The sequence below is a fragment of the Callithrix jacchus genome, chromosome 7 (assembly GCF_049354715.1).
Source record: "Callithrix jacchus isolate 240 chromosome 7, calJac240_pri, whole genome shotgun sequence".
NCBI classification, from domain to species: Eukaryota; Metazoa; Chordata; class Mammalia; order Primates; family Cebidae; genus Callithrix; species Callithrix jacchus.
Window position 1 is genome coordinate 93,259,805 of NC_133508.1, and position 72,089 is coordinate 93,331,893.

Below are 72,089 nucleotides of genomic sequence, written 5' to 3' on the forward strand. Positions count from 1 at the left end.
ACAGGATGGAAACCACTATTCAAAAATATTAGAACTCAAAGGGACATTTCAAGTATATAAACCACCTTAGTACCTACTGAACATGTCCCAGCTTCAACTTGAATCCTAGGCACATGCTGTCTGTTTGAACAGACCTAAAGACCTGAGAGTTGGGGATAGCTGGACTTGGCATGGCCAAAGAGACAGGGGTGTGGTAAGTACCTTATGAGATATTAGAAAACCCTTAAGAAGGAGCTTATATTTGCTCAAATCTCTCCTTTCCCAAATCGGTGAGAGTCTGATCAGGAAAATGCAAACTACAGTTGTTACTTCAAGCAAGTGTTAGGAGGGAGGATTTAATACAGGCATTTGTTTCCAAAAGCATTTGAAAGCAAAGGAAGCCAAAAGGGGGTTGTAAATAATCCCCGAAATTAGTAAATTCTGGAAGCTCCTACCACCCATAGGGCTGGAGGCACAGAAGGATGGAGGTGTTGTTTGCAGGGCCTAGAAATGCTAACTGCCAACTCTACTGCTGCGGGGTCAGACTGCAGCTGCTGCTTCTGCTGCTGTAATCACAACTGCCCAGTTTATTGATATCACTGAAGTCATGACCTCTGGCCATCACTAGCAACCACCCACCAGATTTACTGAGGCTAGATCTTCTGAAGGTGGCTGGAGTACATAGCCACTCAGTTCTGCCAGTGGCAACAGCAAACGTATAAAGAGAAGAGCAATGACCTTCCTCTCTACCTCTCTTTTTACCACAGTTCTAACTCTGCTTTGCAATCTGCTGTGATTACCTCCCACCAGCTAATAGAAAGAAAAGCCCACCATCAAGGGAGTTTGGGAAGTGTAATTTGCAGAAGTCTAGTCCCCTGCGATACAGAACAGAGCATGGAAAACTTGGAAGGGAGCAGACAGCAAAAGGCAAATGATCAGCGCAGTCCAGCCTGGTACTCAGATTCTTTCTCACCCTTTTAGCCATATTCAACTGCCATTGATAACAGAATCATGGCCCTGCATAACATGATGTACCTCTTCCTCATACAAAAACCCTCTCGTAATTTTCAAAAACTGAAAAGCATATAGCCTCATCAGCCAACATATCCACAATTCACAGTTCTACATGGATCTTCTATAAAGTATAAAACTAAATTAGAAAGGCAACTACCACCAACATTGCTCATATGAAATATTAAGAGTAAAGAAAATAGAAAAAAACATAATTTGTATACACACACACACAAACACACACACATAAAATCAAGAAAGAACATAGATATGGTGGCTTTGTTTTTTTTTCTATAATGGATCGTTTATTCCATAGTTAATATTTGTCTACATTCCCTTGCCCTTGGCCAGTCTGCCAGCAAAGAGACCTGAAGCTCTCCTATTGTTACTTCCTATCACGTTAGCCCTCCTAAATCTTGGTGCTGCTGGGAGACAGCAGTACCATCCAGAACTAGCTCTGGAAAATGAGAAGACTATGATGGGCAGCATCCTCAATTTACATCAATTTAGACTTGGATAAGAGCTCTCCATTTTTGACATTCAGTGAATATGTGACTTTATACAATGTTGGCAATTTCAGTTAGGTTATTTGCTCTTAGAATATGGATATATTTTTACCATTTACCAATATGTTTGGTTTCCATCTACTACCTTGTTAGTTTTCTATTTGTCCTACCTGGTTTTCTGGTTTAATTTTTCTATTATTTCTGATTTTGTTTAGAAGAATTAGACAGGATCTGTGCTACATTTTTTCTTTTCTAGTGGTTTATTAACAACTACATTTAGTTTTATTTATTTTGTAGTTTCGTTAGGATTTACAGTCTGCCTCTTTAACTTAACACAGACTACCATCAAATAATATTCATCAAATATCAAATAACATAATGTAAGAAACTTAAAAGAGAAAATTATTATTTCTGCCCCCCTTACTTTGTGGTACTCATCATCTATTTCACCTCCGAAAATGTTATTAACTATACAATGCAGTTATTATTTTTATTTAAAGAATTAATTTGCCCTTAAAGATACTCTTTTAAAATGAGAGATAAGTGTTTTATCCTTACCCATATATTTACCATTTCCAGTGATGTTTCATTTTGTAGATCCCAGTTTCCCTTTGATATCATTTACTTTCATACTAAGAACTTCCTCTACCATTTTTTATAACACAGATCTGTGGATGACACATTCTGTCACCTTTTGCTTGTTTGAAAATGTCTTTGTTTTGCCTTCATTTGTGCATATTGTTTACTTTTTCCATTAGAGTTGTGAGCACTTTAATCGTAGTTAATGTAAACATATGGTCTGATCGTTCAAAATTTCTGCCACACTGAGCCTGATTCTAATGCATGATTTCTCTCTTCAGACAGAATTTTTGCATTTTCACGTCTTCTAATTTTTTGTTGACAGCTTGAGAGGATGTATCAATTAGAAGGAAATGAAGTAAATAGGCCTTTTGTGTGAGGTTTAATGTTGATCAGGCTAGGAGTTACATTGTGTTTGCCAGTTGCTATAGCTGTCCACATCAGAGGCTAACATTTCCTCTGGGTGTCCTTGTTTTAGTCTTGTCTGTTATGTTTCAATTTCCCTGGAGACTCTTCCTTAAATAGGGTCTGAGGCTTATGGTTCTTTTGGCTGTAATGCCCTGTATTATACAGTAGCCCAGTTGATGTTATGGAAAGTGGTACAGGCTCCAAGAGGAGAAGCACCAAGCTTCTCCTCCAGGGCTTCTTCTCTCTTTGAGCTTTGATTCTTTGTATCCTCCTGTCAGTCCAGTATTCAAGGTAGTACATTTTAAGAAGAGTTGTGGATTTCCAATTCTTTCAGCTTTTTTCTTATTATGAGAATGGGAGTGATAACCATAAATCAGAAATCTCATTGTCTTCCATTTTCAAAGAATATTTTTCCCAGATATAAAATTTAGTTTGACAGTTTTATTTTTTACTTTTTGCACATTAAAGACATTTTTCTATTGTCTTCTGTTTTGCATTGGTATGATGAGAATTCAGCAATCATTGTTTCCTTATTAAATTTTGCACATAATGTATCGTTTTATCTTGCTGCTTTTAAGGGTTTCTCCTTATTGCTGATTTTCAATAAGTCGTCTCTGATCCACCTTGATGTTTACTTTGTGTTTATCCTGTTGAGTTCCTTGGAAAATGGCACTGATTTCTTAAATAATTTTCCTTCCCTCCCTTTTCTAGGTCTCTAATTGCATAGATTTTACACTATTTCTTATTTCCTCAAGCTAAGTGAGGCTTTATTTATGTTTTATCTTATGCTTCTTTTATCCACAGATCTTCAGTTGGTTAGTTGCAAGTTTGCTAATCTGTTGTTCTGTTGTTAAGTCCATTTGATAACCATCGTATTTCAGATACTACATTTTTCATCTCTAGAGTTTCCATTTGGTTATTTCTTGACACACTATGTTCATATTATTCTTTGGTTACTTAAAAATATTCATAAGAGCAATTTTAGAGTTCTTGCCATCCAATTACATCATCTCTATAACTTTTGGATTCATTTCTGCTGACTGATTACTATTCCAGTTATAGGTGACATTTTCTGTTTCTCTGCATATCTAGTACTTTTTTATTGGATGCTGGGCATTGTAAGTTTACAGTATTAAATATCTAGATTTTGCTGTCTTTCTTTAAATAATGTGACAGCCTGTTTTGTTCAACATTTAAGTTGCCTGTGAATCAGATTTTGCTTTCACATATTGTTTTTAAACCTTGTTAGGGTAAGTCTAGGATTAGACTATCCTTTATTCCACTACCATGGCATGACTCTTCTTGAATCTCTACAGAATGCCCTAGAGGTTCAACAAGGTTTCTGTATTCTGGTTGGTCAGAACTTCCAACCTTTTGTTGGCTCTAGGAATTATTTGGCTTGTACTTCCTTATTAGGAATTCTTTGCCAGATACTTGTTCTTCATTTGACCTCAGAGAGTCCCATTCTATACATTTACCAAATAGTATTCAGCCAAAGGCTCACAGGGACTCCTATGAATACTTCTGGATCTCTTTCTGGGCTTACCTCCCTTTTCTCTGAGTTCAAGTTACTTAGGCCTTCCCAAACTCCTCTCTCTGTTTTCTCAACTCAGTGAAATGATCAAGCTTTGCTTGGGTTCCCCCTCCCTGTGCCACATTCCAGAAAGTGTCCCCAGACTGAAAGTTGAGTTGATTATAGGGCTCACCTCATTTGTTTGCTTTCTCTCACGGACCATGATCCTGTATCATCCAATGTGCAAAAACAGATGTATCATATATATTACTAATTCTTTCTAGCTGTTTATGGCTAGTGAGCAAGACCATTACCAGCTACCAATTATAGACACTAAAAGTGTCTATATTTTAACTATAGAAATTTTACTATAGAAAAAAAGGTATATAGGAGATTCTACATGTGTAGTTATTCATTAATTTGACAAACACCTATTAAATATCCAACTAGTTCCTGGCACTATGCCTCAAGACAAAGCAAAATGGTAGACTGGGGAAAGTCTAATATTTGGAGTCAAGCATCTGGGTTTACTCTGTTTGCTCACTTTGTAACAAGTCAACCTCTCTGAGTCTCAGCTTCCTTACCATTAGACATGAGTAATAATAACATGCCTACTTTGCAGGATCATTGTTAGGATTAAATATATTGTCCGTAAAAACAACTGGCCAATTCCTGGCACATAGCCTGAGCCTGATTGATTGCAATTATTACTTTTATCAAATATGCTATGGAAAAAAATTGAAGGGACAATAAATCAGCAGACTGGGGTAAAAAAATGCCTCCATTGGAGGCCACTAATAACCCTATGTCTGGCAGTAAAGGACGAAACTGGGAGAAATCCAAGAGAAAGAAAGAACAATGAAAACTGAGAGCTTAAAGAAATAAACTTTTCTCTCCTGATTAAGTAAGGGAAACTCTCACAGTATGAAATCTGAGAATTTCAGAATAAGTAATACAGTCACACTCAGGCACTGAAAGGCAGACCAGCAGCTACTGATAGAGAAACTGGATTCCTTAAAAACAGAAGACAAAGCACCAGAACGACAGGCTTGATCTCTGTCAGGAGAATCACTGTGCACAGATAAAGACTGATGGAAATATGCTTCCCAGTGTTCTCTCCAAAAATCAGGTGAAGAACTCCAGCTAAATCTGAGATTTCATGACATGTAGAAAGAAGACTTTGCCAGATTTATGGAACAAACATAGAAATAAAAGTGTTTCAAGTTAATTAAACTTAGTAACAAAAAAATTGGTTAAGTGCATTTTCTGTTTTTCAGAAATACCCAAGAGAGCTGCAAGAAAAGAAGATGGAAGTTGAAGGAGAAAGGTAAAAGATAACACATAATCCATGCTGCTAATTAACTGGGGGTGGGAGGGTTGAAATAAAACGAAAGAATGAATGATATAGGTATGAATCTTTAAATTAAGCCATTTCCCAACTCTCATCAAAATTCAGATTTGTTATTTCTGCTCTAACATCATTTTCCAAAGTAACCTTACATTAATGTGTTAAAGTAAATGAATGTGTTAATTTGCTGTGTTCAAATTTACTCCCCTGGTAGAATGCCAGCCTTGAATGCAGTCAATGATGACTTATTTTTCTTTATAGCAATCAGCAAATACAATATCATATACATCATGGTGTAAAATGCATACCACGTATTATAGAGACCCATAGTAGGTGCTCAATACATATTTTAAGCATAAAAGATGGAATGAATTAATGAATAGAAAGAAAATCAACTTTTCTGACAAAATTAACCAAAAAAATGTAAGTGTTGCGTTTTCAAATGAAGCTGACCACTGTCCAATGATAACTCCAATGCTTATTAAAGCTGGAGCACAGTTTTGTAGAAAGCTTTTAGACAAACCATCTCCCTCTCCCTCCTGCTGCCCAATTTAGCCATAGAAAATACAAATAGTCACAGTTATTTTGAGAAGAATTCTCAGTGGCACTAACAACAGGAAATAAAACAGGATGACTTGTGGGATGAGAATTTAGTGAAATTTGGGAAATTTTATATAATATTATCATTTTGGTTGGTTTCTACTTTATTCAATTTAAATTCTTTAAAACTCAAAGCAATACAAACAAATGAATTCCGACGGAAATAGGTCTTGTTAAACAACATTCTGTAAGAGAAGCTATTTGTGTGATTTGGTCTACTACCTTTTTTAGAATAAACAAATATAGTTTGCTCATCAGTGACATTCTTGGTAATAATTCTTAAAATGGACCTTTTCGGAGTGGCCAAACCACACTATGGAATAGAACTACTTATTGTTTTCTATATGGCTAATTTAAAAATGATTACGTATGACTGTCCTACAAGTGATAGTGACAATTGAATTGGTTTAAGAAATGAACAACTCTAAGCAACATGGCACAACTCCATCTCTATAAAAAATACAAAAAAAATTAGCTGGGTGCGGTGGCCTGTCCCTGTAGTCCCAGCTACTTGAGAGGCTGAGGTAGGAGGACTGATTGAGCCCAGGAGGTAGAGGCTGCAATGAACTGTGATCATTCCACTGCACTCCAGGCTGGGCAACAGAGTGAGACCTTGTCCCAGTATAGGGGAGGGTAGGGGAGGGCAGGGCAGGGCAGGACAGGTCAGGGAAGAGGAGAGGACGGGAGGGGAGGGCAGGGCAGGGCAGGGAAGAGGAGTGGAGGGAAGGGGAGGGGAGAGGGGAAGAAACAGACTTAGAGCAAAAACAGAAGTCTATTATCTAGCCTGTTCTGACTCCCTTTATATACATCATCCATGGTCTATGATGCGTCATCACACCAGGAAGTCCTTTTTGATATCAAAGGCTTAATTACTCTTTGAGCAGACTTTCAATTTCTATGGCCATCTATAATTGCTCAAAGTTTAGTTCTAAATCTGTAACAATTGTAGGAGATCAAGTGCCATTCAGAGGCAGTCTCTAATATTTATTAGCCTAATAACATGTTAATGAATGGAAAGAAAGTCACTTTGTCTTTGTCCCTGGTCAGGCAGTATCACTAATATGTTCTAATATGTGTGAGAAATTCTTTAAAATCCTTTTAATCCGAATAGTAACCTCTTAGCCAAATCTAAGCTTAAAACATTTGCATTTTTTCAATTAGAAAAAAATTAGTTTTTTAAAAGTTAGATTTACATTTAGTAAAATATATAATATTAAGTATATGATGATTTTGACAAATGTATACATCTGTGTAATTGACACTTCTAACAAAATATAGAGCATTCCTATGCCCAGAAAATGTTCTCATGCCTCTTACCAGGCAATCTTCCATGTCAGAGAGAGTCATTCCAAAATTTGTTTTCAATCATAAATTAGTTTTGCTTATTTGGGACCTCACATTGACTCAGACAGAATGTACTATTTTTTACCCAGGTTCTGGGACTCAGCATGGTGTTTGAGAGATCTACCCATGAAATTCATGTATTTGAGCAGCATTAAAATGTTTGAATATATTTGTTTCTCCATTTACCTTTTCCTGAGCAAAAAGGTTGTTTCCAGTTTGGGGCTGCTCTGGATATTCTTGTGTATATATTTTTATGACCAATTTGCTTCCATTTATCTTGGAAATATACCTAAGAATAGACTTATAGGATCATAAGGTAAGTGTATGTTAGCTTTGTTAGAGACTGCCAATCTTTTCCACAGAGGTTTAGTGAATGCTATAGCATCCTGCCCAGATTCCTTCTTCCAAGACTCAAGTACCCATTCCGTCATCTGCTAGAAATGGCAGCCAACAGTTCTTAACTAAATCCCTTTCTGAGATTCACCCTCAGGTAAAGAGAGTCACTTTACCAAGATAACACTCAGGATCATGACAAGAGTGAGGGAACAGAGTTGCCTAGAATGCAAAATTTAGAGAGGCACAAGCTGAGCGCAGTCGTTCATGCTTGTATCTCAGCACTGTGGGAGGCCGAAGCAAGTGGGTCACTTGGCCGGGAGTTCAAGACCAGCCTGGCCAACATGGTGAAACCCCATCTCTACTAAAAATACAAAAACTAGTCGGGCATGGTTGTAGGTGCCTGTAAGGAGGCTGAGGCAGTTGAATCACTGGAACCTGGGAGGCAGACGTTGCAGTGAGTTGAGATTGTGCTGCTGCACTCCAGCCTGGGTGACAGAGCAAGACTCTGTCAAATAACTAAATACAATAAAGAGACACTTGCTTTGAGGTTCACGCAAGTGCAGTCTCTTTTTTTTCTGCTGCCAACATATATTTGTATACAATTTCAAAAATCTCTCTTTTCTACCACCCTTAAGAGCTAGGGCTATTATCAGATGAAAGGTTGCAACTTTTAACTTTTGCCATCAATAATGACTTTTTCAATCTGTAGAACATTATGCAATGTATAAAGCAATTTTATCTGTGTATTCCTTTTTATCCTTGTATGCAGCTTAGCAGATAAAAAGAGACTTTACAGATAATAAGATTGGTTCAAGACATTAAGTGACATTGCCAATAACAAAGCCAGAATTTAAGTCCAAGTCCTAACATATCTCAAGTACCAACCTTATTCATTACTGCCTTCCCAATATGCTATGAGGTCTTTCCTGGCAATATGGTTATTTTTTTTTTAAGAGTTGAGTAAATGGAAAATGCATGGGCCGTGATGGTATAAACTTCCCCTCTGCCAAAATACAAGCCAATGATGGCGTACTGGCTCTGCATTAGCAAAATATGTCTGGAAGCTGGAAATTCTCTAACATGTGAAAATTACTTTTCACATTATATGTGGTTCTGTTTCCTTACTTGGCACTAAACTATTAATCAGTAGATCTAGGACTGACTCCTGTAGTTTAAATAATGGACTATGTCATTTTGGGGAATTCATATCACCTCTCTGAGTTTCATTTTCCCCATCTGTAAAACTAGATCCTAGAATTTGTGATTTCAGGGATTGCATGTGTGCATGAAAGAACAACATGCTATTTTTCAATGTCTATTTGTCATTTTATGAAAGAACAGAATAAAGGACGATTCTTTACATTATATTCAGCTGATGAATTCAATGAAAATGCCATCATGACGAAACTTGAGCTGTGGACTGGCCTTTGGGAACCACAGTCCTGGGTGATCGCTAAGGTTTTTAATTCAAAGTTATGAGCCCTTTTGAAGGCAACCCAAGAGTGGTTGTATAAAAGCATGATCCCTTTAGGTAGCAGTTCATAATGGTTCTGATTTTCTGGGGAAATTTCATTAAGTGGCTTGCCACTGGGAGCTAGACACCAAAGAAGAGGCCTGGTCTAAAGAAAGCCAGTGATTAAAAAGATGTTGGATTGCCAGATTGCTTTGTATGAGAAGCATCCACATCCAGCAGAGTGCTTGAAGTTTTGAAAGCCCCACAACCAGCATGCTATCCCACAGCATCACAAGCCCAGCAAGGTCAGCTTGGTCTGTAGCAGTTGATAGTTGAAGCAGGAAGCAGGCCTTTCAGTCATAGCAGTCAGCTTTAAACCTGAAAAGCCCCCTCTGAAAAGAAAAAAATAACTAGCAACAGCAAAATAATTCAGCTTTACCCTTTACATTTGTTCCTTTTCCAATTTACTATTAAAAAGTGTAGAGTATAAACTGTTGCATAATAAATAAGGCTTATGCTAGGTTTCATAGGGGTAAACAATATTCTTATGTGATTTTTTCATTTAATCCTCATAGCAATCTATTAAAATGTACTGTATCTTCCCATCTCATACATGGAGATGCTGAGGCACAGACCAGAGAAATGAACTGCACAAAACCACATAGTCAGAAACTGGTGGCATCAGATCATTTTCATGGGTTAAAATCATGCTAGATTAAAACTTGTATTATGAGTAGCACCACATCTACATCCACAAATCTGCTAGATCCCAGGACCTAGCATATAAAAATAACTATTTTTTGAGTGAGGGAATGAATTGACTAAAGAAAAGCAGCAAATGTATTCTTTGTAGGCATCTTTGGCTAGTCATTATGAATTTCCTGAGAGCTACTGGAATTGCAAAAAAGGAGATGACAACTTTCCTTTTTTATTTATTCAATACGTTATTTGCTAACAACTACCACATAAAAGGCAAGGTGTTAAATACTAAGGCGAGCTTACAAGGATATATATAGACCTTACACATCTATATCTGGAAAACACAGTCATCATGAATACAGAAATCACAATTTCCCTATACTCTTCCCACTTCTTCCTCTCACCTCATCTACTGCCTGCTTCCCACATCAATAAGGTTGGAAAATACAAGCATTTGCCTATAGAAACAATGCTAAGATTTCCTGTTGCTTGTCCCAGATTCATAACAGTAAGATAAACAAAGGGACACCAGTTTTTCCATCATGACTGTGTTCCTGGTAAATTACCTATGTCTTACAAATCAAACGCTTTATGATACTGGCTTCCAGTAAAATTGGAGAATTTCATTTTCATTTATAGTCATCTTCAGTTAGTAAGAGTTTCTCACACAAAATCTTAAATTAATAGTTTTCAATCCTGAGCATACTCACCAAGGGAGTCTTAAAAACATATAATGCAATTTCCTGACCTCACTCAAGATCCACTAAAACTGAGTATCTTGGTTTCATTTTCAAATTGCTTTTCCAAAAAGAGAAAGTAAAGAACAAGTATACAGTTTTGCTATGTAGGGAGCAGAGAAATGGAGGAGTGCTACTGGGGGATGTGAGTAAGATGAAGATTCTTTTTGAAGATGAAATATGTAACATCGTGCTTATATCCTGATGGAGGAGATACGATAGAGAGAAAGGGGGAAATATATTAATAATCCAGGAGAGAATGCAATTGCTACAGGCAAATCTTTGAAAAGGTATAAGGAGATGGATCTGTGCACAAAGACAGAGGTGGGCCTTTGATAAAATTGTGGATGTCCACTTAAATTAAAGGAAAAGAAGCAGAGTGTGATAGGTTAGAAGATATTATGGTGAGAATGTGCTGAAGTTTTACTTTCTCCACGAAATGGCAAGCAAGTTCATGAAGGAAATGGTGGGGAGGGAGAAGAGAGAATTTGAGAAGTAGAGATATAAAATTGTTACCCAGAAAAGTAGCACAGTGATTAAACCAGGAAAAAGAGGAGCACATAAATACCACATCAACAAAACAAAGACCTGCCCTTATGACATTCACCTTCCAATGACAGAGAAAACAAATGAACAGGATAAAAACAAGGACAAGGACACTCTCTACAGAGTAGCCAAGGAAGACCTCCTGATTAGATGACACTTGGAGAAGATCTGAGTGAAATCCTGGAGTAAGATTGGAGAAGTGATTATTTCAAGCAAAAAGAACCCCAAATGCCAAGTCTATAAGGGAACATGCTTGATATATTCAAGTAGCAGCAAGTAACTGAGTGTGTCTGGAATGGAATGAGCAAGGCAAAGAATGGGAGGACACAAAGGCAGAGAAGAGACCAATGTGCAGACTAAGAAGGGCATGGGAAGGACTTTGAGTTTGTTTTACATGTTTACAGAAGCCACTGGAGGAACTTGAACAGAAAATTAATCTTCTGACTTCTCCTTTACAGAATCCCTCTGCTGGTCTACTAAGCATTTAAGGTGGCAAGTATGGAAACAGAAAGACCAGTTACAAATGGCTTCAATAGTTGAGGGGAGAAATGATGGTGGCTTGACAGTGGTAGTAGTGGAGTGGTGGGAAGTGGTCAGAATCAGAACATGTTTTGAAAATAGAACACAACAGGATTTGTTCATGGATGGATGCAAAGTGTGAAAGAGTGAAAGGTGACTTCAAGTATCTTACCTAAGCAATGGAGCAACTGGCAATGCCATTTACTGAGATGGAGAGCATTAGAAGTTTTTCTTTATAAACTCATAGGAGATGAGTTTATAGAATAAAGATAATTAAACAGAAAAATAGAGAAAGGTGTTAGGTGTGCTCTCAATGAAGAGACCACCTATAGAATAAAGATAATTAAACAGAAAAATAGAAAAAGGTGTTAGGTGTGCTCTTAATGAAGAGACCACCTAAACAGGCTTTGTGTGAGCAATAGGTCTGTTTATTCACCTGGGTGCCAGTGGGCTGAGTCCAAAAAGAGAGTCAGCAGAGGGTGGCGGGATAGGAATTGGTTTTATAGGTTTGAGGTAGGCAGTGGAAAGTTACAGAAGTTACAGTTCAGGGCAGTTTTTGCAAGCCAGGAGGGTGTCGCCGAGTTGTGGGGAGATGTCACAAGATCCAGTGTCCCAAGGTTGGCTTATCAGCTGAGAGGAAAAATTGAGGCAGGAACAATGGCAAAATGTTGCAAAGTCAGTTAATCAGGTACTACAGGAGCTAGTCATTCTTCTTTTGCAGTTTTCCTGTTACCTCCGACTTTCTGGCTCCAGGAAACCACCTGGAGGTGTATGTGTGGGTCACAGGGTTCATCATGGCTTGACTATGGTGATGTCCATGGTGCAGTACATTCAAAGAACTTTGCATTCCTGTCTTTTTATATTAATAATATAAAGGTAAAGAAGTGAAAGCTAGAAAAGGGGGGGAAGTGAAATTATGGGGGCAGTAGAGAGGGGTGATGGGCAACATTTCTCAGGGTTTCTTCAAGTGATTGGGGGTGACGTGGAAACTAAAAATGGGAGAGATTTTAGACTGCCAAGAGATTTTGGGGCAAGGGGCGATAGTGTGTTGTTAGGAGGAGCATTTGCCATATTGACTGACTGGTTATAGCTTGGATACGATTTTGTATGAATCGAGAGACTAGTCGGAAAAGACAAGGTTCGAATAAGAGAAGGAGAAGGATAGGTATTAAGGGGCCTGCTAATGGAAGGAGCCATGATACCAGTTAGAGAGTGGCCAGCTAGGTCCAGAATAACCAGTTGCCTGATTAGAGAGCTTCTGGGCCCTATCTTGAAGACTTTTGATGGTGTCATATACAAGGCCGGAGTGGTTTAGATAAAAGCAGCATTCTTCACTTAGGAATAGGTACAGTCCTCCTTTCTCAGCAGTTAATAGATCGACGCCTCTGCAGTTTTGGAGGACAACTGCCACCAAGGAATTAACTTGGGCTTGAAGGACAGATAGTGTTTGAGTTATGTCTGAAATGCTGGCAGAAACATCATTAGAGAGACCGTGGAATGTGGTGATGGAAGTAGTAAGGCCTGCTATACCCATCCTGATTGCAGCAGTGGAGACTCCTAATCCTAAAAGCAAGGAGATTAATGGAATGACTCCCTTTTGTGATGTAGGAGTTATAAGGGGGACGGAGAGGTGTTTATTTCCTTTGGCAACTGGATTTTGGGAGTAAGGAAAATTAAAGTACAGTGCCTGTCCAGTGGTAGAAAGGCAGAGGTAGATGGAAGAGCCACAAAGGAAAAAAGTCCTTGGCTGAGGCAGAACTGGAAGTGTAAACTGAAGAGATAAGAAAGTGTTCTGGCGGGGGCTGGGGTCTTGTACCCAGATACCAAGAGAACCAGCAAGGGCCGTGACTGTTAAAGGTTGTAGTGGGGTTTGATAGGGTAATTGTGTGGAAGGAGAGGTCTTGTTTTCATGGTGTATGAGAAAGCGTTTGGTACGTATGAATAACCATTCACTTTCATTAACAAGGTTAGGTGTGGACAGGCAAGAGGAGGGGTCTAGAGGAGAGTCTGATGAACAAGGAGAGGGCAGCCAAGTATGGGTGAGAGACAGGGTAAACACCTATCTAGGCAAAACTTGCTACTGACATTCTTAAGAGTGCTAGTAATGAGGGAGGGCCTTTCCATAATGTGAAGCTGATATGTCCCTATTTCTTGGTTAACATGGGTAACAGGGCCTTGGAGGTGAAGTGTAAAGGAACACAAAGAGGGTGGGAGGTTTCCTAGAATTCCATTAGGTGATTGCCAGGAAATGCATAAGGGAGCAGCAATAGGGATAGTTGCTTGTGTGGTTAGGGGTCCCAGAACGGGGGAGGAGTTGACATAAGGGGAAAGATTACATAGGTAGATGGAAAGGAGAGCAGCAGCCTGTTTGTATGAGACCTCTGGGGTGTTTTTCTTGAATCTTTCTAGGATGTAGAGGAGTTTTGCCGGGGGATACAGGTGGCGGTTGATGAAGGAAGTCCGGAGGTGTAAAGAGACAAGAGAGTTTACCCCGTCCACGGGTAGGGTGGGGCATCTGTGTAGGAGGAAGAGGAGAGGGATATACATCACCAAAAATTGCTGGCTAAGGAAGGGTTTGAAATAGGAGAGAATAGGCGAGGTTGACGGTATGTTGGAGGTAATTAGGGAGGAGTAGAGGGTAGCAGGAGAATGGGAGCCAGGTTAAGCGTGAGTATAAAAGAAAAGAAGAGGACGTTATTGGGGTGGAAAAATTAGAGAGTTCCCTGCCACAGAAGGTCATTTATCCACTCTAAGAGAGATTAAGGGTGGCAGGGTTGAGGGTAAAACCATGAAATGTCAGCTGTAATCGCTTGGAGGAAAAGTGTATACTGGCAATGTAAACAAGAGCAGGGCATGTAAAATAATAGAGACAGAGACTTTCTGAGGTGTGGTTTAAGTAGTGGGGGCGACTGCATTAAATAGTGGTGTTAGGAAAAAGATGCCTGATGAAAGTAAAAGGTTGTTAGGTTTATATAGGGTTATTCTTCCACTTCAGGGATACGGATCAGTTTAAGAGAAGTGGGGGAGAGTACTTGCAACTTCCAGGAGGAGGTGGAGGAATTAGACTGATTGTCTGATGGACACAGCTTTATCCTGAAATGATGAACCCACTGGGCAGGCTCTTGTGGATGGACAGCAGTCTGGGTGCTATAGATGACCAGGAAGATTCCTGTTCACCAAGATTGCAGAGACCGAGGGGTTAAGCTTTTAACTAGGACTGACCCTTTGGTGAGAGTGTCTTCATATGCCTGGGTATCTGGAGTAGGTAAGAGGAAATTAGCAGCCTGGCAGACTTCATGTCTGACCTGTTGGAGGACTGGAAGATAGTCACCAAGAAGCCTGGTATCTAGAATAAGGTTAGGCCAAAGCAGAAAGGTGCAGCCATTTAGGAGTTCAAAGGGGCTATACCCTATGGGTTCTTTAAAAGTGGCTCCAATCCTGAGAAAAGCAAGGGGCAGAACTATTCAGCTTATTTTTTTAGTTGGAGGCTGAGTTTGGTGAGATATGTTTTTAAAAGGCCATTGACTCTTTCTACTTTTCCTGAGGACTGAGGGTGGTATGGGGCATGGAGATTCCACTGGATGCCAAAGTCCTAGGAGACTGCTTGGGTAATTTGCCTAATGAAAGCTGGTCCATTGTCAGATTGTATAGAAGTAGGAAGACCAAACTGGGGGATTATATCGGTTAGGAGAGAAGAGATAACTGTGGTAGCTTTTCAGACCTTGTAGGAAAGGCTTCAGCCCATCCAGTAAAGGTGTCAATCCAGAATAGAAGGTATTTAAATTTGCGGACAAGTGGCATATGAGTAAAATCTATTTGCCAATCTTGTGTGGGGGTAAATCCCCTGGCTTGATGTGTAGGAAAAGGAGGGGGTTTAAGGAAGCCTTGAGAAGAGGGGTGTAAGGGGATGGTGAAAAAGGTGTCTTTCAGGTCGAAAACAGAATAGTGAGTTGTGGACAGGGGTATGGAAGACAGGAGGGTTAGGGGTTTAGTACAACCGGGTAGATGGTAAGCACAATCTGATTGATGAGACAGAGGTCTTAGACTAGTTTGTAGGATTTGTCTGGTTTTGGGACAGGTAGGATAGGGGAATTGGAAGGAGAGTTTGTAGGAATTAAAAGGCCATGTTGTAATAGATGGGTGTAATAGGCTTAAGCCTTTTAAAGCCTGCTATGGAATGGGGTACTGGCACTGGGTGGGGTAAGGGTGGTTAAGTTTTAATGGGATGATAAGAGGTGTGTGGTCAGTTGCCAGGGATGGGGCCAATGTGTCCCATACCTTTGGGTTGAGGTAAGGAGATATGGGGTGGGGGGTTGTGAGGGAGATTTTGAATTGAGTAGAAGGGTGGCAATGAGATGTGGCTGTAGTCCAGGAATAGTTAAGGAGGCAGACAATCTAGGATATTATGGCCTAACAGGGGAACTGGACAAGTGGGGATGATTAGGAAAGAACATGGAAAGGAGTGCTGGCCTAATCGACACCAGACTTGGGGAGTTTTGAGAGGCCTGGAAGTCTTGCTGTCAATTCCCACAACAGTTATGGAGGCTAAGGAGACAGGTCTTTGAAAAGAAGGCAGCATGGAGTGGATGACCCCTATGCTGCTTAAGAAGTGGATGGACTTATCCTCTACCATAGAGTTACCCAAAGCTCGGCATCCGTGATGGTCCAGGGGGCCTCCAAGATGTTCGGGCAGCATCAGTCTTCAGCCACCAAGCCGAGGGGATCTGGGAAGGATTCGATCCAGGAGCCTGGGGTTGGAGTTCCAGGAGCTCTGGAAGCAGTGACTTGAGTTAGACAGTCTGACTTTCAGTGGGGGCCCTACATAGACCAGGACAGGGCTTAGGAGGGATCCCGGGCTGTGGGCATTCCTTGGCCCAGTAGCCAGGTTTCCAACACTTGAAACAAGGTTGGGGACAAGTGGCTAGACACTGCCATCTGGGTGCTTTGAAGTCTTTGTGAGCTGGTGGTGTGGCTGGGGTTTGTTTTATTGCAGAGGCAAGCATCTGTAGTTTTGAGATGCACTGCTGCCAGACAGCTTCTTCCCTATTCTTGAACACCTCGAAGGCAAGGTTGATTCATTCTTGTTGCAGGGTTTGAGGGCCAGATTCTAATTTTGGTAGCTTTTTTGTAATGTCTGGGGCTGATTGGGTGATAAAATACATACTTAGCATTTTTTAGGGGCGAGAGTACAAGTAAGGATGACATTTAAGTTACTCCAGGTAAGATTATAAAACTAGGTTAAGTATTGAAATTTTTGTATATATTTGGTGGGGTCTGATGGGAAAGAGCCTAGATGCTGAGTTATTTGGGAGAAGTTAGAGAAAAAGGAATGTGTACCCAGACTACTTTTTCAGCTCCAGCCACTTCATGAAGGGGAAATTGTTGGACAGAGGTGGGGGAGGTAGCCTCAGGACTAAACCATAAGCCATACTGGGTATGAGGTGGGGAGGTGATAGGAGAGTTATAAAGAGGTGGATTGTGAGCATAGGAAGAGGAGGGAGGCTCTAGGGGGAGGGGAATTAGGGCCTGGATTAGGGTCTGGTTCGGACAAAGGGAGGAGAAAGGTTGGAAGGGTTGATGAACAAGGAGGATTCTAAGTTACTGGCAGAGGCAGGAGGGGCAGATGGAAGGGAGAGAAGGAAAATTTGAGATGGGTTGCATTGAGAGCAGAGGTTAGAGAAGGATTGGAATGTAAAAAAATGCCTTGGACATATGGCACTTCAGACCAATTTGCCAGTTCATTGACAAAAATCGTCTAGGTCCTGCAGAATAGAAAAACTGAAAGTGTCGTTTTCTGGCCACTGGGAACCATTGTCTAGTGGAAGCAGTAAGACCTGCTATACCTGTCCCGATTGCAGCAGTGGTGACTCCTAATCCTAAGCACAGGGATTAATGGAATGACTCTTTTTTGTCATGTAGAAGTTACACAGGGCACAGGGAGCTGTTCATTTCCTTTGGAAAACTGGATTTTGGGATTAAGGAAAATTAAGGTACAGATACCTGTCCAGTATAATTGTCTAATGGTTCCCAGTGGAACCAGCCAGCCTGTATTACAGAAAAAATGAGACATTTAGGTTTCAGATTTGGTGACAGTTGAAGAGGTTTTAGGTTTTCTGGACTCAGGCTGGAAGCAAAGACAGAGGAATGGAGGGCAGAATATTGCCTGTGGGAAAGGAGATAAGTGTTAGGGAGAGGAGTAGAGATGAGGAGAATGGGAAGAGAGCAGCTACCAGGGTTTTCAGGAGGCGTCCCTGACTGAGTCCTGGGCTGTACTGTGGGTGAGTGGTCAAGGCAGGCATCCCCACTGTTAACCAGACACCAAGGGAAGACTGTCTTCCCAAGTCTGTGACCAGCATCAGAGTTTTTGAGTGTCTCCTTTGTCTCTACTTAGAAGGAGAAGGATTTAAAGGAAGAAAGAGAAAGGGAGAGACTTGTCTCCTTTTTCTCTACTTAAAAGGAGAAGGATTTAAAGGAAAGGGGATATGGAAAGACTTGTCTCCTCTGTCTCTACTTAGAAGGAGAGGATTTAAAGGAAAAGAGAGGGATAAAGGGAAAGACTTGACTCCTCTGTCTCTAATTAGAAGGAAAAGGATTTAAAGGAAAAAAGAGAAAGAGAGGGAGAGATTGCTTACTCGATCTGAAGGTGGCAAGAGGGTTGTCGGGCTGGTCTTATGCACTGAGGTCACAGGTGGGTCTCTTCACAGAGGAAGAGTGGGGACAGGGTGCTGGTCTCCCAAAGGAGTACCCCTTTCTTGGGTTTCAGCAGCAAATGATAGGTGTGCTCTGAATGAAGAGACGACCTAAACAGATTTTATGTGAGCAACAAGGCTGTTTATTCACACAGGTGTGGGTGGCTGAGTCCAAAAAGAGAGTCAGCACAGGGTTATGGGATAGGAATTGGTTTTATAGGTTTGAGGTAGGCAGTGGAAAGTTACAGAAGTTACAGTTCAGGGCAGTTTTTGCAAGCTGGGGGCGGGGGGTGTCACGAAGGGTATGTCACAAGATCCAAGATCCAGTGTCACAAGTTTGGCTTATCAGTTGAGACAGGAACAGTTGAGGCAGGAACAATGGCAGAAGGTTGCAAAGTCAGTTAATCAGGCACTGCAGGAGCTAGTCATTCTTCTTTTGTGGTTTTCCTGTTACCTCTGACTTTCTGGTTCCAGGAGGCCATCTGGAGGTGTACGTGCAGATCACAGGGGTCACCATGGCTTAACTGTGGTGAGGTCCATAGTGCAGTCTGTTCAAAGTACTTTGCAAAAGGGTACTATACAAGGTATTGGTTAATGGGGAGCAAAGAGGCTAAATGACAAGTTTATGAGAAGGCACTCAAATATTATTTACCAGATTCATACTGGCAAAAATTAATAAATTACTTAAAAATCAGAAAAATGCAAATTAAAACAATGAGATAGCCCTCAAATTCATGATGTAGCATTAATATTGGCCAACATTGGCTGGCACAATGGCTCATGCCTGTAATCCCAGCACTTTGGAAGGCCAAGGTGGACAGAGTGCTTAAGCTCACGAGTTAGTCTGGGCAACATAGCGAAACTCAATCTCTACAAAAAATAAAAATATTAGCCCAGCATGTTAGGTTCTGCATTTATTTCCAGCTACTTGAAGGGCTGAGACCAGAGGATCGCCTGAGCCCAGGAAGCAGAAGTTGTAGTGAGCCGACATTGCACGACTGCATTCCACCCTGAGTGACAGAGGGACACCCTGTCTCAAAAAAAAAAAAAAAAAGAGGATTGGCCAACATTAATATATCTGTTAACACCTAATGTTGACAAGGATGTGGGCGAAAAGCGTATCATACCTTATTGGTAGGATTATTAATTGGTACCATCATTTGGGAGAGCAATTTGACAATACATGGTAAAGATGAAAGTTGCAGAGATTCACAAAGCCTACAACTCAGCAACTCCACTTCTAGATTTCTATCCTAAAAAAAAAAAAAAAAAAGAGAGAACTATCTTGTATATGTCCAAAGATGCTTATACAAAAATTAACTTTTTAGAATTGTTAAAAAGTGGAAACCCTACTCTTTCTCAGTGGTGATGTTGGTGGAATGGATGCATACACAAATAACATTAACCAAGAATAATACCTAGTTTTATGGGTTGAATTGTGACTCCCCCAATTTCATATGTTGAAACCCCAACCCCCCAGTTCAGAATATGAATTTTTTGGAGATAGAGCCTTTAAAGAAGTGATTAAGTTAAAATGAGACCACTACAGTGGACCCTAATCCAATCTGACCATTGTCCTTAAAATAAAAGGAAATTTGAACAAATAAAGAGACACCAGGGGATGCACACACAGAGAAAAGATGATGTAAGGCCCCAGCAGGAAGATAGTCATCATCAAGCTAAGGAAAGTGGCCTCAGGAGAAACCAGACCTTCTGAAAACTTGATTTTGGACTTCTGGCCTCTGTGACTGTGAGAAAATAAACTTCTGTTTAAGCCATCCAGTCTGGGTTAGGGTTGTGGGGACAGTTATGGCAGCCCCAGCAAACAAATACACTATTCTGCACACTCTAGATGCACTGCCTCCTTTAGCTTCACATCTACTCAATAATGTTGATATTATTGTTGTCATTTTTTTGTATAAGGACATGAAGACCAAAAGATACTAGTCAAATTGATGTTGAGTACATCACACTTAGTTTACAGTAGACTCAGATGTCAAACCCAGAATCTGATGACATGAGGACAGAGTTCATTCAGTTCCTGACATAACATTACAATGATATTATAGTCTTTAACATTTGTTGTTGTTGTTGTTGTTGTTTTGGTCAGAGTCTTGCTCTGTCACCCAGGTTGTAGTGCAGTAGCATGATCTCACCTCGCTGCAACCTCTGCCTCCCAGGTTCAAGCATTCTTGAGCCTCTGCCTCCTGAGTAGCTGAGATTACAGGCACCTGCCACCACACCCAGCTAATTTTTGTAATTTTAGTAAAGATGGGGTTTTACCATGTTGACCAGGCTGGTCTCGAACTTCTGACCTCAAGAGATCTGCCTGCCTTGGCCTCCCAAAGTGCTGGGATTACAGGCGTGAGCCACTGCGCCCGGCTTAAGTTCTCTAAAATTAATAAGCAAGATCAAAATATATCAACAGAAATAAATGACCAAAATATAATGTTGAATGCAAAAGGTATCTAGCAAAAGAATACTTCCAATGTGATATTATTTATAATAATTTTTAAAGCACACCTAACAGAAGTTACACCTTTGAAAAAGGAGAATATTGTGCTTAACTGTTTCTTTCCTTTTTTTTCTCTTTTTTTTAAGAGAAAGCTGAAACAAATATGGCAAGATGTTAATGTCTGTTGAATCTTTTTCATATATGATAGATGTCTGCTAGATTATTTTCTATACATAGAAAACTGTGTATGAAAAGGTCATAGTTTAAAAAATATTTTCTTTTTACAAAGCAAAAATTATTGCTTTAAACATCTTTCTTGTGATTTAGACAGTAAATTCCATGTCCATAAAAGGGTGGTTAATTCTTTCTGTCTTGAATGCAAACACTGAAGAAAACTTTTATTGTGTGTTTGTGTTTGTTTCCCAAATGACATATTAAGTGGACATTTTTAAAAACATATGTTGGGTGTCTTACAAGATCATCTGGATTCCTTTACAAGTCAGGTTGCTGAGTCGATCGTACAGAAAAAGACTAAAGGAAGTGATTAGAAACAGATGTAATGCTTTAAAAGCCTCCGCTGTAAAAAACAAAAGAGTCAGAGACGGAGCCAGGCATAGCTGAAGTTATGTTGTATGTCCACAGGCATCCCCTACCCTTACTAAAAAGCCCATCCAAAATATATAGAGAAGAGAGTTTTCTCCATGTGGACAAGACAGAACATTGATTCAGGAGCTGGTTGCCCTGAGACACAATTGAGAACCAGACCAGAATCAGTAGTTGGAATCTTATATTTCCTTGTTAGAAGGAAAAAAGCATTAATGTACAATTTCTATACTGGTAAACTCTACAGAAGCTGAAATACAGTAGCAAATAAAATGAAGAGCCTTTAGAAACCAGGAGTCATTATAGAATTAACTAAACAGACTAATTTCTGTTCTTTTCTGGAAAGCTGATAAAAATCCCTACAGGTCAGTTTGCTGTTTCACAAAGAAGGCATCAAACATTGCTCAGTGTTGTTAGCAGACAATTCTCCATGGTTCTCTCCCACTTCTGCACATCTTCTGAGCAAAGGCACTGACATCTTTTGTTTTGGGCTATGTTTTCAAGGATACTTGTATGATAACCTCAGAAGGCAGAGATAGTATCTTCCTCTGGAGTAGACAGCAGGATTTTTGCTTTCCAATGAAAAAGACAAAGATTTCCCAAGCTCAGGATTCCTCATTAGTGAAACAATCCCTCTATGTGGGCCACTCAGCACTGCTCCCATGATATTGGGAAGACAAGGGTTACCAATGAGAACGAGAAGTTCATGCTGTTTGCTGTTTGGTGGGTAATAAAGTCCTTTGTCTCTGGTCCCAGAGTCTTGTGACTTTTGTTAGTATCCATGAAACTGGCAGAGTAACCTGTATTACTTTGCAAGTAGGGAAAAATTTCAGACCCTTTACAATTCTTAAGTGTTACATCTAAGGTTAATGGTTGAATACGTTAAGTTCAAATTTAACAAATATATATCAATCAAAATATACCAGGCATTGTGCTTAAGTTCAAATTTAACAAATATATATCAATCACTTACTATGTGCCAGGCACTGTGCTAAGTACGCATTTAACATCTATTGTCTTATTTAAGTTTTACATTGGTTCTATGAGAAACTGAGGCATAACTAATTACATAAACTACTAAAAGACCCATAGTTAGTGAGTGACATTTTCATGCTTCCCAGCCCAGGTAGTCTGACTAGAGCATCTACTCTTAATGACTTTCTATTTCTGCAGCAATATTTTCAATTGCTATTGCTGTCCCTGTTAAAAATAAGAAAATAAATTCTAAACTATACATGTTAAAATGTATTCAGGTGAAATTATGATGTTAACTCTATTATGAAATCAAAGGCAATATTTATTATCAAGAGAAGAAGTAGCTTTGAAATATTTTGCATTAAAATCTTGATTGTTACTATAATCTTTTAGTATATTCTATCCATTTTATAATTCTTTTTCTAAAGGCAATGAAAGCACAGTGTTTCAGATAAGGTCAAGGAAAAGATGCTAAAATTAGTAGACAAAAGTTTGAGGAGAAACAAGATTTGCATACTTTCCAGTTATCTTTTACAAGAAATGTATCAACTACAAAGAAAAAATGGTAACTTTATAGCAGAGAAACCCAGCAAACACCAACTCAACCCAGTGATTAAAATACATTACCTACCAGTAAAAAAATTAGAAAAGAAGCAATACAGAGATTATTCTGTATTTGAAGAAAAAATACATTACCAGCAATAACACAAATCAACAGCATAAATGTCTAGATATAGGAGGGACACAACATTTTTTGGGGGGGTATTGCTAAAATCATGTATAACCTCATTCCTATTATGAGAAAATACTAGACATACCCAAATTGATGGACATTCCATAGAACACTTAATTAGTATTTATTAAAACTGTCAAGGTCATGAAAGCCAAGGAAAGCAGAACTGCCGCAGACTGGAGGAGACAAAAGGAGAAATAACAGCTAGATGCAATCTGAGATCTTAGGTAAGATCCTGGAACACACAGGGAAAAATGTTTGTGTTAAAATGGGTGAAATTAGAAAAAGGTCTGTAGTTGAGTTAATAACATTGTACCAAATGTTACTTTTCATCACTTGATAATTGTACTATGGCTATTTAAGATATTAACATGAGGTGGAAAAGGTGTATGACAGAATTCTTTGTAATATTTTTTCAACTTGTCTATTAATCTAAAATTAGTTCAAAATAAAATGTTTCAAAAAATAAAATGATGCTGCTTCTATAAAACAATACTTTATGAAATGTAGTAGAGTGGTTAAGAGCATGTTTTCTATGTTCAAAACCTAGCTTTGTTACTTATAAACTGTGTAATTTGGGGCAAGTTATACTAATCACTCTGGGCTCCAATTTATCTCAGAAGGTAGTGTCATAATACCTACACTGTGTTTGTTATGAAGATTAAATAAAGAAATCCTTGCTAAATATAGAGGTCAACACAGACTACACTCTTCATATATTTTCTTTTTTATTGTTAATATCCAGTAGTTCGTCTATGTCAGGCAGTCGTTGGGTTTCATCTGCCAAAAGATGGACTCACCAAAGGCACCAATCACCTCTTGATAATGAAAAGCAAGAGAATACAAGGAGAAAACACATGGCCTCGTTACGATGTGCTCTGAACCAGGGGTTGTCAGCTCAAATACACACAAGGACCAAGCCTATGACACCAGCTAGTGGAGTCAATATGGGCAGGAATGTGGTGAGCTGGAGAGCAAGTGTCCTGTCCAAGGGGAACAGCTGTGCTCCTGCTGTCTCCATGATAAACTGTGTGGCACAGTATTGCCAGATCTCCTTATTCTGTAAGAATCTTGGCTTTTTGTAAGAAAACGCCCAACTTCCAAATGTTGGTAAATAGTTCAAAAATGTATAACATTCTGTTTCTAAGACTACAAAGGCCAAACCCCACAAGTGAGTGAGCCAGATGCAGCTGGTGGGTTACACTTCGATGGCCAACTTTTAGCAGGTACAGCTGATGAATGAAGTAGGAAGTGGGTAGGGATTTTGTACCCAAAATGCCTGGGTACAAATTCACTCTGTGGTTAATTAGTGTTACCTACACACACCTGCTTACACATGCACACACACACATACAAGTCACCTCATCATATAAATTTGGGAAACAGAATTAAGGAAAATTAAACATAATTTTTTAAACTGCAAATTTGAAAATCTTTTATATACTCAGGTGCATTGTGAAACCTGATTAGAGACTATGTATGCCTTTTATTTTCTTCCAATGTCATCAGCCACCTGGGCATTTTCTGAGGAACTACTCATGGGACAAGTATGCTGTGAAAACACATAGGGACAAGGTGGTTTCTAATGCTCCTCCCAGCTCTGACCCTCCTTGTCCCTGAGCTCAATAACAAAAGGATCTTTCTTTTTCCCCACCATGCTTGGTGCATGGTATACCATTGGTAAATGCTTATGGAACTAATTGCCTCTTGCAAAGGAATTTGGGGCTCACAATAATGTGAGTTGTACTTCAGCTTAGGAGGAAAAGGGAAGAAATCAAGCCAGATACCACATTGGACTAAAACAAGCTTTTTTTTAAAACAACCAACTTTGCCAGTTGGTTTTGATTGTTTACAAAAGAAAAGCCAAACAAAGAAAGAGGTGGAATTTATTTCAATAAACAGCATCTTTCAAAGAGAAGGAACTCAGTCTTCTCTAAGAGAGGTGGCCTGGCTGCTGTTACAATCAGAAAACGTTTGCAAACAACCACTTGGTTAAAGAAAACAACAAGTTTAAACAACAGAACTGTGGGTTTTCTCAGAACATTTGGGGTGTGTGTGTGTGTGTGTGTGTGTGTGTGTGTGTGTGTGTGTGAAGCAGGGTGGGAGGGATGCACTTGCATAGTCAACTTTACCTCTAAGAGTATTTGGTGTCTCAAGATAGGAGGAAAGTAACAGGTTTCTAAATGCAGTGCATTGAAGCTCTAAGGGATTGTATGCCCTATCTTGGCAAACACTCCTCAATCAGCGGATGACACAAACAAGTAGATTGAGTGGATTTCTTCAGGAACAGATTCCACCCCTGTTTCCTGTCTCCCCTACTCCTTTCTGCCTAGTGTTCTTTCCCCAGTATGCTGCCTCTCAAACCATAGGGATAGTTTAAGAAACAGTTTACGAAGCCACAACTCTAAATACATAATACCAGCAACAGTGAAACAAACATGGGAAATGGCAGAAGAAATGGGAAGTGAAACAGAAGAGTTAAGTGTTGGTCAAAGTGAGGAGTTAAACTCTAAAGCAAGACAGTTGCATGCACACTTAAATCAAAAGGAAATTCGATCACATTTCTGGGAGATATTATAAACTATGACAATAAGGATAGCTCTGCCTTACAATGAGCATTCACTGAGTGTTCTCTTTGTGCCAAGCACACTCCTGAATGCTTGTTCTCTCTCATTCAATCTCACAGTTACTGCTTCTGCAAGAAAGGTGGTGCTGTCATGATGTTAACGGAGAACAGAACTGAGAGTCAGGAGGCCCAGGTAAGTAATTGCCCAGGGTTAAACAGTGTAGACGTGGGTATGCTGGAATTTGGAATCAGAGCTACCTGATTCTAAAACCCTGAATAGGTCCATCACACCAAGGGCAGGAATGTTGGGAAGCCACTTAGGTATTATGGTACTTGTCAGTGTTTGCATATCTAAAGATGATGCTCATTTTATGTCTGCTATGTCCCCTGTGTGTGTCAGTTGCCATGATCAGTCTGAGGATGAAGCAATGAGACCCTGCCTGGTCATTCAAGGTGGGATTGAGGGAGGCTGAGGGAGACAGGGTAAGTATTACAGTCTGAGCCATAAGAGAGCATACAGGGGTCTAGCACACCTAATACAAGGATCCTGAAAGGGTACTTGGAACTGATGGCATTGAAGATGATCCTTAAAAGAGGAACAGCATTCTTAAAGGAAAAGCAGGAAGAAAATTCTGTTTTAGACACAAAGAACTGGAAAATCAAAGACCAATGGCAGCAGGGGGTTGGGAGGTCAGAGAAAAAGCACCCACTGGCACAGGGCTGGAGTATGAGATGTGTCTCGAGAGGTGGAGAGAGACGATTTTGAAAAACTGGAGGGATAGGGTAGATTAAATTTAAAGCATGGGACCACAGAAATGACCTAACTGAAACAGGAATTAACCTGTGAGAAACATGAATTAAACAGAAATCTTCTTTAAGACTCAGACAGGCCTGTGTTAGAATTCCAGCTCTGCCAACCACTAACTGGATAAGTTACCCACCTTGCTGAGCCTCTCCTTCATCGTTTGTAAAATGGAATAATAATACTATCTAGCTTGTAAGATTGCTGTGAAGGTTAGAGAAGCATCGACTGCAAAGCGCCTTTGCAAGTGCCTTACACATGTGAGTTATTATTCAGTGGTGGGTCCTGATTTCCATAATGTTTGGTTTGTCAGTGGTTTCGGGTAATCAATGCTGAGGTCTTTTTCCCTTCAAAGCTTGCACCGTGGCTGTGATTTGCAGTCTGTGGAAGGCAGCACTAGTTTATTAGCAAGCAGGCTCAGTTTCTGATTCTGCCCCCCACCGTCATTGGCGGGTCCTGCATAGAATGACTTCAGGCCAAATACAATCTCTCTCAGGGATTTAGAGTCCTCTTTCAACACAGTGGGTGGCATAGAGTTGACAATCAGCAAATAGTGGTGTCCTCTTCCTTTCTGATATTGCCTGTGTGTCTAGAAACTCACTTAACTTCCCTGGGCCTCAGTTTTCTTGTTAAGAAAATGGGAATAATAATCTTCACTGGATAATTTGTAGGATTATTTTGAAGCTCCAAGAGCAGCTGGGATAAGATGGAGCAATGCTTTGTAAGCTGAATCACTTCACAGACAAACGGGATCGTTATTATAAACAGAGCCAAGTTCAAATGGTTCCACTGAAATTTTGAGTCCCTGAGGCGAAAAGGAGTTAATATTTGGAGTGGCCTTCTGAGCTTCAAGGAAGAATAACAATGAAACTTTCATCTCCTGGACTAATAATAGTGAAAAACAGTTCACCTTTATGGGCCTATTCATTGCTACCTCATGAAAACAGAGCTAACTGCTATAAAACGAGGCCAATTAAATCTACACAATTCTGTTTCCTGCCTCCCATCCGTTTCACCTATTCTCCTCCTCGCCCAAATAATAGGCTTTCTCCCTTCCCTTCTCTTCATGGTGAAGTTTTACATCTGTGAAGATCATAAAGCACACAACAGCCATTGAGGGGAAAAAAGTCACCCTGGTACACACACACACACACACACACACACACACACACACACCACATCAGCACATCCCTCCCCAGCAGTGTCTTTAAGAAAAAAAATAAACAATTGGAAACAGCTGCATTGATGGAGCCACTAAGGAGCTCTGGTGACATGGCCAAGGGCAATTCTTTTTTCTTTTCTTTTTCTTTCTTCTTCCTTCCTTCCTTCCTTCCTTCCTTTCTTTCTTTCTTTCTTTCTTTCTTTCTTTCTTTCTTTCTTTCTTTCTTTCTTTCTTTTTTTCTTTTTCTTTCTCTTTCTTTCTTTCTTTCTTTTTTTTTTTTTTGACAGAGTCTTGCTGCCTCACCAGGCTGGAGTGCACTGCAATCTCGGTTCACTGCAATCTCCGCCTCCTAAGGTCAAGCGATTCCCCTCCTTAGCCTCCCAAGTTTCTGGTACTATAAGCATGCACCACCACACCCAGCTAATTTTTGTATTTTTAGTCAAGACAGGGTTTCACCATGTTGGCCAGGATGGTCTCAATCTCTTGACCTCATGATTCACCCACCTCAGCCTCCCACTTGACTCCTTTTCACGTGCTCTCCACACCAAGACACACAGGCTCAGCCTGAAATCAATCCTGAGTGGACATTCAGAACTTACATACCCTTTAATTAAAGCAAATATCATGGCATTTGTTCCATGAGTATGCAAGAGTTACTGACCAGTGGACTTCCCTGGGTTCCTTTTCCTGTTATAAGAAGTTGAAAATATTATGTCACAGATCACCCATAGATGTTTAATGCCCTAATTTGGAAATACTGCATTTCTGTTTTTATTTTTAGTTTTGCAACTTTGAGAACAGTGCAAAAGAGAAAGATCTAGATTTTGGTGGAATAAACACAGGACATAAAGTGAAACTATCAGAATTTGAATGCTTACTATGTTTCTTATAAGTTGTGTCACCTTGTGTGAGTCACTTCTCATCTGTAATACGGGGAAACAACTCCCACTTCTCAAGTGTTGGGGAGCTCAATAGAAATTTCCCAGAATTAAAAAGGCTTGTATACTGTACATTTCTACTGTTGAGTAAATAGGAATTGTGATCACTCAAAAGGGCAATGAATTAGGGTCAGGAGCCATAAAGCCTGAATCCTGGCTGTGCTCCTAAATAGTTGAGTGGACTTCACAAATCATCGCACCTCTTGGAGGTTGATTTTTCTCACACCAGTCAAGAAATATTTGCAAGTCTTCTATCATGTGGCAGGTTCTGTGTATAATTCCATGAGCTGTTAGTCGATAAAGGATAAATATGACATTTTTGACTACTGGTTATTGATATGAATTGTATAATTTCATTATTTCAATGTTGTATCTTCCCTTATGATCTCCATTTCTAGCTTCTGTTGTTCTCTGTGCTCTTAACCTTCTATTCTAATTTATCTTTTTCTAAATTCTGAATATTAAATATTTTTAATTTTGACTTTACTATTTTAGTAGAGCCATATTGAGTAAGCTGCTATGAATACTTTGTAGGATGGAACCCAATGCTGAAATTAACAAATAGCAGAGAAAAACATTCCCAGATTAAAATTTATTAATTTTGCCTAAGTAAATCTGGTTGTCATTCTCTGATTACCCAACTCCAAACCTATCTTCATGTGACGTTTAAAATAAAGATGCTCACTTTTCCAAAATTAAAGAATAGTTAAAAACCAAGAAAAAAAGAAAGACACCTCTGAGAAGGTTACTATAATTCATACATACTATAAAAGATAATAGCAGCAGTTTTCCTGACAACTAGTTTTGAAAATGGGAGGGAAGGATTGAAATCAAAGAGTGTTTTCTTTGATACTGTAGGGGTTGATGGTGAGAAAAAGGGATGGTGAGAGTTAGGCACAACTGGCCAAAGCAGAGGGACCTAGCTTTGTGCTGAGGGTCTCACAGCTGCTGTGACGCCTAAATCCTCATATGCCTGTAACGGAGATGGCACCATCCCATCTTCACAATCTGCCCCGGCCACAAGCCTATGAATTCAGACCCAAATCTTTTTGACTCAATGTGTGCCATCTTTCCACTCCACCATGCTTATTTCTTCTGTACTCCTTCCTAATTTTGCTGAGTGTCAATACTCCCCCAGGTGACAGCCTCTGCCTAAGTCCCAGGATACTGCTGAAATGTGGATGAGCCCAGTGGGGGAGCAGTACAGCCAACCCATCCCCTCTCCTCCCTTCTCCATGTGAGTCCTGGTCCATTGCTGTTCTACAGTGGCCACAGCAAGGACAAAGCAGACTTAAAAAAAAATCAGCCTGAGTCTCTGGGTATACTCTACCCAGGGTGAGGAGAAAGTTTCTATTTGTATTTAGGAGAAATTGCCTTCCTTTTTAGAGGCTTGCATTATGTGAGACAACTCAGGTTGGCATAATGGAAGGAGCACAGAATTTGTCATAATGGTAACAGTTGAAACCCAGGCTCTGTAGCAGCACTGTAAAGTAGAACTTTCTCCAGTAATGAACATATTCTCTAGCTGCACTTTTCAATAGGATAGCAATGGCCATGGGTGACAGTAGACTCTTGAAATGTAACTAGTGCAACTGAGCAACTGAGTTTTTAATTTTGTTTAGAGTTAACTAATCTAAATTTGCTTAGACCCATGTGACTAGTGGCTACTGTGTTGGGTGGCATAGCTCTATTGCTTTCTAGCTGTGTGACCTTGAACAAGTCCCTTTATTTCTCAGAGCCTGAGATCACTCATCTGTAAAATGTTTATAATCCTGTCACCTTGCAACTTCATTGGATTGACAAAGAGAGGAAAGAACCATGCAAGTGTTTAGCATAAAACTTTGCATTTAATAAGGACTCAGGAGACCTTAGTTGAATCTGAAATTTTGAATCTCCTTACAGTCCAAGAGAAATGCATGTTAAAAGTTTATGCCTGGATTTTTCCACAGAATTGATTCCTTATGGCTTATGGCTTCATTCATCTAAACTTCACTTGCCTGCCAAAAATGACCTCAGAGAAAACAGGGATAAAAAAAGTCACACTAGTTGTAGGATGGTGGGTACCATCCCTACCCTCACCACCCTACTTCCCCTGGAGCTCTGAGATGTCATTTTCTCCCGTGATGGAAGTAGCTGAAAGCAGGGCAAAGTGTTTCACATATGATGCAGCCACAGCTCTTTGAGAGTTTGCCAGAAGTTTTCTTCCTTCTCCTCCACTTTTAAACACATTGTTTTCAAAAAAATTTGTCCATCTGGTTCTGATTCATTTGAACTTAACTCATCGGAGTTAAGTTGTAATAGAGTTATGTTGCAATAGCAGACTGACTTGTAAAAAGTTCAAATTCATATATCTCCCAGACTCTTTCCTTAGAAATAGCCAAATGTTTAGCCAACAAATGGACAAATCCTACTCAAGATGGAAGAGAGAGTACAAGACAGCAGTCTCACCTCTGCTACAAACTCTCTTTAAACCCTGAGTATGTCCCAAATTTCTGGGGTCTAGGCCTCCCCCATTGTAGGAAATGAAGGTTTTGACTGACAACTCACTTCAATACAATATTGATAGTTAATATTAATATATTGACTATATTAGTCCCTTCTCATGCTGCTAATAAGGACATACCCGAGACTGGGTAATTTATAAAGGAAAGAGATTTAATTGACTCTCAGTTCAGCATGGCTGGGAAGGCCTCAGTAAACTTATAATCATGGCAGAAGAGGAAGAAAACACATACTTCTTCACATGGCAGCAGCAAGGAGAAGTGCTGAGCAAAAGGTGGGGAAGTTCCTTATAAAACCATCAGATATCATGAGAACTCATTCACTATCATGAGAATAGCAGCACAGGGGTAACTGCCCCCATGATTCAATTACCTCCCAGCAGGTCTTTCCCACAACATGTGAGGATTATGGGAACTATGATTCAAAATGAGATTTGAGGGGGGACACAGCCAAACTATAGCATTGATTATCAATAGTCCTTAAGTATGAAAAAGCCTAGCATTTTTACAAAAGACACTGTTATTACTAAGAACTCACACAAAATTGAACAATTTGATAGAAGAGGTCTAGATGTTTTGTAATCATCAAAAGAAAAACAGGAAATATAATTGCTAGAAGTTCATGTGAATTCAAGAAAATCAAACAATCTCAGATTATTTTTATTCTTTAGTTGATAGATCACTAAATTACTACATCAGAACTGATATTTTAATAGCTCTACATTGAACTAGTAAGCTATAGTTCAATGTAAAGCTATTAAAAATAGGTAAAAGAGATCAGTGAGGTCGAGACAGTAGCATGGTTTAAAAGGCAAGTCCAGGGCTTCGATTTAGGGTGCTCCCTCTACATTACACTATGTCACCCAGCAATGGTTATAAGACCTCCGATGACTGGTGTTCAATCTGAGATTGAAATGCTCTGTCATGGATTATTGCATTGAGTAAGAACTGAGTTGGATGACCAAATGGTCCCTCTTGAATAGAGAATTAATGCTTATAGTTGCACCAAATAAATTTCAGGATTCTTTAAATAACCACTTCAGCCAGAGTTCTTGTGATTCTACTCACCTCAAGTTCTAAAGAGTTATCCACAAAACTCATTGACTACCCACGTGACCACTGTTGGATGATTTCATCGGAGTTCTTGTTTTCAATGATTTCCCAAAGTTGGGAGCAACAACTCCCAAATTCATATTTCCAAACTACATTTTCTTCTGACCTACTGCCTCATATACACAACTGTCATTTTTACGTCTTCACTTGGATATGCTATATCCATCTCAAGCCAAGTGTGTCCAAAATGGAGATTAACTTTTTTCCCCACCAATTTTTCCCTGCAGTGTTCTCCACCTCCATAAAGAGCAATACCATCTACCCAGTGGATCAAGAGACAGTGAATCAAGAGACACCAAGTTCAGCCATTGTAAGTCGCTCAGCTTTTTATTGAACTCCCCTGGAACCCTGAGGGCTAGAAAATGTTGTCTTCTCATCTCTCTTACTAATTGAGCCTGCCAATAGTTAAAATTTTATCTTCCATGGGTTTTGGGTTGTTGATTCGAGTTCCTTCTAGAGCCAGGTGCAGTGACTCACACCTATAATCCCAGCACTTTAGGAGGCCGAGGTGAGAGGACCGCTTGAACCCATGGCCCATGCCTGTGGTCCCAGCCAATCAGGAGGCCAAGGGGAGAGGATCGTTTGAGCCTGGGAAGTCAAGGCTGCAGTAGGATGAGATCATGCCACTACACTCCAGTCTGGGTGACAGATTGAGACCCTCTAGCAAAAAATAAAAAATAAAAATAAAAGGCTCCTTTCAAAATGGCCATTTTTTCATTAGACTGTGAGGTCTGGGAAAGGCAGGGACCGTTCTGTTTGTTCTATATTCCTAGCACTAAATAGGTTTGACAAAGTGAAAATTAGAGACTCTGTTCTCTACTTCCTTCCTGCCATTTCTACCTTTACTCTAGCATTATCACACATGCTATAATTATCTACATATATTCTTCTTCATTAGACGGGGAAGCTTTGTCTTACTGATTTATGTTTGCTGTCTTAATACTAAATTCCTAGCCTGACACTTAGGAAGTGTCTTAAAAAAAAGTGGATGCATGAATAAAGAAAAAATAGAATGAATTAGTGAATGAAAAATAAAAAAATAAAGGAAGTGGTGAGGCACTCCATCCATCAGACAGCCCTGGCAGGCCCTGATTGCGCTGCATCCAGGAGACGCCTAATCACATATACTTTCCTCCATTACATAGCCCAGGCAGGAGGCAGGAAGACAGATCAGGAAGAGCTTAATGTTCAGTGGAAATTTCTTACCAGCAATCAACATCCACTCTGACTTTTTAAATGATCTTTCTCTTCTCTGTCTTTCTCTCTCTCTTTGTCTCTGTTTCTTTCTCCTCTCTCTCTTTTTCTCTTGCTTTCTTTTTTTTAAGTCATTTGTGGTATCTTTTCCTCCTTCCACCTTACCCATTATTATGATAATGACTTCAAACAGCATGCATTGCTATTCAGGGCACTGTAAAAATGTGTTTTTCTCATCAGTCCCTATGAAATAGTTTCCACTGTCTGTTTCCCTTGCAGATAGCAATCAAAGTCTAGGCACAACAATAAAGAAAAAAAATCCCAACTCTTGTCCAACATAGAATCTAAAACTTGTCCTTGGAAAGTGACCCCAAGGGAATTTAATCACAAATGTTCTTGACTTGGCCCAGCCTCTTGCTGTTGAATACAGAGTATCTGGAATGGTCTGTTTCTGGGGGCTAATTTCCCTATTATTCCCTCTTAGCTCTCTCAGAAGGCCAAAGTAAGAGGACTTTGAAGACAATTGCTCCTTAAGACCTCCAGTAGAGTGTCCGGGGGTCTAACACTAGTTTTTAAATTCCACTGTCCACATCCTGTGGCTATAGCCTCCTAAGCTCTAATCACCCTGTTGCCTGGACTTGTCATTCCGTCAGATTGGTTGACTTTGCATCACCAGGGCAATACCTGGTCCCATCTCTTACTAGTTATATGATCTTGGACAATTGTTTCACCTCCTATCCTTAGTGTTCTCATTATAAAACAGGAGTACTAACTCGCGTCTCACAGGATAGTATATATAATAGAGCAGACACTAGATGGGAATTGGTCCTGAACTGGTTGGAGGACCACAGATTCCACCTCCTCCTCGTCAGTCTCTTCCTTCTCTAAGCTCTTGTAGTACTAGTACCATGCTAACATAGAATTCATAGCCAGAATTGCCTTTAGAGATTGTCAGTGGAAAAGTCCCTTTTCAAATGCTTAGTATACATGCACACATACACAATACATACACAAAACACATCATACTACACACATATCTATACACTGCACCACACACATACCATACTACACACATACACAACATGCCACACACATACCACATGCACAATGCACACATACACACACACAAAGCTGGGCATTTGGGCATTTGCCATTTCAAATTCCAAGGATGGCTTGTCCCTAATGCCCTTTCTTCTCTTGGGATTTGGCCTTCATAAGTAGGAAAACAGTTCTGGTGCTCAGTCCAAAGGGGCTATGAGGAAATACTGTGTGAAACACAAATAAAAGAATATGCTGTTCTAAAGACCTTTTTCTTTGGTGAGCTTAGACCCTGTTTTCCATGCTCAGTTGATGATAGTCATGAGTAATGTATGCAGAGCATTTATTGTGTCTGGGCACCATGCTGGTGCATTACCTGTAGGAAAAATTTAACCCTTATAACATACCTGTATGTATGCACTATTAAGCAATCAGATTGCAGAGAAAACAGTCATCCTTAGGCATTTTCTATTGCCTAAGGTCCATTCAATGACTGGGGCTCCTTGTGCCACCTTTGCTCACTAGCAACTAAAAGAGCAATTGCACCTCAAGCTAGGAGTGATCAATGATTAACTGGAAAGGAGCATTCTGAGCATCACTCTTGCTGTGTTGCATTCATAAATGGTCCGAAGAAAGTAACTGGTGGGCATCCAGAGATTAGGCCATGAATCTCTCTGCCATGTCATCACACTGCAAATATGGCTAATGTCTATGGTGCTAATGATTGAAATCTCCCAGAAGCATACCGTCATTCCAGAACCCATGTGATGCTTGGTGCTCTTGGCTCCATACCAGTGCCAATTGCTTAGTTTTGTTACTCAAAATTAAAAGCAATTTCTGTAAAGAACAAGCCAGCTGTTCTCTGCCAGCCTATAATTGGCCACTGGGTCTATAGAAAGTTGTTGACTTTTGCTGGCAAAAGGGTGGCACAAACACTCCACCCACGGTGTCATATAACACCAGGGGAGATACAAGCATCCCAGTCCCAGAGATTTGCAGAGGTACTAGGTTCCAGTAAGCCAGGCAACTGGAATTTTAGTGATATCACTTAGAAAGAGAGCTGTCTTCTTTGGGATGAGTTGGCTGTATAGATAAAATTAAAAATAATTCTTACTGAGCATATGTATTCATAACATACATGTCCTAAGATGGCATAAAACTTTGAGAGAATTGGCTCCTGATAGGATCTGCCTTTTCTTCTCCTGGTTCCATCTGAATATGCTGGATCAGACACCCTACAACCAACCTCCTCCCTTTAATTCACATAGTTGGCAGTTTGCAAAGTGCTTTCACGTTCATTATTTCATTAGTCACTCACAATGATCTTAAAGCACTATCATTTGTGTTTTACAGATGTGGAAATTATGTGCCAGCAACTGATTTGGTAAGAACTTATCAAATATCCCACAGCCCACAGTAGCAGAGGTAGATCTATGTGACTGATTGTTCAGTGTTCATGTCACTGCATTGTGCTGCCTCCAGCCAGTCCAAATTTATCTGCAACTTTATATCAGTAGACCTTCTGGGGGATACCCTGAGGCTTTCCATTCTGAGTGACTGCAAGAAGAACTTGGGCAAGTTACTTTCTAGGAGCCTCAGACTTTTTAGCTGCTAAATAGAGACAGTAATAGTACTTGCTTCTGACTATTGTGAGGACTAAATAAGATGCTGTGTATAAAGGTGTCTTGCCTGGTCCCTGGCGATTAACCGAGGCTCCACATTTTTAATCTATTATTATATAAGAAAGTAAGTTGTAGCAAAGTATATAGGATTTTATCTTTTTAATATTTCTTGATTGGACATTTTACAGTGTAATCAGGAAAAATAGTAAAGATGAAAAGCAGGTCCGACTCACAGCAAGCAGAGCCTGCCCTTAGGTGCCCTGTTCTCTAGTGCAGCAGCTGTTGACGGTATTTCTGGGTATAATCTGGGCCACAAATCTTCCCATATGCTGATACCTACTGCTCTTTGATTCTAATTTATTTTTAAGTCTCAGATAAATGCCACTTTCTCCAGGTGGACCTCCCTGACGCCCTACCTAAGTTAGGGGTTAACTGTCCCTGCAGCATATTTTTTTCTTATTTAATAATTCTCACCATACCCTCAATAACTTCTTCAATTGCTATTGTCTTTGCTTAGGTATAAGCTTCATAAGGGTGGGAACCATATTCAGCCAGAATATTTCAGCTAGAATAGTTCCTAGCATACATTAGGTACTTAATACATGTGTAGAATGAAAGAGCAAATTGTTCCCTCTCATAGGAAAGTCTGGACAAGTCCAGAGAATGTCAGCACATCAACTAGAAGGAAACTTGCCTGAGATAGCCCGAGGGTAAGTACAAAATATATTCAAGTAAAAGATCAGCAGCTGGTCAAATTACAGCAGCCATTTTTCAGGTCTAAACTGGGGTTAGAAGCCAGGAACAGAATTGAAGGCAAAGGAACAGGAACTAACACCTTTTTTTTTTTTTTTTCCAGCAGGATGGGTCACACAAAGCTGCCCTGTAGGGACCAAGGGGGTGGCATCTCAGCAATAGGGCCAGGTAAACAAAGTTCACAGCTCTCTTTGAGGCTTTTTAGTTAAAACAGATGGCTCTGTATCTTGACAAATGCTTTCCTTCTTGTATGCTCAGACATTTTATATAGTAAATGAAAGAGAACTATAGACAGATTCGGTGGTAAAATATCATGGCAGGAGCTGTGTTTAAGGAAGATTATTCAGTTAGAATACACAGAGAAAAGCCACAAGAATTGAAATGACCAACCGTGATATAAGCAGACAAGAGGGAAGTCACGAGAACATGAATGAAGATTGTGAAAATTGAGCAGAATGAACAGAATTGAAATAAAGTACACTCTGTTGAGCTTGGTAACTATATATTTACAGACTATAAGATAGTGTCCTTTTCTGATTTGCTATCTGTTCACTAAGTGCTTTTGTATCTTTTACCCTGTTTTTTAAGCCTTATGAGGGGGCTGTGTGTTAGAGAGAGAAGAAAATAAGCTTAAGAGGGTATATGCCCCAGTCACAAGCTCTGAGTGGCTGGGCTGGGATGAGAGTGTGGTTCCCTTCGCCACCGGCTCCGAGCCCTCTAGGCAATGTCAGGCTGTCATGCAACTTGGAGTTTAGGTTACAGGAATGGGCTCACCTCACTTCCACTAGGATCAAGGTGTCTTTGATCTTGTTTATTTATTCATTTAATGAACATTTATAGCCACACATTTCCCAGAAGACAGGTCCGAGGATTCCCATCAGTTCTGGGAGCCTGACAATACCGTCAGCAGCTGCTGCGCTGGAGACCAGGGCGCCTCAGGGCAGGTTCTGCTTGCTGTGAGTCAGACCTGCTTTTCATCTTTACTGCTCTTTCTGATTACACTGTAAAATGTCCAAACAACAAATATTAAAAAGATAAAATCCATATACTTTGCTACAACTTACTTCCTTATATAATAATAGATTAAAAATATGGAGCCTCGGTTAATTGCCAGGGACCAGGCAAGACACCTTTATACACAGCATCTTATTTAGTCCTCATCATAGTCAGAGACAAGTACTGTTACTACCTCTATTTAGCAGCTAAAAAGTCTGAGGCTCCTAGAAAGTAACTTGCCCAAGTTCACAGCACTAGGAAGAAGCAGAGGCAGAATTCTAGCCAGGCCCTGTGATCCCACAGTCCACACACCTAACCACACTGTGTATCTTCCTAAAGGAGACATATTTAATCATATCTGTTTCTCGAAGAAAAAGCTGTTGTCTTCTTCTCTTCTCTAAAATGTTTCTAGAGTTTGTTAACCAGAATGAATGGACCAATCTACAATGCACTAAAAAAGTAACGTTCTTCAAACAAGCTTAAATAAGTTCTCTCTTACCTACCTGCTGAGCCAGAAGTCCTCAGCAATTATACAGAGATAGCTGTGTGCTTCTATCTATCTGTGGTAGACAAAGCACTTGACCAAAGTTAGAAGGCTTGACTCTAAGGGTAGGCCTTGATGATACTGCTAACTTACTGAGTGATCACTGAGCACAGTACCCTCTCTCCTGGCTTCTCAGTTTACAATCAAAAGTTTGCATGGTCTCGGAGGGCCCTTCCAGCTCTACCTGCTATAGCATGGTGGCTCTCATCATGTCCTAAAATGCAGGTGGGCTTATTTTATAAAACCTTTTGTCAAAAATAAAATTTAGGCTGGGCATGGTGGCTCATGCCTGTAGTCCCAGCACTTTGGGAGCCTGAGGTGGAAGGATCACAAGGTCATGAGTTCGAGACCAGCCTGGTCAACATGGTGAAATCCCATCTCTACTAAAGACACAAAAAATTAGCCAGGCATGGTGGCAAACACCTGTAATCCCAACTACTTGAGAGGCTGAGGCAGGAGAATTGCTTCGACCCAGGAAGCGGATGTTGCAGTGAGCCAAGATTGCACCATTGCACTCCAGCCTAGGCAACAGGGCAAGACTCCATCTCAAAAAAAAAAAAATTTAAACATTCTCAGTAGTATTGAGAATGGAGGAATGGTTACGGAAAGAAGATAGAGGTTGTATTCATTTCCTACAGTTTCTGTAACAAATTATCACAGACTTAGTGATTTAAAACAACAGAAATTTATTCTTTTTTTTTTTAAATTTTTTATTGGATTATAGGTTTTGGGGTACATGAGCAGAGCATGCAAGACAGTTGCGTAGGTACACACATGGCAGTGTGCTTTGTTTTTCTTCTCCCCTTCACCCACATTTGGCATTTCTCCCCAGGCTATCCCTCCCCACCTCCCCCTCCCACTGGCCCTCCCCTTTTCCCCCCAATAGACCCCAGTGTTTAGTACTCCCCTTTCTGTGTCCATGTGTTCTCATTTTTCATCACCCACCTATGAGTGAGAATATGCGGTGTTTCATTTTCTGTTCTTGTGTCAGTTTGCTGAGGATGATGTTTTCCAGATTCATCCACGTTCCTACAAACGACACAAACTCATCATTTCTGATTGCTGCATAATATTCCATGGTGTATATGTGCCACATTTTTCCAATCCAGTCTATTATCAATGGGCATTTGGGTTGATTCCAGGTCTTTGCTATTGTAAACAGTGCTGCAATGAACATTCGTGTACATGTGTCCTTATAGTAGAACGATTTATAGTCTTTTGGATATATACCCAGTAATGGGATTGCTGGGTCAAATGGAATTTCTATTTCTAAGGCCTTGAGGAATCGCCACACTGTCTCCCACAATGGTTGAACTAATTTACACTCCCACCAACAGTGTAAAAGTGTTCCTTTTAACAGAAATTTATTCTATCTGTTTTGGAGGCCAGAGTTTGAAATCAAGGTGTTGTAGGGCCGTGCTGCCTACAGGTGCTCATGAGGGGAACTCTTCCTTTCCTCTTTCAGCCTCTGATAGCTATTGGCATTCCTGGCCTGTGTCTGAATCATTTCAATTTACTTCTAGTGTCTGTGGTGATGCCTTCTCCTCTTGTTCTATACTAAAACTCCCTCTGCTGCTCTCTTAGAAGACATCGGTGATCGTATTTAGGGCCCACGCAGGAAACCCATGACATCCCCATCTCCAGATCCTTTGTTTAATCAAAGGGGCAATGACTGTTTTCCAAATAAGGTAACATTTACAGATTCCAGGAATTAGGGCTCGTTATCTTTGGGAGCTGTTATTTCGCCTATTAAAGAGGAGCATTGAAAACCCTACTTTATCCTGCTTCTTGATGATATTCAAGGTGATCTCTCAAGGACATCATCATACATAAGAAGGAAACATAAGTAGATACAATTATGCTATGGGCATTTGGTGGGGAAACGGGGGGAAGCAGAAAGAAAGAGTCTAGAAAAGCTGATTGTAGTGGGATTATTGCATAATAGACGTAACATTTGCTACCTGAAACAACACACGACTGCATCATGCTGACTGGCTGAGAGCCCACATTCCTGTAAACCAGGACAAGACCACCAAAGAGTCCTAGACTGGCCAACCGATGAGTAATTTTCTGACGCTAACCATTTGTTGTAAAATCAAACAACTTTTTGGTGCCAGAACTCTCTGTCTCAGAAACATTCAATTCCATATAAAACATTTAATTATTTTATTTAAGGAAAAAATGAACCACAATTTTTATTCCATGAGTACTATGCGTATGCTTCTTAGACTGGTGTGGGATTTCCCATGTCCTCTCTTGTTTGGAAAATTTACCAACTTCAGGAATGTTCTTAAAGATCAAGGCCCAAACAATAGTTTTGTAAACTTAAAGATTTTTTACCTTGTTGGAAACTCCCTAGGAAATCTGGAGTTAAGACTACATTCTGCCGCTTGCCAGCTAGGTGCCTTCAATTAAGTCATGTCTTGCTCAACCACTGAGACTTTGGTCCTTCCCAGCCAGTTAATCTCTCCCCTGATTTAGAATAATCTTTATTAAAAGTCTTATCTCCATTTCTAAACCGTGAGCTCTTAGATGGCAGAGCAAATGTCTTGAAGAAAATAATGGCTGATTTATTGAGCCATGTGTTCCCTCCAGCACTCAGCCATGTCCCGATAAATCATGGAAATTATTTCTGTTTTACAGATAGGGAAACTGAATGTGTAGAGAAGTTAGCTGACTGTTTCAAAGCTGTACAGATACAGTCAGGATTCAAACCATCTGTAAATCCAAAATTCATACTCTCTTCCCCAGTCATTCTTCCTTCCTCATCTCTGGCACCTAGTATAGTATCTAGAATGTAGGAGACCCTGGAGGAAACGGTTGATGGATGAAAATAAATTAAAAAATGGAAAATGAAACAGAGACATGTTTACACTAAGCATAAACTATATCACCTCCGGAATGCTAGAAATCATGAGTTGTGTGAGAGAGGGCAAGCAAAGGCAGATAGAGAGAGCAGTGGCATACATAATAAAGCCTTACAAATGAACAACTCTCCTCCATACTCAAAGCAATTTTCGTAGATTGTGTTGTATTTGATTCTCATAAGCTACCTGGGAGGTATGAAGTATAAGGAAGTGGACTCTCACTTTTAGTAATTGAAATGACAACTGAAATGGTAAGTGGCTACAGTTCCTAAGAGGTAGGGCCAGGATTCAAAGCCAGGTCATAAGAATCCTTGTGCAGAGCTTTTTCAACTAGGCAACTCTGCTCTCTCTACCCATGGACTTAGCCCCTTATGTACAGCCTGCTCAAGGGCTCTGAGGCCAGCCTCCTACCACAACCACATATGCATGTGCATGCGTGCACACACCCCCCCCATACACATGCACATACATGTAGACTTTACTATATTTACAATGCTTTAGGAATGAAGAAACAAGGGTGGGAGCCTGGGGACTGGATATGGAATCCGTAAAGAATACAGGAGCCAGACTTAATGACATTGTTCTCACAGCTTTCCCAGATGTTCTTGAAAAATTTTTCCCCAATGGCCTTTATAAACAAACTATGTATATACATATATTTGGGGGTGTGACTGATGCTTACACCATAAGAAAAGTTACAGATCACCCAATATAGGCAAGATATTCTTGAAAAGCTTAAAAGCCAGTCCTGGGCAAACACCTAGCCCCCATCCCACTGCAAGACATTGAGCCAATTTACCTCACTCCACGTGTTAAAGGGAACCACAGAATGACTTTAAGGATGAAGATGGCCATCAGTACAATGTGTCTAACACAGATCCAAGCAAATTATCAGCATTCAACATATTCAATTAACTAATTCTTATAGAAAGTGAATATATCTACATATCCATTCTCTGAAAATGTAACAACTTGGTTGCATCAGTTGAATAACTCCAGAGTTAATTAGATGTATCTTGTAAGTTCCATTATACTATAACCTCCATGAGGACAGGAATATTTTCTTATTTAACATTTTATTCCCAAAGTAAGATACAATGTCTGATACACAGCAAATAGTCTATGAATAGTAGAGAATGCTGAAAGTAAGCAATGCATTGGACAGAGTAAATATATCAATATAGGCAACTACAGCTTTTACTCAGATATCTGTAAAAGAGGCTTCAAAAGAAGCTCTTTGAATATATATTCTAATTTGATATTCACCTTCTGCTCCAACTGCAGAACACTTAAAAATTATAATGCTTTTGTCTAACCCCAAAAAAATCAAACTTGTAGTTTTATGTTCAAATTTATAATTTCTAAATCATCATGTACTAGATAATATATGTGGTGGAAATTTGTTGTTTTACCTATTCACCCCCTTTTTCCACATCCAAATGTGTCAGCCAAATTTTCTTTTGGGAATTCCCTTCCCTAGTCTTGGTCTATGTCATTCAGGGGGATTGATACTCCCCTCTGGGCTTCAGGGGTGAGTGTGAGACCCATATCCAACCGATAAGAGTCCAAAAGCATTCTGGCCACCTGATTGGTCCAGGCATGAACCAATCCAGGCATGACAAGCAGTCTCAGGATTAGAGCTGCATTGCTAGCACAGCAGATCTGTCTTCCAGCTGAAATGGTGACACTGGTAAGATAATACGGCTGAAAGTCAGTGGCCACCTTGCTGCCACGAGAACTTGCTTGAGAATGAAACTAGGCAGAGAAAACCCACCACAACAGAGAGAGGGGCAGTTTCCTGAAGCTATCTGGATCCAGCATTGGCTAGAAAGTGTGCTAATAAATTCCCTCTTTTGTTTTCTTGAGCCAGTTTCAATGTGTTTCTTTCTTAAACAGCCAAAAGAGTCATGTCTAGTAAAAATATTACATCAAATGCACCAACAGTTTTAAGAAAAAAATGGCTGGGTCAGGTGACTCACACCTGTAATCCCAACACTTTGGGAGGCCAAGGTGGGCAGGATCGCCTGAGGTCAGGAGTTCAAGACCAGCCTGGTCAACATGTAAAAATACAAAAATTAGCTGGGTATGGTGGCACAGGCACCTGTAATCTCAGCTACTCGGGAGGCTAAGGCAGGAGAATCGCTTGAACCTGGGAGGCAAAAGTTGCAGTGAGCCATGATTGCACCATTGCACCAGGCTGGGTGACAAGAGTGAAACTCTATCTCAAACAAACAAACAAATGAAAGAGAAAAATATAAAACTGGGACAATTCTATCATTAATTTATTTTGCTATGTAGGGCACTGTCATTCACTTTTCAAGAACAAGTAATACTCATTGAGCACAGTCAATGCTTATGCACCTATTCTGTGCTGGACACTGAGTGGGATTGTATCATGGACCGCTGCTCTGGGCTAGCAATTGACTTTGAGGGTTGACACACTGAAAAAGATGCTAGGGCATGAAGATGAATGGGTTTACTTTTAAAGTGCCATTAAATTGGCTCTCCTTAGGTCTGTCATAAAGCATGCAAGTGACTCTGAATGCTTTTATTAAGAAGTGAATTAAAGGTCAGAAGTGAATTTCTCTTAACTCTTAATTTCCTGTCCTTGTGCCAAGAGTATGGATGGGAGGGGCAGGATTTGTTAAGTACCAGATGAGGTTCCATGGTGATTGGAAGAGCTATACCATAGGGCCTGGCCAGCTGAAACTGGAGGCTGAAGCTGTGGGAAATAGTTCCACATCCCTGGTTGGGGGGAACACTTAATATTGTCAGGAAAAGGATACTGGTTGAAGGGATAGTTTTAAAAAGCAAGACATCATTTAAGTAGATGAGGTGTAAGAATATCAAACAAATGCTCAGATTTTATTAAACACAAGAGACTGAAGACAAAGAAGAAAATTATGATATTACATTCCATTTTGGGGTCTTATTCTATTAGTATCTGTCTTTGAAACAAGCCCATGCCACTAGGCTTTCTTTTAAGTGCTATATTATCGCAAGTAATCATGCCAATTAGGGATTGAACAAAAGCTGTGATACTGGCTATTTTATAATACACAGTGAATTGCAAACTCTCTAAGCCTCATTTTCCTCATCTTAAAATCAGAATATCAACATCCCTCTGGGACGATGTAAGAGCTGTGCAATGGTGTATGTAAGTGCACCTTAATTAAGTCTTGTGCATAATAAAGACACAACAAATGTTGGTTTTCTTCCTTGCTTCACATTACTCAATATTTTGGAACAAGCTAGTGGAACAAGATGGTAAAATGGGAGACACATGATTGGCATCAAACAGCTGAATTTATATATTGTATCTGTTTACCATCCATAAGTCATTGGCAGGTAGTTTTCCCTTATTAAAGTTTAGGTTTTTTCAAACACCACATGTTCTAACTTGTAAGTGGGTGTTGAACAATGAGAACACATGGACACAGGGAAGGGAACATCACATACTGGGGCCTGTTAGGGGATGGGGTCTAGGGAAGGCATTGCAAGGGGTGGGGGGAGAGGGGAGGGTTAGCATTAGGAGAAATACCTAATGTAGGTGATGGGGTGATGGATGCCACAAACCATCATGCATGTGTATACCTATGCAACAAACCTGCACGTTCGGCACATGTACCCCAGAACTTAAAGTATAATAATAATAAACAAAAGTTTAGGCTTTTTAATCTCTAAAATGAGAATAATCACCATTGCTTCATTTACTTCAAGACAGTGTTAAAAAATCAAATGATTCAATAAATTTAAAAAGTCTTTGGAAAGGACTGTGTGTCATGTGTCACACATACATATACATATGCACACATATGTATGTATATGGTTTTATATAGAGCAAGTTGTACATGATATGAAAGACATATTCAAAAAATTTACAAACATTAAGAGTAGATTGGAGAGTGATGTCAGCAAGAAGGCCAACTAGAATCTCCTAGCACTCTTCCCTCCCCACAAAAAACGAAAAACCCCCCAAGGAATAAGCAACTATATTTTGACCAAAATAACTAAAAGAGAGCTCCACAGAACAGTAAAGCAGTGGCAGAAATCCTGTGGAGCATAGAAACCCAGGATGGCCACAAAGAGAAAAGCAGGAAACACCTTCCCTCCAGTATCCCCATCATCCCAGCTGGAATCAGCTCAGAACCAGGAGGGATTCCCTCTTGAAGAGAAAAAGTAAATAAGATCCCAACACCTGCCATAACCTTCATGAATACCTGAGTCTTCACTGCTAGAGACTCCTGTTGTCCTCACAGCCTTTGAATCTAGCTTAAGAACCTCCTCAGAGTCCATACTGAGCTACCTCTAGTGAAAAAGCCAGTACTGTGTCCCCAACTCCGTGACCCATGCTGCTACTGCACTGCACCACCTTAAAACTGAGTCGCTGCCAGAGTGCATCCTAGCTCAGGGATGAGTAGCTATTGCACTCCTCCAACCCTGAGGTTTTGCTGCCACTGCAATATGCCCACCTGGTAACACGTCACTCCTGAGACAAATTGCTGATATGCCCTACCCACTAGGTCCAAGCTACCACAAAGATACTCCATCATCTTCATTCCAGAGTCAATGTACCCTGTTGGTTTGGGGTCCTGAATTGCAGCTGGGCCCTGCTCCTTCTAGCCCAAGCCACTGAAGCACCCATTTTCCCCAGAGCCATGCCAGTGCTATTCTCTGCTCACCAGGGATAGACCACAACCATATCCCAAGCCCCTGGGCCTGAGCTATTGAGGTGTGCCTCAGAGCAGCAGATCCTGGCTTAGTTGGAGAACTGCATTAACTTGGACCTTGAAAAGTGAACTTCTGCCTCAAGTCTCAGTTGCTACAGTTGTTTCACTAAGCCCAGGAACCTGCTCCAAGCACCATTCCCCTGGATCCCAGTGTTGTTGCAGCTGCCTGAGGGCTGTGTCAGACCCAACATCAAGAGATATCCCCTCAGCTAACTTCCCACTGAGAGAAAGACACGAACAAAAGAATTGCTAAAACCCTGGCCTTTATAACCTACACAGCCACTGTCACTGCCATAAATTCCTGCAGCATAGAACACTGAGGCACTTGTGATCATTCTTGACATTGAACACAAAAGAAGCTGAATGGAGACTACATCATTGCACTCACAAGGAACCAGAGCCACTGCATCCCGCCTACCTAGAAAGCTCAGGCCCATCTGCAGGTGAAAGTCTTCCCCTACAAAAGCTACTCTTTAAAGTTTGGAGGAGGTAACTGCACCATCAGAGTTGAGACATCATGCAGGAAAACAAGAGACAAAAAAGCAAGAAAACGTGAAACCACCAAAGTAACACAATAATTCTTCAGGAACTGACCCTAAAGAAATGAAAATTTATGAAATGTATAAAAAGAAATTCAATATAATGGCCTTAAGGAAACTAAAACAAATATACAAGAACACAAATAAATAATTCAATGAAACTGGGGAAAGAATCCCAATGGTATTCTTTATAATAGTAGGGAAAAACAATTCCAAAATTTGTATAGAAACATAAAAACTCCAAATAGTCAAAACAGTACTAAGAAAGAAAAACAAAACTGGGAGCATCACACTTTCTGATTTTAAATTAAATCACAAAGCTATAATAATCAAAACAGTATGTTACTAGCATAAAAACAGATACACAGACCAGTGGAACTAAATAAAGAACCCAGAAATAAATCTTAACATATACAGTCAACTAAATTTTTGTAAGAAATTGATTATTATTTTCCATCAACCTTATTTCTGTGTTGCTTAAGTCTGTGAAAAAAATTTTTTTAAACCACTCAGTGGTTTTTCCTACCCATTTAGTGGCCTGAGCAGTGGGAGCTGCAGACCAGTCTTCCACGGCAGGCTGAGCACTTAAGTCTTCAGTAGGGAACTGCTAAATAGGCACAGAGGGTACCTGCACTGTACACCTCCAGACCAGTCTGCAACCTCAGGCTGAATAGCAGTACACTCAAGAGCTGAATAAGTCTATTCAATTGGAAATTCCTGCTTGGTTACAGCTTTTGCTGCAGCAGCCTGCTCTACCTTTTCATGCTCTTCAGGATTTCTGTAGAAGTAGAGATCAGGCATAACCCTCACAGGTTTTCACAGCAGATGGTGCCACACATGCAAAGCATTTCTCAGGCCAGTATGCATCACATCACACCCACTAAGTGAGTTCCCTTGATGTTGCATGGGATGGCAATGTTCACGTAGTGCAGAGGTGGATCTGTGTTACACAAAGCAGTAGTAGGCAGGTTCCACAAGATGCCTCTATGAGAGGGTGGTGGTCAAGTACCCTCTCAGTAGCTATCAGACCCATGGCTTCCAAAAGACTGTCTGGATCTGATTAGTAACATTTTCAGGGGTGAAGCAGCAAGTAATAGGAGTAGCTTCAATGGTAGCAGCGAACTTTAGCAAAGCCCGTTGGCTAATATTCCTGGAGGACATGACACTGACATCAGCAGAGTTTTCAGTGGCAACAATGACACAAGCTGCCAGCAGAAGCTTCTCCCAGGTCCTCTTCATATGTATGATGTAGATGCCATCACTTTTTCTCTCATAGATGTACTGTTCCATTTTGAAGTCAAGGTTATTGCCACCTAAGTGTGTTCCTGCAGCAAAAAACTTGAGAACATCCTCCTCTTTCATTTGTGAGACACCAAGGGCTTTGGATATTGTGAAAGTTTCCCTTTAAGTTATGACAGAAATCCATGATAGCACCATTTGGACCCCTCTGTGGGTAGCATGGCTACAGTCAACTAATTTCTGACAAAGGCCCCAAGAGGACACATGAGGAAAGAATAATCTCTGGTGCTGAGAAAACTATTTCCACGTGCAAAAGAATGAAACTGGATGCCTATTTTATGCCATGCACAAAAACCAACTCAAAGTGGATAAAAGACCTAAATGTAAGTTTCCAAATTGTGAAAACTAGAAGAGAATATGGGGAAAAAGCTCTTGGACATGGTCTTGGCAATGACTTCTTAGATAATACACCAAAAGCTCAGGCAACAAATTCAAAAGTAAATAAACGGCACTACATCATTCCAAAAACCTTTAGCACAGCAAAGGAAACAATCAACAAAAGGAAATAGCAGCTGACAGATAGGAAAAATACTTGCAAACCATATATCTAATAAAGGGTTAATGTCCAAAATTTATAAAGAGTTCATACAATTCAATAGCAGTAAAATAAATAAGCTGATTTTAAAATAGGCAAAAGACTTGAAGAGACATTTCTCAAAAGAAGACCAAAAAAAATTCCCAAAAGGAATACAAAAAGGTGCTCAATATCATTAATTAGGGAAATGCAAATTAAAACTATCATGTAATACTACCTCATATTTGTTTGTATGGCTATTAGAAAGTCAAAAGATAAATGTTGATGAGGGTATGGAGAAAAGTGAACTCTTGTGCACTGTTGGTGAAAATGAATACTGGTACAACTATGAAAAACAATATGGAGGTTTCTAAATAAATTAAAAATAAAACTACCATATGGTTCAGCAAACCTTTATCTGGGTAAATACCCAAAAAAATAAATCATGATCTTATAAAGGTATCTGCCCTCCTGTGTTCATTGCAGCATTGTGGGCAACAGCCAAGATATGGAAACAACCTAAGTGTCTATTGATGAATGAAAGGGAAAGAAATAGTGGCATATATACATGAATATTATTAAGCCCTAAAAAATAGCAAGCTCTTGCCATGTTGTACAACAGAGCTTGGAGGACATTATACTAAGTAAAATAAGCTAGACACCAAGAGAAAAATGTTCCATGATCTCACTTATATATGGAATTTAAAATAAATTTTAAATATGCAGATACAGAGAATAAAATAGTGGTTAGTAGCAGCAGGGGAGAAGAGAAATGGGAAGGAAATCGGGAGATGTAGGTCAGAAGATACAAAGTAGCAGATATGTAGAATAAGCAGGTCTAGAAATGTAATATATAACATGAGGGCTATAAATAATAAAATTGTACTGTATTTGCAATTGATGTTAAATGAATAGATTTTTAACTGCTCCTGCCACACGCAAAAACAAAACAAAACAAAACAAAACTGGGTAACTGTGAGATGATGGATATGTTAATTCGCTTCAGTATAGTAACCTTAGTACTACTATCTATATGTATTCCATAACATGATTATGTTATACACCTTAAATATACAGAATAAAATTCATTTTTAAAAAATTAAATGAAATAAAAGCAGATCAGTCTTCATCGTTGCCAAGGGAGTTTGGCAATGGATTCTTGGATGTGACATCAAAAGCATCAGCAGCAAAAGAAAAAGCAGATAGATTAGATTTCATCAAAATTTAAAACTTTTGTGTTTCAATGGACATTAAAAAGAAAACCTACAGAATGAGAGGAAATATTTGCTAATGTTTTATCTGACAAAGGCTTAGTATCCAGAATATCTAACAAATTCTCACATCTCAACAACAGAAAGACAAACGACCCAATTTAAAAGAGGGGCAAAACTTAAACAGACACCTCACCAGTGAAGATACACAAATGGCCAACAAGCACATGAAAAAAATGCTCAACATTGTTAGTCATTTGAGAAAAGCAAATCAAAATGACAATGAAGTACTACCACACACCCACTAGGACAACTATAATAGTATTTTTTTAAAGCAGAAAAGAACAAGTATTGGCCAAGACACAGATAAATTGGGACTCTTGTACCTTGCTGTTAGGAATGTAAAAAAGTTCAGCCACCACAGAAAATAATTTGGCAATTCCTCAATAAGTCAAACACAAAATTGCCATATGACCTTACAATTCCTCTTTTAGGACTATACACAAAAGAAGTGGAAAGAGATATGCAAATAAGTTCATGTGCACATAATTGTTCATAGCACCACTATTTGCAACAACTAAAAGTTGGAAGCATTTCAAATGTCCACCAACAGATGAAAGAACAAACACATTTGTATTATATTCTGTTAGCCCTCCATTTCCTGGGTTTTGCATCCATGGATTCAACCAGCTATGAATCCAAAATACACTAAAACATTGTGTCTGTATGAACATATACAAACGTTTTTTTTTGTCATTGTTTCATAAATGATATAGTGTAGCAATTACTTATATAGTATTCTCATTGTAGTAAATATTATAAGTAATCTAAAGATAATTTGAAGTATATGAGAGGATGTGCATGTGTTACATACAAATACTACTCTATTTTGTATCATTGGTATCCTTAGGGGTCCTGGAATCAATCCCCCATGGATACCAAGAATGGCTGTACATGCAAATGGATTGTTAGCCATGAAAGAAACCAGATACAAAAGGTTTCATCTCATATGATTTTATTTTTATGATATATCCAGAATACATAAATCCATAAAGAATGAAGATTGGTGGTTGTCAGGGACTGGCGGGAGAGGGAATGGGAAGAAACTATTTAATGGGTAAAGAGTTTTACTTGGGAATGATGGAATCTGAAACTGTATAGAGGTGATAATTACACAATATTATGGATGCTAACTGCCCTGAGTTGTTCACTGTAAGATGGGTAATTTTTTTATGTGAATTTTATCTGAATAAATTATTTTAAAAATAGATTGATGACCTCAATAATGTTCAACGAAGGTCTAGAAAATAATTATTCTATATGTAAATATTTTATCTTTTAAGAAAAATAGAGTAGTCATTCCATAAATTTTTAATAAGCCAAGAAATATATCAGTAAATCAATTAATAATGCTATCTTGAAAAAACATTCTATTGTAAGAAACACAGAGAAGACTCCGAGTAAATTTCCTTGCAACATAACAGAATGTTTGCCAATGATATCACTGTTTTGTATAAAACCATTACCAAGTAAAGCAAAAAATTAAAACTATCCATAAATTTGCCAAGATAGCATGTAATACTATGACATAATGACAAGTTTTTCTAAAGTATGTTATTTGCATATTTTATTTTTTGATGATTTCTCTCCCTGTCTCTACTGAAGAATGTTTTTTTCTTCAAATTAAAACTAGCTAAATGCTATTTAAAGAACATTAAGTGAAACATTTGTCTCAGCTCTGAAGCTTAGTCAGCTGAAAAAGTAAGTTGAAAAACGTATAATTAGTGTTGTTATTGCTAAATTACAAGGAATGCCAGTCTAAGTTTGCTTATAATTTTGATATTTATGTTGACAGTATCTTTTGTTTTTTATTGTTTTAAAGTTTCAAAGATTATTTGTCCATAAATATTGCATCGTGGAAAAGAATGCTATTTCACAATTAATCAACGTTGGCCCATGTGTATTTAAGTCAAGATCTAACCTGACAGGATGTAACAATAACCATTCTAAATGTCTAAAACAGAAAATTTTAATACAAGAAATTGGTTACACAGGTGTTGAAAGAGTGAGAGGTTATACAAGAGACCATGAGGCACTCCAGAGCCTAGCACCAGTAGGTAGTTACTACCAACACTAGACTTAAAAGACAAAGACAAGTACCTCAGCATCCAGGTCACCTGGCCGAACCCAGAATCACCATGAGTTCAGGGCCTGAGATACTACCCAAGACACAGAGAGAAGAAAAACCCTGGCTTCTCCCTTCTTCCTATTGCTAGTCTCTCAGCAGCACATTGCACCAAGCAAACCCAGACAGAAGCTAGCTGGTTGATGTAGGAGCCTAAGGTAAGAGACCTCAGGGACCAGCCCTGCTACAATATAAAAGCAAGTAGGGAAATGTAATGCTGAATCTTAGGGCAAAAAGATCAAGAACCATCAGAGAGGGCAAAACTAATTACCCTGTTATGAGTACAATATGATATGAACTAGAGACATAAAATAATGCATAGTTAGTATTTGTCCTCAAGGATCTTACCATCTCCTTTGAGAAATAGGCCATCTGATGATTAGCTTACTAGTATATAGTTCACTCCTAAATATCCTCACAAATAATAAAAATAGCATTCTATAAATCACCTTCCCATACATGATTTCTATTATGGAGATGAAGACAAAGCTTGGTGAGATGCCATAAACCTAAAATTAACATAATTCTTGACTCCTTCCTATCAAATCTCATTCATACCATCTTGTGGTCCTGTTTGTCTAATTATTCCTCAAGTCCATTCACTTCTTTCCACTGAACATTCTTTACCTTGAGGCTAATTAGTCTCTCTCCTAGACTACTACCATTGCCTGCAGATAATTTCCATGTTCACCTCTATCATTCTTCAATTTTCCTTACACAGTAGTAGTGATCTCTTGAAAAATACAAATATCATTCTGCAACTTCTTTACACAAATGCTTTGAAATTCTTCCTGTCGCTTTTGAGTTAAGGACCAAAATATGTAACCTAAATCATGCTGCAAAGGCTGGCCTCCACTCAGCTTTCAATGCCGTCTCATGCCTTTGTTCTCTAAGCTCCAGAAACACTAATCTTACATGTCAGTTTCTCTAAATGACAAGATCCCTCTAACGCTAGCGATTTTGCATGTACAGGTTCTTTCGCCTGTAAAATAATCCCCATCTCTTCTGGCCCCTACACCTCAGTCCAAGTTAACTCCTATTCATCCTTCAAGATCTCATCTCAAACATCTTTCCTCAGGGAAAGCTTTCCTGACTCTCTCTTCCTCTTAATGAAGGCAGACCATTTGTGACAAAATCTAATAGCCACTAATACTTTATTTCACAACATTTGTCACATTTCATAAGTATATATTTGTTTAATTATTGGATTGCCTCTATCTCCAGTATAAGCCTTAAGGAGCAGATGCTATGTCTCCTTTCTCACTATTATATCCCTATCACCTTGCATGATGCTTGACATCTAGGAGAGTCTCAAAAAGAAAGTAAGGGAAAGAAGGAAGGGAGAGAGTTCAGGATAAAGAAAAGGACAAAATTGCCCAGGGTTCTAAACTTTAAGTGATAGATAGAATTCAAAATCTGGAGCCCTGACTCTACCACACTGCTGCATCTCATACAGCAAAGGAAAAACATGAATTTCATACCAAATCCTAAATAATTCAAATTTCCTGCTCTAAAATCTGGCATTATTATCTCTGCATCAGCCATCTTGATGGCCCAGTCAACACCCCATCTGCCAGTTGCTTGACCACTTCTCCTCCAGTGACCTCCTTTTGCATTCCCACGGTCACAGTCTGAGCCTTGAGATCCCTAGTAAATGCACCGCCTCCTAAATTTCATACTCAGGCACCTCGCTTTCTAATACTCACTTCCAACCCTTCCTGCTTACTCTCTCTAGCAACTTCATACAACAATTCTTCATTTCTAAGCCATTGACCTACCTTGTCAGGTTTTCCTGGGCCTACCATTTTAATAATTCCTTTACCAAGGTCTCAACTCCTTTGCCCCTCTTTCACATGACAAAGTTCCAACTCTGGCTGAATTTAACTGTTTTCTCTGTGCCCACTCCTAGAAGAAAATTACAAAATTAGAGTCTACTTCATCTTAGCACTGTAATCACAAATCTTGAGTCCCAATTGGGCACTCAGCACTGATGAATATTCCAACTGATTACTTAGGTGGTTTTATATTCTTGCTCTTCTCAAGCACTCTGCCTCCTTCCACAGTCCTAACATTCATTTGATGCCCTTGCCTGACTTCAGTGAGAAAATGAAGCCACCTAAGGGTAGCTCTTCATTTCCCCACTGTTAATCTATAACCCTTCTTTCTTCTGGATGTTTCTTCTCCTCCCTCCCTACTGTTAAAATCCCTCTTCCTTCCAAGGACCAGCTGCTCAGCTGTGCTCAGTTTCATTTTCATTTCCCATGAATACCAGTCCTTTGATTATCCTCTTTCTATTCTGCATCGCCAATCTCTTCCTCTCTGTTGAATCCTTTCCATCAACATATTCTTAAATATTGTTCACTTTAAAAACTATTTTATTCCACATCCCCCTCCAGGTACTGCCATGTTCTCTTTTCTTTATGGCAGATCAACATGGAGAAACCCCGTCTCTCTTAAAAATACAAAATTAGCCAGGAGTGGTGGCGCATGCTTGTAATCTCAGCTACTTGGGAGGCTGAGACAGAAGAATAGCTTGAACCTGTGGGGAGGACGTTGTGGTGAACCGAGATCACGCCTTTGCATGCCTAGCCTGGGCAAGAGCGAAACTCCATCTAAAAAAAAAAAGTTTATAAACAAAAGTAAAATATTCAAGAGTATATTCCCCCTTTCACTCTTCAGTACACTCTAACTGGCCTCCATCTCTAGTACCTTGATGGAATTTCCCTTAACAAGTTTATCAATAGTCTTCCCTCCTGCCAAATCCAGTGGGCCTTCTGCTGCATTTTACTCTCAGTAGAATTTGACCTCTTTAGCTCTTCCTCAAAAGACTATTTTCTGTAGGGCTTCCATGACACCAGTCCTGATTTTCCTCTCATTTTCTGAGCTGCTGCTTTTAATTTTGCTTTGTATTACCTTACTTTTTTGCTTAATCTCTAAATGTTGCAGTTCCTCAGGTTAAGTCTTAGTCCTTTGTCTCTTTTCTACCTACACAGCTTCTAAGTGATCTCACCCAGCCCCATTATTTTAATACCATCTACGACTGATGACTCCCAAATGTATTGTCCTCTCCCCTGAGCTCTATATCTGCATATCCAGTTGCCTACTTGACATCTTCTCTTAAACATCTAATAATCATCAGGAATTTGATAATTACCCTTGAATGTTCCAAGATCTGATATACCTCAGAGCCTTTTTAAAAATTTCTCCTGCTCAGAATGCTTATCCTACTCTATTGTCATCGCTTGCTCTTCATCATTCATGTGTGAGCTTTAGGTCAACTCTTCAGAAAGTTTCTATCTTGTCCAAAGTAGTTCTTCCTCTACTACTGCAGCTTCCTGAGCATTTTCTTTCTGGCACCTGTCAGTATTTTATTTGATTGTGAATTTTGTTAAGTATTGGCTGAATGAATACATTAGAGAATAAATCATTTTTCCAGAAATTACAAGGCTATTTTCGGCCCCACACACATAAATTCTCTGCATATATGGTAATGTATCTAACATTTGCCCTGCCCAGTCTTTCCTACACAAACTAAATGCCTTATTAGCAATCATAATGACAGCAATAGTAAAGACCAAAAAACAAACGCTGCTACAGCCTCCCCGTTGCAACAAGGACCTGTGGTAATAGGACTTCCCAAACATACCCAAATCCGTGCATACTCAAGTCCAGTAGCTGGCCCTGTGACACCCGTGTAAACATGCCATGAATAGTCTCCATCCATATTTGGTTGAAAAAAAAGCCTGGTATAAGTGGCCCTGTGAAGTTCAAATCTGTGTTGTTCAAGGGCCAACTGTATTTATTTAGAATTCTGAAGTCTTTCTGTCAGCCCAGGCCATAGGAAGAATTGAGTCATCACATCTTTATATTCAGGTTGGCAGCAAACATATTGTTGATGATATGGCTTTTGAAATCCTGAAGATGGCAAAAATAAAATCTAAAACTCGACTAGGCTCTGTGGCTCATGCCTGTAATCCTGGCACTTTGGGAGGCCAAGGCAGGCAAATCACAAGATCAGGAGTTTGAGACCAGCCTGACCAACATGGTGAAACCCTGTCTCTACTAAAACTACAAAAATTAGCCAGGTGTGGTGGCGGGGTCCTGTAATCCCATCTACTCAGGAGACTGAGAATGAGAATTACTTGAACTTGGGTGGCAGAGGTTGCAGTGAGCTGAGATCACACTACTGCACTCCAGCCTGGGCAATCCATGTTTGAGACAGAGCAAGACTGTCTCAGAAAAAAAAAAAAAGAAGAAGAAGAAGAAAAAAAGAAAGAAAATCTAAAACTCTTTGCCCTATAGTACTATAATGCCTCACCCTAACAACAAGCAGCCTTTTTCCTATTTTCCCACTAAGGGATTTCAGAAGTCCTCCCTACTTAGGACCTTGGTTGATCTTCTTATTGTACCAGTAACACTAGAAATTTTTCAAAGATTGCTATTGCAACAAGGGAAATTCACTCATGCAAAAGCTGACTAGTTTTTAGGGCTGTGGTATAAAAGGAGTTCTAGTTCCGAGCAAGGAGGAAATGTGTGTGCCATGTGTGGCTGGATGTTCTTCACACTACCCCTGCCATCAGGACTGCCTGTCTTCTGCTGGCAAGGGGTTTTCCCCTAACACATTAAGAAAAAACTTGGAAGCCTTAAGCCATGCTTACTCACATATTGAAAAAAATCCTAGCTTTGCACTCAAGAAGAGCAGGATAGCACAGAGTCTAGTACATCTAGCGATTTCATCTTCTATAGCTGCACTCTCCAATATGGCAACAACCAGCTACAGGTGGCTATGTAAATGTAAATGAACTAAGATTACATAAAATTAAATACTTAGTTTCTGAGTCGCACTGATCACATTTCACGTAATCAGCAGTCTAGGGTCCATATTGGACAGCACAAATAGAATATTTCCATTATCTAGAAAATATGATCAGATAGCAATGACCTAGAGAAAATCACTCTCTTTCTTCAAGCCTCAGTTTGCTCAGCAGTCAAATGAGATCATAATGAGATTTTATATGTAATATACACTTCTTGGCTCAGAGTGAGTCCTCAATATGTTTTCTTTCTTCCACTCATCAAGGAGTATGTGCCGGATTGAGGAAGATGCCGTTGTAGAAGCAACTCAGGATTGCAGCTCTCAGTGAAGATGCAGAGGGTGAGTTCACGCCGCATTTCCAGATGGATCTTTGTTGCCCACAGAACAAGGAAATTCCCAGGTGTAGGAGAGATACAGGATGCCAGCGCAGCTGTCTTGGCTGGCGTGGCCATTTCGGCTGGTGGTGTGCCGCAGCGCAGTGGCACACCACACAAAACACACTGGTCTGGGTGCCCTGTTAAACCGGCAATTTGAGATTTGGGAGGGCAGATTAGCATATTCATCTGATTAAACGGGACTTGGACCATGAGCCAGGCCAGGAGATTCCCGGTAAGTGAACTGTGAGCTGGCACAGTGGGTCGCTGCATGGGAAATCACACAGATCCCAGTGCCCTTTCAGCAGGTGACTGAAACACCGGGGAGAGAGTCAACCGTTCAACTTAAAAAACCAAAAGGGCTCTGAGGCAGGGAGACAGGTGATGAAGCTCGACGGGTCCCACCCCCACAGGGACAAACAAAATGGCGATTCAAAACGCTCGGGGTTGAGAGTTTCATGGCAGGCACAGCTGAACCCAGGATGGTGCAGCTCGGTGGGGGAGGGGCATCTGCCATTACCGAGACATTCCAACCCTACTGAGGTACTCTCCCATTGCTGACGCAGCCTACCGTTGCCGAGAAAACCTGCCATAACAGAGAGACTCGGCCAACAGGGTGGAGCCTACAACAGCAGGGCAGAGCCCATGACAACAGGTCAGAGCCCACGTCAGTAGGGCAGAGCCCACGGCAACAGGGTGGACCCCGGGGCAGCAGGGTGGAGCCTCGGCAGGCAAATAGTGACTAAACTGCCTCCTAGCTGGGCAGGACAGTGCAACAGATACTCATAAATAAAGCCCTAACTCCCCGAGACAGAGCATCTGAGGGAAAAAAGGGGTTTTATGAGTTCTGCTGCAGCAGACTTAAACGTACTTGCCTAGCAGCCCTGAATGAACAACGGAGCTCACAGCTCAGCACTTGAGCTCCTATAAAGTACAGACCATCTCCTCAAGAAGCTCCCTGACCCCTGTATACCCAAAGAGTCACCTCAAAAAGGACTAAGGACTATCAGTCTGACATTTGGCGGCCATCATTCTGGGACAAAGATAGCAGAAGAAGAAACTGGTAGCATCCCTCACTGTTCCGCAGCTGCTACAGGTGTACCCCAGGCAAGCAGGGCCTGCAGTGGACCTCAGCAGTCTAATAGCAGAGGGGCTAGACTGTTAGAAGGAAAACTAAGAAACAGAAATACTTCATCATCAACAATCTGGGCGTCCACTCAGAGACCCAATTGAAAAATCAGCAACTACTCAGACTACAGGTGGATAAATCCACAAAGATGGGAAGAAACCAGCTCAAAAAGGAGGAAAACACCTAAAACCAGAACACCTCACCTCCTACAAAGGACAAAAACTCCTCACCAGCAAGGGAACAAAGCTGGACAGAGAATGAGTGTGATGAAATGACGGAATCAGACTTCAGAAGGTGGGTAATGAGAAACTTCTGTGAGCTAAAAGAACATGTTCTAAATCAATGCAAATAAAAAAGATTTGAAAAAAGATTTGAGGAAATGATAACAAAAATGGACAACTTACAGAGGAATATGAATGAATTGAAGGAGCTGAAAAACACAACACGAGAACTTCACGAAGCATTCACAAGTTTCAACAGCCAAACTGACCAAGCAGAAGAAAGGATACCAAAAGTTGAAGATCAACTCAATGAAATAAAACAAGAAGCCAAGATTAGAGAAAAAAGTGCAAAAAGGAATGAACAAAGTCTCCAAGAAATGTGGGACTATGTGAAGAGACCTAATCTATGTTTGATAGGTATACCAGAATGTGACAAGGAGAATGAATCCAAGCTGGAAAATACTCTTCAGGATATTATCCAGGAAAATTTCCCCAAACTAGCAAGGAAGGCCAATATCCAAGTACAGGAAATACAGAGAACACCACGAAGATACTCCGCAAGAAAAGCAACCCCGTCAGATTCATCAGGGTTGAAATGAAGGAGAAAATGCTAAGGGCAGCCAGAGAGAAAGGTCGGGTTACCCACAGAGGGAAGCCCATCAGACTCACAGCAGATCTCTTGGCAGAAACTCTACAAGCCAGAAGAGAGTGGGGGCCAATATTTAACATCCTTAAAGAAAAGAACTTTCAACCCAGAATTTCATATCTAGACAAACTGAGCTTCATAAGTGAAGGAAAAATAAATCCTTTGTGAATAAGCAAGTACTCAGAGATTTTGTCACCACCAGGCCTGCTTTACAAGAGCTTCTGAAGGGAGCACTATATATAGAAAGGAACAACCAGCACCAACCATTCCAAAAACATACCAAATGCTAAAGAGCATCAACAAAATGAAGAATCAGCATCAACTAACAGGCAAAACAGCCAGCTAGCATCAAAATGACAGTATCAAATTCACACATAACAATATTAACCCTAAATGTAAATGGGCTAAATGCACTAATCAAAAGACACAGACTGGCAAATAGGATAAAAAGCTAAAACCCATCGGTGTGCTGTATCCAGGAAACCCATCTCACATGCAAGGATACACAAAGGCTCAAAATAAAGGGATGGAAGAAGACTTAACAAGCAAATGGAGAGAAAAAAAAAAGCACTAGACAAGGATGCCCTCTTTCACCACTCCTATTCAATATAGTACTGGAAGTTCTAGCCAGAGCAATCAGGCAAGAAAAAGAAATAAAGGGTATTCAAATAGGAAAGGAGGAAGCCAAATTGTCTCTATTTGCAGATGACATGATAGTATTTCTAGAAGACCCCATCGTCTCAGCCCAAAAACTCCTGAAACTGATAAGCAACTTCAGTAAAGTCTCAAGATATAAAATCAATGTGCAAAAATCACAAGCATTCCTATACACCAATAACAGACTTAAAGAGAGCCAAATCAAGAATGAACTGCTATTCACAATTGCTACAAAGAGAATAAAATACCTAGGAATACAACTTACAAGGAATGTAAAGGACCTCTTCAAGGAAAACTACAAACCACTGCTCAACGAAATAAGACAGGACAGAAACAGATGGAGAAACATTCCATGTTCATGGTTAGAAAGAATCAATATCATAAAAATGGCTATACTGCCCAAAGTAATTTACAGAATCAACGCTATCCCCATTAAGCTACCATTGACTTTCTTCACAGAACTGGAAAAAACCACCTTGAACTTCATATGGAACCAAAAGAGAGCCTGCATAGCCAAGTCAATCCTAAGCAAAAAGAACACAGCGGGAGGCAGCACACTGCCGAACTTCAAACTATACTACGAGGCTACGGTAATCAAAACAGCATGGTACTGGTACCAAAACAGAGATATAGACCAATGGAACAGAACAGAGGCATCAGAGGCAACACAGCATATCTATAACCATACAATCTTTGATAAACCTGACAAAAGCAAGCAATGGGGAAAGGACTCCCTGTTTAATAAATGGTGTTGGGAAAACTGGCTAGCCATGTGCAGAAAGCAGAAACTGGACCCCTTCCTGACACCTTACACTAAAATTAACTCCAGATGGATTAAAGACTTAAACATAAGACCTGGTACCATAAAAACCCTAGAAGGAAATCTAGGGAAAACCATTCAGGACATAGGAGTAGGCAAGGACTTCATGACCAAAACACCAAAAGCATTGGCAACAAAAGCCAAAATAGACAAATGGGACCTAATCAAACTCCACAGCTTCTGCACAGCAAAAGAAACAGTCACTTGAGTGAATCGGCAACCAACAGAATGGGAAAAAATTTTTGCAGTTTACGCATCTGACAAAGGGTTGATATTCGAATTTACAAAGAACTAAAACAAATTTAAAAGAAAAAAACAAACAAGTCCATCCAAAATGGGCAAAGGATATGAACAGACACTTTACCAAAGAAGACATACATGAGGCCAACAAACATGAAAAAATGCTCATCACCACTGGTCATTAGAGAGATGCAAATCAAAAACACATTGAGATACCATCTCATGCCAGTTAGAATGGCGATCATTAAAAAATCTGGAGACAACTGATGCTGGAGAGGATGTGGAGAAATAGGAACACTTTTACACTGCTGGTGGGAGTGTAAATTAGTTCAACCATTGTGGAAGAGTCCTCAAGGACCTAGAAATAGAAATTCCATTTGACCCAGCAATCCCATTACTGGGTATATATCCAAAGGAGTATAAATTGTTCTACTATAAGGACACATGCACATGAATGTTCATTGCAGCACTGTTTACAATAGCAAAGACCTGGAACCAACCCAAATGCCCATTGATGATAGACTGGTCTGGGAAAATGTGGCATATATACACCATGGAATATTATGCAGTAATCAAAAATGATGAGTTCGTGTCCTTTGTAGGGACATGGATGAATCTGGAGAACATCATTCTCGGCAAACTGACACAAGAACAGAAAATGAAACACCGCATATTCTCACTCATAGGCGGGTGATGAACAATGAGAACACATGGACACAGGGCAAGGAGTACTACTCACTGGGGTCTATTGGGGGGAATAGGGGAGGGAAAGTGGCGGGGGGAGCTGGGGAGGGATAGCATGGGGAGAAATGCCAAATGTGGGTGAAGGGGTGGAAGGCAGCAAAACCCACTGCCATGTGTGTACCTATGCAACTATCTTACATGTTCTGCACATGTACCCCAAAACCTAAAAAGCGATACAAAATAAAAAATGTATAAAAAAAAAGAAAAAAGGTTTTATTAATGTAAAATGTTATTTTAAAATAAATTGAATGTCAAAATTTAAAAAAAAAGGACTATGTGCCATGTGAGGGCAGAGATCACATCTAATTATTTTTGTACCACAGTTCCTTCCTAGTACAATACCTGCTCATAAGAGGTATACAATAAATATATATTGAACTATATTACTTATTCTTTCAAATCAATCTCTAACTTAATTTATTCTCATCAATTCCTGAGCTAATATTAAGAGAGTTGTATTCTGTTTTATATTTTATATTACTGATTATCTTTTATATTTTATATAAAATAGATTTAATATATGAGTATCCATATATCATATATAAAAATATATGTATAAATTTGTGTATATATAATTTAGTGCAGATACAAAGCCCAATATTTATTGAGTGAGGGAAGGAAGTATGGAAGAAAGAAAAGAAAGACGGAAGGAAGGTTAGCTGTTAACATTTATCCTGTGCAGCATGAAGTGCTTTGTTTACAGTATTTCACTTATTCCTCACAAAAATTTTGTAAAATGGCATTATAACCCCCATTATACTAGTGAAGAAATGAAGACTCAGAAATTCAGAGCAAAACTTCAAGCCTATATTTTTCTAAATTCAAAGTTCATGCTCTTAGCTGTTATAATATCACAACCTCCCAGTGATGAAGGAATAATAGATATTCTTTGTCTACCTTAGTAGATTCTTGTGGTAATAAAATGAGATCATATATGTGAACACTTGATGTAAACTCTAAATATCTATGCAAGGTAATGCTTACTACTTCATACTTACCACTGTTTACCACACTAACTCTGGAGCCAGAGTACCTGAATTCAACCACAGGTAAATTGCTTAATCTCTCAATGTCTAATCTCAAAACTGGAATAATAATGATGGAATAATAATATTATGCACATCCCATAAGACAATTGTGAAGATTATATAATCTAATCCATTTAAAGTGCTTAGAATAATTTCTGGCACATCTTTAGCTCCATACAGGTGTTACTCGTTAATGTCCCTGAATTACTATTGCTGTTGCATGGTAAAGAAGCCAAAATAGAAATATCTTCGAACTGAAAATATCTTGCATAGAGGTGAAGAGTCTAGTTTCTCCGACTTTTTTCTCCCCAAAGTTAAAATAAACAATAGCGTTCTCCATTATTTTATCTACCATTTAATCAGAACTCTTATAGAGACCAATTCATCTGGAAACCTTCAGCATCTTGGAAACAAAGCTCTAATCAATCCCCAGCTGAGAGTCTCAAATGCAGCCATCAGATGTATGAGTCAATGAGCCACCTGGTGCAGCTCAGCCAGTGAGGTGGAGACTTTCTAGGCGGAGAAATCCTAGATTTTTCACAGCCCAGAGAATGGAAATTGAAGGTTGGTGACTGAGCCAATAACCCCTGGGCAAGCACCAACTGTGTTTTAGAAGTTGCTGAGCATATGTACTAGCAACAGTTGTGCAAAATTTTCCCCTCTACAGTCTCCTTGAGGCCCCAAAACCACACTGTCAATACTGAAAAAGAGAATGAGAAGGAGAGTCCGTTGTTCACTGTTTACTGTTTTCTCTCATGCAAGAGTGATTCATTGCACCTGGATTTCAGAGCTTTTCTGAGAAATTTAAGAGTTTACTCAGGCATTGAGGGTGGGTGAGGCGGTGCAGAGAGGGTGGAAAGAGAGAAACTTGAGTCAATTTATTACCAAATGTTTGTTTGATGGCAAAATATATAGTCTCCAGGGATATTGAATCCAATTCCTGAGAAGTCATGGACATCAAACATCAAATACTCACACACTCAGAATAAGACATCTCCAGTGGACTCTCTTTCTTTTTCTCTTTTATATGCATAGGCATCGAGGCATAGAGGACATCTCCCAGCAGAATACTGAGAAACTGGCGTAAGAATTTATCAGCAATCCTGCTTCAGGCAAGTCACAGGAAATAAGAAATGTGGGTTATTAGAATTATGCCTCACAAAGTAAGAGGTACTTAAAATCAGAATGCTGGTAGATGCGGATGGAACAGTTCTATGTCTGATATAGTTCAGTAAACAGGACTGGCAGTTGGTTAAATAAGAATGACAAGGATAGGAAATTGTTTTAAAGGAAATTCGAGATTTTACTTAGCATTTGAGAAGATGGTGGTGTTATTTATCGACAGACAACCCAAAAGTAAGAATATTGGAGAAGACAGACTAGAAGGGGAAGGAAGGAGAAAAAAAAACAAAACTAACAAACAACCAAAAATCACAGTTTACATTGAGTAGTGCTATGTGCCAAGCACTAAAGTAGACACTTTGTATGGATGCTTTTATTTAATCTTCACCTAAGCCTTAAGGTAGCTATAATTATCATCATTTTACAGAGAAGAAAATTAAAATTCAGAAAGATAAGTAACCAATGTAAGATATTATGGTTATTAAGTATTAAGATTAAATTCAAACCCCAGTCTTTACTGTGTTAAAGCTGGTGATCTTTCTATGATATCCTTATTGAGTGCCAAGGATATTATTACAGTGAATCCTCATTATGTCCTATAATTTAGATATTATTATCCCCATTTTACAAATGAAGACACTGAGGTTCAGAGACAGTCAGTGACTTGTCAGTAGAACTAAATGGAGAGACCTCAGGCTTTAAAGGCAGATAAATCCAATATTCAAATCTCAGTTTTATGTTTTATCTCAAGTATGTGACTTGGGTAATTCAACTGTCTACTGTAACATAAGAGCCTTATGAGGTTGCTCCAAGGATCCAAAAAGGCAAGACATGCTAAATTCTCAATAAATGGGCCAGGCGTGGTAAGTCACACCTCTAATCTCAGCACTTTGGGAAGCTCAGGCAGGTGGATCATTTGAGCCCAGGAGTTCAAGACGAGCGTGGGAAATGTGGCGAAACCCTGTCTCTACAAAAAAAAATACAAAAAATTAGCTGTGCATGGTGGCATGTGTCTGTGGTACCAGCTACTTGAGAGGCTAAGGTGGAGGATCACTTGAGCCTAGAAGGTCAAGGCTGCAGTGATCTGTGTTCACACCTCTGCACTCCAGCCTGAGTGACAAAGTGAGATTCTATTTTAACAAACAAAAAAATTCTCAATTAATGATAGCTATTATTTTTTATCATCAGCCAACTCACATTTCTTTTTGAAATTAAGCTAAAAATGTTTAGTGGCATAGTAGACTACCTCTGTATATTAAAAGTAAGTTTTCAAAAAATGATAGTTATTATTCTTATGATTAGGTATGAAAAATGGCCTTTGCACTGTCATCTACTAACTCAAAACCCCATGAAAGAAGCCCCCGTCCCACCTCGCCTGCAGGATTTCCTCAATAATAAAACTTTCTGAGTTCACTCAGGTGCAACCTGATCTGTCCTCCCCTTGACTCTGGCAACCACTGGTATTCCACCTCTCTGGATCTCCACCTCCCCCAGGCTCAGGGCAGAATAATATCCTTGTCCTTCCTCTGAGGGATGTAAGGCGGCTTAAATAATTAACGATTGTAAGGTGCTTTGAAAAGAGAGAACAAAACACCATAAATCCCAAGAATTAATTCATAAAATCAGTGGTGGGCTCAGCAATTATATATGTCATATTTGTTCAGCTGTGAGAATGGTACAGAACGTCAAAGTTGGAAGTGTGGTCCAAATCTCTCAAGACCAAGGATTTCCTGCAACTCTATATTGTCTGTATTCTCTAAGGCCAACATTTAAAAGTTCCAATCTCTTAAACAAGACATTAGGAATAGTTGTATTTTATTAATTTTTTTAAGCCTCTCCGCTTCTCAAATCTAACCTGCATTGTGTTTGCATTTTAGAAGGCAAATAGTGGAGTGAATAGCACAAAAGACTTGGAGTTAGCAGAGCTGCATTGGAGTTCTGGTTCCGTCACTTTCTAACTGGTTATTTAACTTCTCTGAGTCATTTTTTTCTCTTTAGAAGAAGAAAAAGGCTAATAGAAATACCAGTAATTTAGATTGTTATACTGAACCATTGAGATAATGCTTGTGTATTTATTCACCAGAAATTCACTGAGTATCTTATTCTGTGCCAGACTTATACTACGTAATAGGAATCCAACAAAAATTTCTTGGTTTTAACAGTCAAAACAGACAAATAATCTAATTATTGCTGTGATGTGAGCCATGACCTTGTTTATTCCAAGTATGCTTCAGGGACCAACAACATTATTGTCATCTGCAAGTTTGTTAAAAATGCAGAATATTGGTTCTATTCCAGACCTACTGAATCATAATCTGCATTTTCACAAGGTCCTGGGGTATTGCTGTACACTTGAAGATTGAGATGCACTGGACTCAGGGCAATTCTAAGGTAAGTACGGGGTGCTGGGGGAAATAACTAGACAAAATATGCATGTATTATCTGGTTGGATTAGGCTGGTGCTCAGGTAAGGTTGGCTGTTGGATATTCAATCTGGGGGAGGAGGAGGACTATATACAAAAGCACAGAGGCATGAAGCAGCATGGCACCTTCAAGACACTCTAAGGAACTAAATATTTCAGCATTGGATTGGGATTTCTGTAATCAGTAAAGTGCTGTTGATAGTTGTCTTTTATATTTAAACGTGATAACTCCTAAATATCTCCTAAGATCCTTTCCTTTCTTTCTAAGATGCTTTTAGTGTGCACTACATAAACCTGCATCTGTACTTCACCCTTACATATACTTATTTTGTATAAATTACAAATGCACTTACTGATAGGGAATCTCCAACGTAGAAGGTCAGATTAAAATTTATAATTTATGGCTCATTTCCAACATGTCTGATATTGTTGAAAGAGAGAGTGAGAGAGAGGAAGAGAAAGGAGAAAGCAAAGGAAACAAAACAAAAGGAAGGAAAAAAAGAGGAAAATAAAAGAAAAGGCCCAGTTCTTTTTAGATTAGCATTCCCTGCATTTTATACAACAAAGGTCTGTCAAACTTAAATATTATTCATGCCTGAGTTTCTGCTCTTCGTGGGCACTTTTATCATTTTAACTCTTTTTATGCTCTTGATCTTTTATTGACTTTGATTTTGTTATTTTTTACACATAGTTTTAAGGATATTTTGCATTACTTCCATATGTTTAGATTTGTTCAATCTCAGATATGCCTCACAAAGTCTTTGTATTCTTCGCTTGCCTAGTTCTTTAGGCTTACTCAATTTCCCCATGGCCAGACTGAAAATAAAAATATCTTTCTTTCCTAGAGAATGCCAGTTGCTCTGTTACATTCAGTCCTTTTAAAATACATTTTTCTCTGCCTAGAGCTCCTTTATCCTTAGGAAAATCTTCACTCTTCAGTAGGGATAGTTGCTATGAATACTATCTATTTAAGACCTATTATATGTACTCAGCAATTTTTATTAAATATTTTCTAATTACTGGGAATGCAACTATATTATCTATACCTTGGTCTTTGTCTCCGGCAGTTTTTTTTGGAAATTCCAAACTATGACATTTCCAATTTGCAAAACACATTCACATTGACATTATCATTTTAACTTCAAGCTATCTGAGGTTGTATATATCGATTACATATAACCCTCCTCTTAAGTACTTATTTATTATTAAATGGTTATAAATATTCATCCTTCCAAGATATTTTTGAGTAGCTACTATGTCCCAGGCTATAATCTGTCACTCTGCTCTTTTTGACACTTTCATGATATCTAAGATTGTTTGTTGCCTTTTGTATTCACAGGCTCTCAGATTTCATTGACTTTTATGGGAATTTCATCCAGCCTTTGACTCAACACAGAGAACCCACCCAGAGCTCCTCAGCATGGCATTAAGCAGAGCTCAGCCTCTGCTTAAACACTTTTAATTAAGGAAGAATCACTTCCTCACAATGCTGTTCTTTAGAATATACTTGATCATACAGAGCTCAAATTTTCTTCCTATATCTACACCCACCAGTTCTGGTTCCACTCTCTGTTACTTCACAAAATGCCTGCTCTCACTTCCAAATAGGTTTTAAGAATTGTAGCATGTCAATTAAAAAGGAAACTTGAGGACCATCTCCCACGCATAATTTCCTCTTTTCAGAAATAAGAATAGTGAAGTGACTTGTCAATGACAAACTCACTTGAGTGAAATGACTGCAATTAAAACCTCTCTAATTCTGGGCCAATCCTCTTTCCATAACAGCATGTAGCCTTTCATTTACCTTGATTGATTTGCTCAATATGCTAGCTAGCCACCAATGCACACTTTGTGTGTGTGTGTATGCGTGTGCCTACATGCTTTCTTCTTGTTGTTTTCACTAACAATTCTTAGCTTTGACTAGACTTGTTAAATAAACAAAGATTTATAACTTTAATAGCTTTATATGCCTGATTAAATACTCAATTGCTTTCAATAAAGTTGCTAAATTATTAAATTATTTTTAATGGAAGACCAACAAATCATTCATTCAACAAAAATACACTCAGCACATACTATGTGTCAGGCATTACTGGCGCTAGTCATCACAAAATTGATGGTCTCCTCTCCAGAGAAGCTCACAACAATCGATTTGAAGAAATATATACCTAGAGGTTACGAGTGTGGACTCCAGTGTCAGGTGGGACTCAGAGAGGATCACAGCTTTCCCACTTATTAATTATAGAATCGTGGACATATTAACTAAAGTAAATCTCTATTTTACTAATAGTGGAATGAGGTTATGTAACATAGTGTTAACCTCAGTATATTCTAATGATGATTAATGGCTCAGTAAATTGTAGCCATGTTTATATGGTACATAGAAACTACCCAAGAAGTTATAGTCATTATTGTAGTTATTATAATTAATAAACATTCTGTTAACAAATAGTTATTATATTTCCCTGAGAGACTATGATATATGGTTGACATGGGTATGAGCTGTCCATATTCCCTTCAAGGAAGGACTTGACCAGCTATGAGAGGTGTGATGAACACACAGCCTCCAGATGCCAGCGACCTCTGGGTCTGTATTTTAGCTAGAAGGAGTGGTTTTGCCCATGGTCACACCCTTCCTTAGAGCAGCCCATGTATGAAGACAAAGCAAAGCAAAGGTGTAAAACTCCAGCCATCTAAGCCTAAGTCAAATCAACTCTCATTAACAGTATCTACTGCAGCACTCCCTCTGCCTGACCTTGCTTCCTCACAGGTGTTGTCAATCTCTAGTAAACACATCCCATCACAATCCTTATCTCCGTCCCTCCGCTAGAGAACCCAACCTATGGCAGTATCAGGCAGTAACCAAGAAGGTGGCTCTGGCTCACTGCCCAAGTCTGAACTGTGACCTCCACTCATGGGCCCTCTAGGATGAGTCACTTAATCGTGTGTTGCCTTGGTTTCTTCACCTACAAAATGGAAATGACATTAGTCTGTACCCCATAGAGTTGTTGTGAAAATCAAGCGAACTGATCCATATTAAACACTTAAAAGAGTGCTTGGGATCATTAAACATTCAAGAAATGTTCATTGCTATTATTTCCAACATTATGCCATGCTAGTCCCTGTGCCACATCCTGGAAACACAGAGTAAAATCAGGTGTGACCCTTGCCCGTGAGGGAGTAAGTACCATGGTAGATGTATATGTCAATGAGAAAGAGATGCTGTGGTTGTAGAGAGAGTTCTGTTATTTGAAATTCTGAAATTAGGATACAAAATCCTCCCGATATTTGGACACATATGGGAAGAGCTAGTGGGGAACTATGTCATAAAGAAGGCGACTCTCATGTAACTGCACAAAGATTGAGCAGAGATTTGAAATGAGATTCTGATCAGGCCACGTTAGTCAACCTACCCCATCTTCTACCCTCAATAATGGACATATTATATTTGGTATTGTACTGGTGAATACGCTGAGGAACAAGTAATATATAGAAGTTTTGGAAAAGTTCTGTGCTGAAGTGTAAGAAGATCTCACCACTGCCAAGATTCTAGAAACTCCAGATTTTGACTCAGACTGAGTTAGAATAAGGAAGCTGTTAGTAAAGAACACTAATGACAACCCACATTACTGTCCCAACTGCACATGAAGGATTTCCATCTCCATTCTCTTTCAGTCAGCTTCTTAATGTCCACTAAAAGGCAATGCTCTAAAATCCAAACAACCTAACTCCAAAGTCAGGTGAAACCCGACCACCAAGTTTGCTCCAGAAAAAGCAAAACAAAAAAGTGTTAAGTCAATTGGATTTCTGAGTTTCACTCAGGAAATACAAGAGTTATTTCACCTGAACTAATCACAAGGCTTATTGCATTCTGAGGACTACAGACAAGGACTTTGTCTCATTCACAAGCTTCACTGAGAGGGACAGCTAAAAAATGAATTTATGTAGTATCAGTCTCTCTGAGCTCTGTTTTTCCTCATAAATTTTATTTATAACATAAATAAAAAGACAAGGTTTGTTACTTGTGCCTGTAACCCACTCAAAGAGAGCAGAGTGATTTTTACATTTGATGACCATCTACTTGACTTAAGCACTTTAATAAAACAAGCAATGTGAGTGTATTTTCTCAATATTCATGGGAAATCATGGGAACTGTAAGTTACATTGAACATTAACTTGCTTAGGATTGACCCTAGTGCATAAAAGCAAATGACGTTTTCAACTTTTTTTTAGTGTGCCTTAGTTTAAGGACTTGACTGAGGAAGGAAAGCATGATGAAGAAAGAAAATGCATTCATTCACTACAACCTTCATGAAACAGAGAAATGATCATTCTCATTTTACATAGAAGTAGGAGGCTCATAAACAACAGAGGAGGATAGATGAGCAATGGGCAACAAAATCATCACCAAAACAAATTTTTTAAGAAGTAACCTTCTATAATAGCCAAGTAGCCATGTTGTAGTGCAAGTGTGCAGGCCTCGGAGCCCAAATGATCCAAGTTCAAATTGTAGGCCTGCCTGCCATCTATTGTATGTGTGATCTGGGGCATAGTTTTGAACCTCGCTGTGCTTCAATCATCTCAGCTGTAAAATGGCACAGTAACACCTATCTCCTGGATTTGTTGTGAGAATTAAATGAGCTGTAGTATTCAGTGCATGTTCAGTAATGATTAGTCCTTTTCTGCTTACTCTCCATATTCCATGGTTCTTTCACTCTACTTGCAAGTGAAGGTTTTCTAGAGTCCTAATGTCAAATCCAGATCCCCCTGTTAATTTAAGCATTAGGGAGAAGAATGAATCAGTCATATACACAGTTCAACCATCGCAGAGCCCTAAGTCTGCCTCCTTGCCCACTCTGATACCCACAAAACCATGACCGTGTTCTTTACTAGCAGCTTCCTTATTCTAACTCAGTCTGAGTCAAAATCTGGAGTTTCTAGAATCTTGGCAGTGGTGAGATCTTCTTACACTTCAGCACAGAACTTTCCCAAAACTTCTATATATTACTTGTTCCTCAGCATTTTCACTAGTACAATACCAAATATAATATGTCCATTTTAAAGTGACCCAGTGTCCATCTGCATATTAAGTGAACCAAGGAGAACTGCAGCAGAGCACATCCTTAATTTTGTTCTCTCCACCCTTTCCAGGTACTGACCCTTTGTAACAGACCTAAAAATATTTTGTGGGACCAGTGCACTGCAAAACACAGTTTCAGTGGTGTGGCCTTCACAGTAACAACTAGGACATAGAGATGGCTTTTCATCTACCCAGAATCTTGCTAAAACTATAAGTTCTAGAATGCCGGAGGTTATAGGGCACTAACCATCACATAATATAACCCTTTCATATTACCCACAGGTAGTGTGGGGCTCAGAGATGGTAAGTTACTTTCCCAAAACCAGCCAGTAAGTTGGTGGACAATGTGAGATTTCAACCCCTTTCCCTGAACCCCATGCTAATATTCTCTGCGCAGGCACCATACCTTTTCTATTTTCAGAGTAGGCTACTAAGTGAAGTAAGAGGATTTGCCTAGTGTATCCATTCACTGATTCTTTTATTCATTTACAAATACTCATTGAGCACTTCCTGTGTGCAGGAAAACATACTAGGTGCTAAAGACGTAAAAACTCTCATCTCTCACTTCCAGGAGTCGATATTCTAGCACAAATTAAGGTACACAAATATCAAATAGACAACACAATCTGGCCTTGCTCTCAAAGAGGTATGTACAACAAAGTAGGAAAATGGGGAAGAAAAAGGAGACCTCCCAGAAGAGAAAGATTCTAGAAGGAAAAGGAAGGCATCTACCGTGTGAATAATGTCTGGGGTGGAGTATTGATGAGGACATCCTGGAAAGAAGACCAGGATTGTGTGAAGGCACAAAGTCTGGGGACAGAACTAGGAGCTTGGAGAGTTTCCAATACACCTTGCTTCAGGGCAAGTGAGCACAGAGAGGAGGGTTTATGGTGCTCCTAAACCTTGTGATCTGCCACTTCCCTTCCTATCTTTATTTATCTGTAATTCACCTATTCACTCATCATTCATTCAGCAAATGCCGAGTCACATTTAGTGTGAGTTCTGGACATGTGGGATAAATCAACAGGTCCTTTTCAACAAAACCTGTCCCCAAATCTCTTCTCTTCTATACGCAGGCACGCGTGCGCGCACACACACACACACACACGCGCGTGCGCGCGTGCATAGTAATTTTCTTGTTCTTTGTTTAATGAGCACAGTAGAGGACAGTTTACTGTCCTG

The 72,089-nt window shown here is 39.6% G+C and overlaps 1 pseudogene; it reads right to left on the reverse strand.

Moving 5' to 3' along the window:
• Positions 1 to 45,937: 45,937 nt before the first annotated feature.
• LOC144577195 (small ribosomal subunit protein uS2-like) lies at positions 45,938 to 55,331 on the reverse strand (annotated as a pseudogene).
• Positions 55,332 to 72,089: the final 16,758 nt, after the last annotated feature.